Raw genomic sequence first — 72,089 nt, forward strand, 5'->3', positions numbered from 1 at the left:
AGATCATGTCACCAATATTTAATGTAGGATAAAATGTTAACCAATTTAAATGTAATCTAAAATATTATTTCAGCATGCAAATTATTTCACAGGAACCAAATCAGATAGATACTTACAGAGCACATTAAGTCCTTTAAGCTAGCAGGCATCATTTAGTACAACTACCTACACTGAAAAGTATGTCAGTAGCCTGAAATACTTTCTAATTTGCCCACTTAACTCCCTCAAGTCCCACACTAGAATTATGCTTCAAAATATATTTAAATTCCAACTATATACACACTTACAAATTTCCTTTAACATTTAATATTTTTAAAGGGGAGAGGTAGAAGAAGGGCATCTAGACATTAATGAGTAAAGTATTAAGTCTTCAAGTTAAAGGAAGTGATTACAGACCCATTGATGGGTCACACCAAACATTTTATTTATGGCTTAGCAAGGTTTATTTAACTTGTCTACTGCCTGTTACAGGAAATGGAAAGTCATATGCACATTTTACAAACTATACTAATTACTGTTGTACATCACATAAAACATCCAACACTGAAATCAAAACCAAGATCTACAATATATAGTATCATTCCCTACTATCCATTTAATACATATAAACATTTGTTTCAGAAACTAGAGTGCTTGGACTATTTCTCTAACAAAAAGATTTGCTAAAAATGTGGTTAACAAAATAATAAATTATCAGCCTTTGAAATCCAATATTGAATAAAAACTAGACTCTACCCCATTAGTTCACATCTAGATTAACCTAACAAAATGCAAAGGTATATTTTTAAAAATACTGCTTTAATGACTACTTTATCTAAAGAGTAGTCCTTGTGCGAAGATGCTAAATATGTAATCAGAGTATACTTACAAAAAAAAAAAAAAGTCCACACTTGGGAAGAGAAGAAACCATACTTAAGAGACTAGAACAAAGATATCAAAGTGCTTTGGCCAAAATTAGTATAAATAGACTTTATTGAAGTCAGTGCCTCTGTACTGAGACAGAAGATTGTGTCTACATAAGCACAAGTTGTAACATTTCACAACTTCTAAAAGGAATGTCAACAATTACAACGATCATGCATACCATGGTCGATAATCACATTTTAGAAGCATTTTCAACCATTTCTAAAGAAATGCTTATAACATTGTTATATATAGAACTACTTTCAATAAACTGCAAAACATTGATCGACTTTTCCAGTATGAGCTACAGTGTCAACACAAAAGGGAGGCATAAATGTTTAATTTATGAAATCAGAATGGAATATTTACTGTAAAGAAAAATTAAAAAGCTTTCAAATAAAGGCCATTATTGAACCAACGTGAAGAGCACAACTTGAACTTTTCAGTTCATTCATCTTTTAAAGCTGTCCTCTGAATAACTTCAGTTCTCTAAGCATTGAATTCAGTACTGTGAATATTCCTTGGATTGAAGTTTGGCAATGATGCGGTCCAACTGTCTCTTTGCTTCACACTGTGGGAAATTGCTCATGTCATAATATTGAGGGGCAATTTTCACCAACCTGTCCAGAAGGGGAAAAATTACCAAATTAACATTTAACTGAAATTTTGGAATGCTAATAGGATAGGCATTACTCATTAATAAACTAATTGGCACAGGCAAATCTACAAATCAAATCAATGTTAAAATTATAAATGCCTAACCCTTATAAACACCTCTTTTAGCAATGTAAAATTCTAGTAAGCTGTAAATTTTCTGATGTTGGATTTTCCATAAACTTAAAAATAAACTCGATAAATAAAAAAAGAAACTTCATTTACATTAATATAAGGATAGTAACATAAAGTCATTCATTTATTCACTCTAGGACACTATTTTAACCAACCTCTCCAAGGTTATGGTAACACAGGTCCTATAAAAGAAACATCTCGGTGTTCAAATGATTGGATCTTCTCATTTTCAAAGTTTTAATAACTATAAAGATAATTCCATACCCCAAAGAATACACTTGACTGAAATCTTTTAAATGTTTAGCCATACAATTTTTTCTCAACAAAGCATGTATGATAAAATGGTAATGTCCTACACAATTTAAGTGTCAAAAGTCATAAATCACTGTAGGAAAGAAGCCTCACAATATATAGCAAGTGACATCAACTAAATAAGTACTTTCAGTCTCACCATTTTCGGCTGATGTTTGCCATCGTAAACTATTGAATGAATTCTGGAAGGGGGGAAAGCCGCAAACCCTCCCACACAAAGGAGTGGTGGTGTTGGTGCTCACTTTGCTTAAAATAACACAATCGGTTCTGATTACATTTAGTAAAATCAAATATGCTAAGATATAAAGATAGACATAATTTTTATGCTTGCTTAGCTCCCAAAGCACTAACCCATAAATAATAAATAGTTGAGAGCCAATTATAATGGGACAAATAAAATATAAAGACTGACTGACTTTTGGAACCAGGGAATTGAGTTAATCACAAGAGTGACAGAATGGCTCCAAAAACACTCCTGACGCTAATAAACTGTAGCTTTTTATATCTGGTTCCAAATCCTGCCCATGCCCATACCAACAATCCTCCTGTCCACTTAGCAAAGCAGAGGTCGTAAGAGATCAACCATACTATCAGGTCAAAACATCGTTACTATACACTGAAGTATATAGGATACCAAGATGCCCTAAGAGGGAAAGGAAGAACACCTATCCCGTAACAAAGTCAGATTCTATTCTGAGCAAAATGTTAACAAAAGCTAATGAACAAAAGGTGTTGCTTACCATTCTGGCTTGATATCTGTACACGTCCGAATGTAATTCTTTGTTGTAAGAACAAACTCATTATAAAGCACCCATTCAGGCTTGTGGTCAAGAACAGTAGATGGATGTAACTGAACCACCTGGTTATCTTTCACAGTTAAGTAATGCCCTGTTCGTTCTAAATGTGCCACCTGAAACCAAACCCAGTAAATTAATACAATGCTTTTGATGTGCTAGTTACAAAACAAAAGTGGAAAGCTACCTCTCTCTATATAATTAGGAACACGCAGGCCTCACCTTTTTGCTTTTATTCCATGGCTATACTTATTTATCACTGCCTGATAAAAGCAGGGATCAGCAAAGTACTGCAAGCCAAATGCAACTCACTGCCTGTTTTCTTAAGGCTTGTCAACCAAGAATGGTTTATACATCTTTAAATGATTGGGGGAGGGGTAATCCAAAAACCAACAACAACAACAAAAATAAACAACATTTGGTACTGAGTAAAAATCATATAAAGTTTAAATTTCAGTGTCCATAAGTAACATTTTATTGGACCACAGGTGCACCCATCTGTCCATGGTTGAAGAGCAGGCACAATTGAACAGTTGATTTCAACAGGGATCCAATGGCCCACAAAGCCTGATACATATATATATATGTATATACCATCCAGTTCTTTTCCCTGCCGTAGACCATAGGAGTGGGTTATATTAGCACCAGATGGCAAATATTGATTAGAACAACAATTACTAGAAGATTAACATTTAAGATAGAAAAGTAAAGAGTAAAAAAGGAGAAGCATGCCCTGGCTGGTTTGACTCAGCGGTTCGAGTGTTGGCCCACGGACCAGAGTTGCAGGTTCAATCATAGTCAAGGGCATGTACTTCGGTTCGATTCCCGGCCCTGGTTGGGGTCATGCAGGAGACAACCAACTGATGTCTCTCTCAAATTGATGCCCTGACCCCCTCTCTTTTTCCCCTCCCTCCCACTCTATCTAAGATAAATGGAAAAAAATATCAAGTGAGGATTTAAAAAAAAAAGGAGAAGCAAAAAGTATCTCCAAGGACAAGACGTGAGATTGTGGAAAAAAGGTAGAGCTAGAGCCACCGAGGCAATGAGCGAGCTGCCAGTGAGTGGTCATGGGTCCCTACAGACAGTCCCAGCCAAGCTGCTTCTACAGCCTGAAGACAGGCTGTGTGATGGGGTGTGCCATGGGCATGGTGGCCAGGGCGCTCTTTGGCACCTTTTCCTGTGTCAGATTGAAAAGCGGGATTGGGAGCTAATGGGCGGCATTGGGAAAAACACAATGTAGAGTGGTAGCACCTTTGGCACACTCATGGTTATCAAGACAGGAATCTGATGCCAATCAGGGAAATAGTTGCCCACATTTACCCATCCCATTGGTCCCAGGCAGTATACTATAATAATAAAAAATCCTTGTAGCCAGGAAAAAAGACAAAGATGAAAAAGAGAAGATGCATGTGCATCGTGTCTATATTTCTTCTGTCTATAATCAAACATATTGATTGATGACTCTAGAATTCTAGTAACATAAAAAGTGTCTAATAAAATTAACTACTATAAAATAAAAAATGAACTCAATTTTGATCAATAAATATATAGTAAACACCTACTAAGTGCCAAGGTACTATAATGAACGCCTTTTTTTTTTTTTTAAGAGAGTGAGAGGGAGGGAGAGGCACACACATTGACTGGCTGCCTCCCACACAATCCCAACCAGGCTAGGAATCAAACTTGCAACTCAGGTACATGCCCTTGACCGAAATCAAACCCTTCAGTCTGCGGGCTGACACTCTATAAACACTGAGCCAAACCAGCCAGGGCAACCTTCTTCTAATAAATTTAAATCTTGAGCGAGAATTAAAAATCCATGATGCTTGAATATGGCTTTGTCCATCTTCTTTGAATTATTTAAAGCAAATTTAAGAACATGTAAAAAAAAGCAACTAGTGTGCACTAGCACATATTATGAATATAATTAAAGAGTCTAGAGAATTTTCATACTAAACTCTACTATTCACCTAACTCTAATAAGTACAAGACCTTAAAAAAAGATGCTGCAACAAAACATTCTTTCAGTTACTTTGATTTCAAATACAGACAATGCACCACTTTGCTTTTATTTTGACTCAGTGCGTTTAGGCCCATTCTATTTATTGAAGGCGTGTGGCCTTAATCCAGCCACATCTTGCTGAACAGGCACAGCATAAGAGAGAATGAACAAATAAGCAAGAAATAGGAGAGATAATTAAAATCAATCCCATCCCAAGCAATAAACCAATCTGTTTTCACTTATATCACCAGAAAATGAGTTTCTTAAAACATATTTTAAATTCCTTAAAATAAATGTTCATTATATGTGCCTGAGAAGTTTCACTTCAGTTTTTATACCCTCCAGTATGGCACATTTAAACTAAGGGAAACATTTTAAAATTATTTCATATTTATTACTTAGCTCCAAAAACATTTTTGGTCTTGGTAGCACCCAAAGTATCTTAGTTGTAAATACCAATGATTACCTATAGAACTGTGAATAAAATACGGCTATTTGAGTATTTGAATTTGGGGGTGATCAGTTTCTTATTACATAAAGAAGAAAGTAAAATATACTTCTGGATCTACCCAGGCAACTGCTACCTTTTAGTACTATTATAATTATGTCTCCAAAGGAAATCTAGAATCAAAAATACATTTATCAAAAGTCAAGGGCTGAAATTTATATTGAGGAAACAGCTGCTAATCCCACCTGAAAATGGCCAACATATCCATTTGGCATGAAAAACACTCCATTAATAAAAAAGTAATTCTAAAATTGATTTCTACCTAACTGAATTGGTACCTGCCACTTAGGAAATTTATTCTTCATTAGACACATAAAATGTCTTAATATATTAGTTCATTTGAGAATTTAGACATAACATTGAAGATCAATATTCACAGGCTTTCTTAAACTGACTTCTGTGTTTAAGTAGATTCAAAGTGCTATTATAGGATGCAAACAATGTTATGTAAATATTTATTTTGTATTCCAGTATTATCCACATACCTGCATAAAATAACCAGTAACCAAAGCTTTTCTTATATTAATATAATAATCTCTGCTTGTAAAGTCAGTACTTCGACGAGGCAAATTAAATCTGTCCATAATTCGAGATAGCTGCTGGCGTACATTGTCTGCTGACATCAGGGACCTGTAGTTAATGAAGTTGTCATAACACCACTGAACTGATTCATGATCTACAAAGTTGAAGAAAAGGGGGAAAAAAGAAGGGACATGAATCATCCAAACAGGTATATCATCTAATTAAAAAGGAAAGCTGTTATAAAGAATAAGCTAAATAATCCAGAAAGGGAATTTACTCAAATCATCTTTATATATCAATCACAATGTCATCAGCTTTACTAAAAACCTGTAGTGAGTCAAAATCAGAAATAAAACTAGGGTTTTAGCTGCTAGATAATAAAAGAATGATTTTGATAAACTTTTAAAAAAAAAATCCTCACCCAAGGTTATTTTTCCATTTATTTTCAGACAGAGTGGGGGTGGGGATGGGAGGAGAGAGAGAGAGAGAGAGAAACATCAATGTGAGAGAGACACATCCACTGGTTGCCTCTCGTAGGACCCTGACCAGGGCCGGGGACCAAACCATAAGTGAGGTACATGCCCTTGACAGGAATCTCTTTGGTCCACAGGTAGATGCTCTAATCCCTGAGCCAAACCAGCCAGTGCATAAACCTTTTTAAATGAATTGAGTTATTGTACCCATGAATATCCACCTGGTTGTTTCTAATTCATGGACAGAGGGGGCAGGTGAAAGAAATTTGCAAAATGTCATGTCTTTGTAATTTTCATTTTCTTTTTAAATACATTTTTATTTATTTTTAGAGAGAGAGGAAGGGAAAGGGAGAGAGAAACAATGATTGGTTATCTCTCTCCCATTTGCACCCTGAACAGGGATCAAACTCTCCCATTTGCACCCTGAACAGAGATCAAACCAGTCACCTTTCAATGTATGAGACAACGCTCAACCAGCTGAGCAAGACTGGCCAGGGTACCTTTCTCATTTCCAAAAATAGACAGCCTTAGATGATCAAATTCGATGTAAAAGTTTTAACAGTGAATTTTAAATTCCTGTGTATTTTTCTTTATGCCTGAGGTAGAGCATCCAAAACTTGTAAGTATTTAAAGTTTTATAGTTTTTAAAAATGCTCAGATTATGTTTTTGTCGGAGCGGTCTTGAGGAAGGGATGATTACTTTTTTTAAATTTATTTTTATTGCTGAGAGTATTACAGATATTTCCCATTTCCCCCCTCCACCCTGCCTTCACCTCACTATTGTCTGTGTCCCTGATTATTTTTTTTAATAATTTTAAATTTTACAATAACATTCAATACTATCTATATTAGTTTCAGGTGTTCTGTTCACCCCAGTGATTAGACATTATATACTTTACTAAGTGATCATCCTGGTAAGTCTTATACTCATCTGACACCAAACACAGTTATCAGAATACTGACTATATTCCCTATACTATACTTTACACCTCCCCATGACTATTCTCTAACCAATTTGTACTTCTTAATCCCTTCACCCTATTGTGACTCATGTACCTCTTAGTGTTGGACAAAGTTTAAAATGCAAGTGATAAAGTTTACAAGAATGTCTGGCACCTCCCCCACACATGTTTAATAAGCAAGGCTTACATTTAAACAATTCCAAGTTAATTTTACTACAGGTGTTTACTATCAAAGGAATTTCTCCGTTGATGAATCCCTGACAAGCTTCCCACTAACCTAGTGTTGTTCATCTAAGAGCTCAAACTGTAACATAATGTAAAATATATACAGTGATACCTTAAGTACCAAAGAAAATTACAAGGCAGCCCTTTGAAAAATAAACCTAAGGGAATTTATGGAGGGAGGGGGGACCTTAAAAATTCAAAGTGTGTTGATCCTTCTCCAGCTACTGTGATATACATTAACCCTGGCATACTCTTTTCTCCTTGATTTTAGAATTCTACCAATAATAAAGTTCATTTTCTTAGTAGCTTTTCAGAGGAATAACAGGTGTATTAATAAATGTTTACCTATTACAAAATGCAGCCACATTTCATAAATAGGATTGGTGGGTAGTAAAAAGGATCTTTAAATTGAAGTAGTGTGTTAAAACATCCATTAACTCATCTAGAATGAGAAAAAAAAAAGTATCCATCTAAACTTACTGACATTTAAAATAAAGCACTGAATATTTTTAGGAGTTGAAACAGAGAAAGTAAGCTTCAGGAATTTTTGCTTATGTTGATGCTCTGTAACAAGCTGAAAGGCAATGAAAATCTCGAAACTAAGACAATAAAAATGAGAACTTTTGAAAAGTGTTATTGATTGAACTGAGTATAGCTTTTCTGAGGTTCTAAAGTTTTAGAATACATAAAAGAAAAAGTAAGTTGTCAAGGTATAAAGAACTATCACATGTTATATATATCTAAACTTTTGAGAATTGGATAAATGGGAGGAATAAAATAAAAAATTATAAACATTTTATTAAAAGAATCCTAGGTATATATTTCTTACCAATACAGGAAATTACACTTAAGATCTAAAGCCAAACAATTTCAAAGTGAAATCACAAACACACAGAAATTAAGGCATTGCAGAACAACTCAAATCTAATTGTTTTTCAAGTGTTATTTAAACAAATAGTATTAAGATGAATTTTAACTTTACTATGTAATCAACCACTGTATCTAATAAAATATTCTTGACTAGTCAGATATATAGTTGTTATTTTCCAAATATACTTGTTTCAATTAATAATACAACATAGCATCATTTAGAAATAATCAGTGAAAACATCCCAAATTCAACAGATATGAAATGTCCAAATAGATCTAGAAGTTTGATATTTTACCACTAGTGAGTGGATGCTGTCATTCTAATCATGACACTTCCAATATCTGCTAGTCCTATTTAGGAGTAAGAAAAAGCTTTTGTAGATATCTAATGTTCAACAGTCTCACAGAAATCGCCCAGATATAAATACAGGAAAGAACAAGCATTATTTAGTAATGTCATTTTTAAAACTTAAGTTCCTAATTTCAAATAGTGCAATTACGTTTATATATTTAAAAATCAAGATAAAGTTCTAATATCAATCCTAAATTTCATTTTCATAAAAAAATATATCCAAAAACACTGCTGTGCTAGTTATCAAAAGCTTAAATAACAATACAATCTCTTAATTTTAAAAGAATTAAAATATCTTGTGAGAGTTAATAGGCTAAAGAAACCATCTCCTTCAGAAATCTTTATTTCCACTTAAAACGGTATCTTAACACTATCAAAGGATTTTGAGAACCATGCTGGAAGTGAATACGCTTTCCCTTTACAGCAGTCGTCACAGTTTGTGAGTAGATGATGTGTCTGATGGTCACACAGTATCAACAATTATGATATAGCTTGGCACACACAGGAAGATTTCTTAAACTGACCTATCCTATCTCGGATAGTCTTTTACAAGCCTTTCCATTATGTAGGCACACGAGAGATAAAATAAACGTTGGGAAGCAAACTATGTACTGACCTTCATCTTTTGGATTCTCATTTACCTCCCTTACCTGCCCCAAATTTGTTAGACACAGGCAGAGAAGGGTTCCACACTTCTTCTCACCTGACATCATCAATTCTATTGAACTCAGACCAGGGTTCACAGGTATAACACGGTTGTGCCGTACCTCGGCTGCTATGCTTTTAGTTCCACGTGTTGGCCCTCAAGCACTTTTTGGACCCTGAGATGAATAAAGTCACCACCACTCCTACAGAGATGTCCCAAAGTCAACAGACTCCTTTAGACGTGTAAATGCGACTTTTTTAATAGAAATGAGTTACAAATAAAACAAGAGGTGCAAAATGTGAACACCAATGTTAATAAATTTAAATTAAGAGTGACCGACAACCCCACATTTCTGGCAAAGGTGATGATGTAGGGCTGCCTTTAATCGCAAATAACCAAGAGGTAAGCCTACAGATATGTAGAAACCAAATACTTTCAGAAACTGTTGCAGTAATTTCTGTGGTTTTCCTCTTTTACGTTTTCTTCTCATTTAATTTTATAAAGGGTGCATTCCAACAATAGCATCTAGCAATAACTTTATTATTAATATGTCTCCTCAATTTCAAATAACTGAAATGCTTTTCATGTCATTAAACATTGTCTGCAACCATGATTTAAAGCTAGAGTATCATGTGGCTGTAGCATAGATCACTAAATCATATTTCTATTAGTGAGCATTTAGGTACTTTCTTTTTTACTATCATAAATAATTCTGGGATGAAAATCTTTATTCAAATCTGATCTGTGTCCACAGGATACTAAAAGACAATTTCTGGGTCAAAGGGTATGGATTTCTTAAGGTTCTTGATTAACAAAAAAATCTAGTTTTCCACAAAGACAACATTCCCACCTCTGTTGTATGCCTATTACACCAAACCCACTTGTACACATTGCTGACTTCTTTTAACCTTTGCCAATTACACAGGAAAGAAAGTAATAACTCTTAATAATAATGCATTTCTTGAAAAGTTGAACTTTGTCCCTGGGAATTTACAGACCACTTGTAGCCTGACTGAGAATAGTCATTTATATCTGTTGCCCATTTTTCTATTTTGTTAAATGTATGAAAATAAACAGAAGTATATAAAAAAACCCCTGTACATTAGAGGCAAATTTTATACAAGTATTTCATTTTTATTGCCCTGTGTTTTCCAGCTTTCTATTCATTGGTGCCCGTCCTCCCTCCAATAAAAGCAAACTTTAAAAAAAAGAGCATCAATTTCTATCTTAAATGCTAGTCAGGAGTTTTTTCCTATAAATTACCTCTGGCTTTCCAATGTAAAGTGTTCACAAATATATGACAGTGAGATGAAGAAACACATGATGCACATGACATTTGGACAGAAAGAGTGCCTTCAATCTGTTTTATACTCACTCTGTTTAAAAGCGTGGTAGACATTCAGCAGTGTCAGATGATCTCCATCTATGTGGGCAAATCTCATCTTGGCCTCATCCGCGGCTTTCTTGGCCTCCGTGGGGCGAACAAAACACTGTGGGACTAAACAAGGTTGGTATGGGCCCAACACAAACGCCCATATCGATGAGTCACGCATTCACAGATAGAGGAACAAGGCCTAGCTAGGTCAGTTCACAGAGCATAGGGCAGGGCAGGATGGCCTCCAACTGCATCTTGGACTGTACTACCTTGATTTGGTACATCAACACCTAACCACATCTGTAAGACAAGAGGGTTTCAAAGCTACAGAGTACCTGATTATTTTAACTAGATCTAAAAGTAGGCATCAAAACAGCTATTCTGAAGGCCATCAAGATACTAGAAAGCTCAACTTATTTCAAAAACCAGTGCTGATAGCTCTACCAATAACCAGAATTATGGTGTCAATAGCCTTTTAGCTAGATGTAATTTTTCAAAAGGCCATCCACTGAATCTACTGAATGGCTATGAAAGTTACGAAGCTACACTTGCCCACTGCAGGGCTAAAAACAACTTTCCAACTAGTCTACTGCCACATTTCTACTATTTAATTTTTTCCCCTAGTGCTGTCTGTGGCTATTACCAACTGGTGGGTATCACTATTAGCACCGGTGAGCAGAAGCATACGTAAACATAAAAAATATCATGGAATCTTGGGTTTTGATGATAGCAGTAGTGGTGGAAGGTTAACCGCCTCTGAATTAAGAAAATTCAAAAAGGCTGGGATATTCAGCCTAGTTTTCCAGCATTTTAATAAAAAGATCAGTAAATAAAGTCCCAAGTTAAAAAAAAAAATTGTTATTTAAATCAAAGCCTCGATACAAAAGTAAAATCCAGTATTTAAAAAGTTGACAATTAGTCTGAAACAGTCATTATTTCAAGGGTCATCAAAATATGTAACTACAGTATTTGTTTAGAGCCTCAATATTAATTCACATGAAACTTTAAGTTGTTACAAAGCGTGCACTACATTTTTTGAAATACAACTTTCCTTAATTCACTTTAGCAATTCCATAGTCATAAAAGCAGTTTGAAAATAAAAATACTTAACAGCTTGGGACTATGTCAACACATTTTTAAAGCTGTTAAAACCTTGTCAATTCAAATAAATTACCAGTTCAGATAGAAGATAATGGGAATAATCAACAATGAAATCATATACAGTATCAAATTACTCTTTCCCATACAGTTTCCCCTTTAAAAAGATGCCAAAGAAGCCAAAGAAAGACAATGACACACGATCACAGTATATTAAGTCTTGCTTAATGTAACTGAAGCAAGGTAATTCATTGAAGTACAGAAACCTCTCCTAGTTGTGAAAGTTGACATGAACTAGCTACCAGTTAGTGGGAATAAGTAGCACTCCATGACCCCTGATTTGCACTATGAACTTCAGAAACTATTTAAATGGAAAACAAACCATTCAAGCTCAGCAATCATTTTGCTCTACGATTTCTTCCTCGCCTTTCAATATCCCGCCTCCCACAAATGCCATGCTTAATAAATGCTGCACAGAAATATTCAACCCCTTAATGTGAAGATGACGACCAGTAAACCCTATGTTTTGTAGAACTATTACAAATAAGACACATAGTTGGAAGATTCCAACTGCATCACAATGACCAATTTTTTAAGGGACTAATATTCTAAACTCAAACAATGGTAACTGTATGCCTGATAAGATAACTGGAAAAAATAAAAACCGGTTAGGTAACAATAAATACACAATCTGTTAACTCTTGTCCTATGCTTTATCTAAAAACTAAATTCTTGGGATAAGCACACTGGGAGAATCTAACAACCAACATATAATACAAAAGGCAGACAACAACCTACCACCACCTCCGCAAGTGAGACTACAATTTAATTAAAATGATTCAATACACTGCCCTGCCCATCTGCTCTGAGTCTGATCAGTCATAACTCTGCAAAAAAAAACATTTTAGCTAGTTCTTAGATAAAAAAAAAAAAAAAAAAAAAATCACACCATTAAAATATACCATAGATCTAAACTAGGCCAAAATTTTTATATTTAGGTTTTTTTCAATTTATTCTTTAATTCCATAAGATTTTTAATTATTTGAGGCATTAAGTTATAATTAAAACCGATAAACCACTCTTTGACTGGAAGTCAATTCTCCCCAGTACTAAGACTAGTATTATAAAAACTTCTATGTTCAGCCAAAAGAATCAGTGTAACTTTGTATGTTAACAATGTTTCTTCTTTTTGGAAAATGTAGTTTCCAAGTTACTATCACTTGTGGATTGAGTTTTACTGCTCCTAAACAGCACTATTTATTCAGATTAATGTTCCAATTTCCAAAATTAGCAATTTTATCTCAAGTATATTTCTTTGATCAAGTGTCTGTCTTCCATCAGAAAAGAATTATCAGGTTAGATTTTTAAGCCTAAAATTATACATTACTACTTCTATTTATTTGATACTAAGCTTGAAATTTATCTTTGACTGCCACTGGAATCCTTACGTATACTAGTAGAAAAAGTTTACTTTACATGATAGTTTGGGTTTGTCTCAGGCTGACTTAATAGTGAGAAGTACTAGAACAAAGTTCTTCTTGTACTGTCAGTGTTAAAGCGCAAAACTGACGGACCTACCAAAGAACTCAGTTACAATTGTATTCAGACTTATTCTTTTCTTAATTCAATGTTTATTTGCACTGAAGAGAGCCAATGTTTTCACTATACTATGTGCACAATGACTTACTTTACTTTTCTAAATACTATGTCATTATGAAGCTATTTACAAGATATTTAGGAAAAAAGAGCTCCTTAAAACCATCTATAAAATCCACTATCATACTAAATATTAAAAAACAAAACCAAAAGTGAAGTCCACCCAAACTCTGAAGAGCTGGGTTTTTTATAGTTCCTTTCCCTCTATTACCTGACAACATAGCAGTAATAGATAGGACCTCATTAGAACAGTTGTAGTCACAACTTGCAATAACCATTTTAGCGAGCTGTGGATCTAGAGGAAACTCTGCCATCATGGATCCCAATTCAGTCAGATCTCCATCATCATTTAAAGCAGCCAGGTAATTCAAAAGTTCTAGGGCTCTCATCAGAGTTTCAGGAGCTACGGGGGAAAGGCAATCTATTAGACAAGCTGCCTTCAGATAGCAAAAGTGACAAACTAAACAGTGTTATTTTTCATTCTATAGTGGACCAAACCCAAACTATTATCAAACTCAATTAGAGATCTAGCAAACAATGAATCATATAAAATTACAAAATTTTTCCATATAATATAGTAGTTAAAATTGTCATCTTTGTAAGTAACTGTTCATCCATCAGTGTGTTCATCAAACTATTTTTCCTAAAAATTAAATTAAAAAATTTCTCACATTTTCATGCCTAGTCAATAATTTCCAGAATAATTTAGTTATTCTGAATGGGAAATCTTTGATTCATATAATTGTCACTCTTAGTTTTAATGCTAACACGCAGGACTTAATTTTGATACTTAGAAAAAGGTAAAATGTTTTTAGTATATGTACTAAATAGGACACAGAAGAAGCCAGTTTTGGTTAAAAGATTTGATAAAATATGTTGAGAATTCATACCTGGTGGATCCATAAAATCAAAATGTACCAAATCATCAATACCAAGCTTCTTCAACTGTAACACAACCGATCCTAAATTAGAACGCAAAATCTCAGGATAGGTGTTATCCTAGCAAAAAACAAAAATGTTTGTTATGTTAAAATATTCCTTAATCCTCTTGCTACAGAAAACAAAACATAATCTGTTCTCTGCCTCCTTAGCTGTTCGCTTTGGCATTACTTCCACACCACTGACTCAGATGAGAAAAATACTTGTGGAACAGTCTTGAATCACTTTCTGTGAACTAACTTCATAGGATTCTAAGGGTTACCGCTGCTGTCCACGTCAATTCCAAACTGTATCAAGAGTTGCATTCTGAGATTACACCATAATCTGATTTAGGAAAACAACTGAGTTTTTGGTGCCAGAAGGCAAGACGAAGTATATGAAGCAATTTTCTTCTGGTAACATTCAGCTTAACCTTCCAAATACATGGGAAGGATACGGTAAACTTCTTACCTGCATTTCTGTTTTATAAGCTTTCTCTGTATAAAGTCTGAAGCATTTCCCAGGTCTGGTACGTCCAGCTCGGCCAGCCCTTTGTTGGGCTGAAGCTTTACTAATAGCTGTCACCAAAAGGGACTCAACTCTGATTCGAGGATTATACACCTAGTACAATGGAAATAACAACAGAATGATTCTTTCTTCAATTAAACACAAAACTGTGATCTACCAGAAGTACCCAAAGCCCAAAGCTAATTAAAAAATACACATAGTATTGATGACTGACCACAAATCATTCTACCTGAGAAACAGAATCCCTCATACTATACCTAACTTTTTTTCAGATATTTGGATTCCATCATTCTGAAAGACTCACGCTAACATGGAAAAGCTCTCATCTAACACACAAATCACCTTTAGTCTTTCCAATTTAAAATAATCTCAGTTCTACCAGTTTTACCTTGCTTTTATATAGTGGATAGTGCTGAAGGCTTTTGCCTGAAAAGAACCTGTCAATTCCAACACCTGATGTTCAAAGTGGGCCATCAAGAAAAATATTTTAAACTTGGTCCAGAAGAAGTCAGTCAGTTATATACTTTCAGTTTAAAGGTAAAGTTTTCCATCAAAAACATGAATACTATGTACAACAAATTCTCTCAATCATACCTATAAAATGTAATCAAAGCTCTTTGAACAATAAAACATACAGTATTTATTGAGTAGTTACTTCATTTGGCAAAAATTCTTGATTTAGTACTGTTAAACTACAGGTTAACTAAATACCTTTTTTAAAATACTATGTGTGTCACATAAAGAAACTCTAATTTAGTTAATAAGTAACTGATCTGCAGAGATAATCCTATAATCTTACTACCCCCGTATTCCTTAAATAAACATACAAACCAAAAAACTCACCATTATTACAGAAACAAAGAAAATGCAACCTTAAAAAGAAATAAACCCCTTTAAAAAAAAAAAAAAAAAAACCTCCCCTAAGATTAAACATTAAACATGGGCTTAATTTGTGAGAGCCAGCTAGATAGAACACAAAGGGTTTATATCATCTAAAAATGATAACCAAAAATAATTCTAAAAAGTACATTTCAGCCAATAAATGAGTAGGCAGTAACTACTGTTAAGCTAATACTAATTGAGAAAGTATACCACTATTGTACTAAAATATGTACCTTTTGTTTTGCAAATCCAGGATCAATCACAAATACCACACCATCTATTGTCAAAGATGTCTCTGCAATGTTAGTTGACACAACTACCTGTTTAGAAATAAAAAGTAAATAAAATATATTACAAGTAAACTTCAAATGACAGTAAGATTAGCCATTAACTTTTACTAATGTCAAATTTCAGTAAATAAACTTGAAATAAGACTTGATCTTCAATGACCAATGCTATAAAAAGACTAATATTTAAGAATTCAAAATTTCATTTATGCCCCCCGCCATCATGCAACTTTCTTTTTCAACAAAAACAGAAATAAAGCATAAAAAGAAAAATATCAATAAAGCAAAATAAGCTTACTTTGCAGATAGAACACCTTGATAGAACACCCCTTGCTTAATATCCAAATCCACACATGTACATCTTTCAATATTTTCAAGCAATATTTACAAAGGAAAATTTTCTATCACCAGAATTCAACTCAACATTTTAAACAAAATGGCACATAGGGGAAAAATCTCTGATTAGAATCAAAGAACAGGCAGATCATGAGAATCAAATACAGATGTTTTGGAAAGTATACAATCTCAAGAAGGATGACATGTATTATATCACTGCCTATAAAGCAATTAAGAATCAGTTGAACTTTTTATTAAAGCATTTACATACCAATATAGCTTGCTTTATAAAATATCTTTTAGTATATTTTAGATCGGTTTTGGGAAATTGGTCAGAAACTTGAGAGTAACATGTTATGTAACTTTTCCTTTTTTAAACAATGGGAAAAATGGGATCCTCATAAATATTTTTATCCACAGCACCTGATTTTCAGGAACAGATTACCGTCACTAGATGGTAGATGCCTGTATATACAATCAGTTGACAAAGAAGATAAATCAGATACAGAGCCTGTTCTTACAGCTTTTACAGTTGGTAAAGGAAGATTAGACATGGATAGACAATTTAATGACACCAAAGACGTTCTGTGAGACTTAAAAGAGTTACTTCCACAGCTAAGACAAAGAAAGCTTACTGACAAAATGGCATTTAGAAGGAAGAACACAGGTAGTAATAGGCTCAACTTAAACAAGCACATAAGAGACAAGAATGCCCATAGCCACATAGATAAGAAACAAAGGGATTCATACTGCCAGGAAATCTCGTAGATTAATAACTTACTGGAGAATCACTAACAGAGTGTTATTTTGGAATCATTTACGTGTCTAAAACCAAAATGCTTCCTTTTTGCATTGGTCAGTCGAAACAATTGTTAATTACAATATGGATAAAAAAAACCAAAGGTGGGTCAATCTTATGAAAGCACATTTTTCAAGACACTTAATTTTTTAAAAAATTGATTTTCGCCCTGGCCAGTTTGGCTCAACAGTTAGAGCATCAGCACATAAACCAGAGTCCTGGTTCATCCCTGGCCTCAGTTGGGGTCATGCGGGAGACAACCAATCGATGTGTTTCTCTCACACTGATGTTTCTCTCTCTCTCTTCCTCCCTCCCTCCCTCCCTCCCTCCCTCCCTCCCTCTCTACTGAAGATAAATGGAAAAGTATCTTTGGGCAAAGAGTAAAAACAAAAAATTGATTTTCAAGAGAAACCTGGATCGGTTGCCTCCTGCACTAGCCCGGACCGGGAATCAAACCCACCACCTTTTGGAGCACAGGATGCTGCTCCAACCAACTGAGCCACACAGGCCAGGGCATTTAGATGACATGCATGTTTAATAACTAGAACTGAAGCAAACACAGACAACATATATAAAGTTGACAGATGAACTTGAATAATTATAACCTGAGTTTAACATTCTTCTAGAAAGTCAGTGTGTTGTAGAAGCAGCAACTATGAATTTAGGGATAGGTGGCAGAACCAGGGATCAAACCTAAGTAGTAAATAGTAGTGGGAAGGTTTTAACACCACTAGCTTCAATTCTTTTATAACTTTTGCTTATTATTCTAGCTAAAACGAGGTTCTAAAAAAATATTATATAATAAATATAGAATTATAAACTAAACAAAACCTGCTACATGCTTATGGTTAAATCACTTTTAAAAAATATATTACATGTATTTCTTCTAGAATTGAATACAGTGAGTATGATAAGAATTTTCTGTTGTGATCAACTCTTTATTTAAAAAGTTAATTTCTCTCTACAAAATAATTTTGATGCGCATGTTTTCTTTGTGTGTTTATAAAATAGTTATGAGGTGTAAACCTGTGATTCCAGATGTGTTTAAGAATCAGGAGTTAGCCCTGGCCGGTTTTGCTCAGCAGTTAGAGCATTGGCCTGCAGTCCAAAGAGACCTGGGTTCGGTTCCCGCTAGGTGCAGTTTGTCCCCGGCCCCGGTTGGTCGTGTGGGTGGCAGCCACTCAATGTGTCCCTTACATGTCGATGTTTCTCTCTCTCTGAACAAAAAAATGGAAAAATGTCCTCGGGTGAGGATTAAAAATAAAGCATCAGGAGTTAAAGTCAACTTGGTAAGTCCCATGTCACTGACAGTCTTCCTCAAAGTCAAACTCTAAAATACAAGTGTTAAAAAAGTCCTTGGAGAAAGGTGCTTTGGAGGCTGCTTTCCCCAGACTAGAAGAAAATTGGTTAAAAAGCTCTAAGGTAACAAAAAATTTCTTTGAGTAAGAAATAGCATCATACTGATTTAACAATTACTAAAGTGTTTATCACCTCAAGAAAAAGGGCAGGGTTCTGAAACAAGAGGTAGTAGTTTTGGGGACAATAAAGAGGAAAATTCATGTAATAAATTATCTTTTTCATTGAGCAATATATGCTCTGAACCACATTTATTATTAATTTGTAAACTAAAATAAGCTACAGAAAAATCAGCTATTTGTATGGACAAAATTAATGAAAACTAAGTAAAATTAAATAGCTGCTAAATTTTAATAACATCAAATCTATACTACAACAATGATAATTCTTAGTCAAAAGATACTTAGAAGTGATTTATTGATGAATAAATTTTAATGCATATACAAAAGTTACTGTAGCTTAAAGTCAAATGCTTGAATAAACATCAAGCATTATCAAAACAGGTTAAAAATACCTAACCACCAGATAAATAAATACGTATTTTGAATTATCAACCTTTCTTAATCATTAAAAACTTGAAATAGTTCACCATTAGTGCCATCATGTCAGACCTCAACATAAACTAAGTAACTATTTATTTGTAAAAGAAATGCTAGTCAAGTCCCCAGATGGCCATAGAACTTTATCTTTAATATAAGTAACATTTAAAACTTTTAATACTAAAAAGCTTTTTTGTTAGTTTTATCAGACTAAAACTCTATTTTACATAAATGAATATAATGAGGAATAACAAGATATGGCCTTACAAAGCTACTCACAAATATAAAGTGATACAGAATTACATTTGGTGAAATTTTAAAAACTGTATTAAATATCAGTTTTGTTTCAAACCTTTCAGTACTCATTATATACTACTCTATGCTAGCTATTATCCTTGTATTAGACCAAACTACATAAGCAATTCAATAACAAAAATAAATCCAACTATATTTTGTTTTACACAACTAAAAGAAGAATGTAAATCTCTAAATGTTCCTATGTAATCTTAAAATTGTGAATATCAATCAGTGACAGTTTACTCTTGAATGAACGCTCCATTCCAGTAACTGGCACAGTGATGTTTAATAAATTCATGACAGAGAATCAAGGTTGTTCTCTAGTCCTTTGTTTTATAAGGTAGACAGGATATTATCAAAGTTGGGGCATTTGTTAGAGAATAGAAAAATAGCAAAAGTTTTTCCTGTTCTGGTAACTACCCACTTTCCCTTATACTCTTCTCTCCTTCCCCGTAATTCCACCAATCCTTTCTTCTATCTGGGCCAATCAGGCCCTGGGTCTCATGGTCATGTACATGCTCATCTCGCCTGACAGTCGGTGCAGTGCTGGCTGAAAACTGGCACTCCTCCCACCTCCTTCCAGACAGCTTCCCTACGCAACAGCAAAAATATGACTTGACAAGTAATCTTCCTCTGTGAACCACTCTTCTATAAAAATTTTTAATTTTCCCTTAAACATTTCCTCCAAATAAGAATGATGTTTATCAATTGCCAAGGAAGTCCTTCCTCTCTCTGCATCATCCAGGAAGGCTATTGAGTGCTCTTCTTAACCTCTAAGATGAAGCTGACTCTTGCCAAGAGGTAACACAATTTCCCAGCAAAAGGTCTTGTAGCTTTAGCTGAATGAATGATGAAGTGACATCGTGACCCTTAGCTTTGATTCTGAACTAAAAGCCAAGGTAAACCCAAGCCTTGGGGATTCTAATGCCCACCCCCTACCCCCCCCCATAACTATATTACAACCAGCTGCTGAAGAATCTCTCTTTTCAGTGAAAAATATTCCTCAATATTCTTGGGATTTACTAGAGCACAAAAAGTAATTTTTTTTATTTCTATTTTTAAAAAGAACTAGTTCTACTTCTGTGGGTTTAAGTTGTAAATTCTACAAAATGTACTATGTACTGAACTGGCATCTAAATTAATAGAGCAAAGAAAGGCTAACATGTAAATAAAATGAGATTAAGTATAAACCCATACTTCTCAAAATGGAATAAAGAGAAGTACACAAAAAGACAAACAGTAAATCTTGCTGTATGCCAATTTTATGCAACAATAAATAAAAACACCACTGTAAAATTAAAACAAGTGCAAATATAAGAAATGCAGCTGATTTCACGAAAAAGAAATCCTCTGCATGGAGGATACATTAACTCCACTTTCCTATAGAAATGTTTAAATAGCTAGTTTACACATAAAATCAAGCTAAAAACTTCACAGGGAATTAGTAATTTTCAGTCAACAAATCAACTTGAAAACTGTATATTAAATGTGTCCCTTAAAACTTCAAGTTTCCCCCCCAAATTCAGAATGCACATAAAGTAACAAAAGAAAAATATTTCAGCATGTTCTAGAAACACTATGAAATTGGAAAGTTCAACATAATGAAGCTAGGATCAGACCATTTTTAAAGTCATTCACTACCCTTGCTGATCTATGAAAAACTCAAAAAACTGGTTTATTCTCCCTATCAATTTCTTGTTAATTCATATTACACTACGCTGGTGTTGCCAATCCATTCAGTAAATTCTTTCAAGTGAAAAGTGTTTTTGGGTCATTGAACTATATCGTTCAGTATCTTTATTAATTTGTAATTCTTCAATAATCATAGAAAATGTTAGCATAAAGATTGAAAAAATGTAGCAAACAATGCTGTGGGTCTTTTAGTCCTAAACACAGAAATAAGAAAAGCAACAGATTCCTAATTTGAAAAGTACAACATAAATGGGTAATATTTGAAGACTTCTTTCTACACATATAAACTAAAGAAACTTATAGCAGATACTATCAGAACGTAGTTTGTTCTTGATATGTTAGTAACGGTATACACCAAGCTTAATCCTTTGACAATCGTCTATCATAGAGACAAAGGTAATGATGACCACTTTAAAAAGTGAAACTTTAAAACCAGATTAAGGATCTTACTAAAATTCAAATGCAGCTATCATGTAGCTTAATCAATGGCTGGGTTTTAAAAAGTCCAATCAACTTCACCCTTCTAATAGTTTTCAACCCTTTTCAAACAACACAATCTTACCTTCAAAGAATCTATTAGAACCTCCATCTAGTAAAATATAAAATCATGGCTACACTGTTTCAAACTAGAATTCAGTTCCCTTTCCCATACCCAACAAAGCACCCAGAAACAGGGTTGGAAAACCTCACTCCCTTCCTGGGCCAGACACACATCCATACCAAAAAGATCCACGGCTCCTGCCCTCAAGAAACCCACATATTTATGCAGTGTAATTTATGCTACTGTTCAATTCACACATGTGGACATGATATCTGGTTAGACTAGACCTTCAAATGCTTAGTTTTGTTTCTTTTTGGTACGTGCCCCTAGCGGGAACCGAACCCGGGACTCTCTGGTCTACAGGCCAACGCTCCAACCGCTGAGCCAAACCAGCCAGGGCTCAAGTGCTTAGTTTTTGCCACCTGATATAATGGGGAGAAAGAAAGCACTCTGACCATATTCCTCTTTTCTTAACTCCCCCTAGCCAACCGTCCATTTGTTTTCGTTTTTTTGTTAATCCTCACCCAGGGATATTTTTTTTCCATTTATCTTCAGATAGAGTAGGAGAGAGGGAGGAAGGGAGACAGAGAGAGATCTATGTGAGAGAGACCTTGACCGGAATCGAACCCGGGCCGCAGGCCAATGCTCTAACCATTAGAGTCTAACCACTAAGCCAAACAGGCCAGGGTACCAACCTTTCATTTGTTAAAAGGGGACTTCTAGCTAGGGGGTGGAAAGCAGTATCTGCTTGTATCTCTTAAGTCAAAAGATACACAAAACTCTACCTAACTACATTTTTTCTATTTACTTTTTAACTATAGATTATTTTGTAGTGTATATACTAGTCCACAATCACCCATAACTTAGTCCTTTGTAATTCAATATAGCTTGATATCTCAAAGACATTTCTCACATACACATTAAATGTTTACAGAGAACATTTCTTTGCTACCTTTCTTCCAATTGCTCCATTCTGTTTTTTTGGAGGAGGAGGTTCAAAAATACGTTGCTGCTGCTGAGGTGGGAGTGTGGAGTACAATGGAATGATTTTAATGTCACCAACTTCAGGGCCCAAATCATCAACCTCACGTTTTATTCTCTTGCAGGCTTCATCGATTTCCTACAAAATAAAAGTTTGAGTCTGAAAACAAAACAAATACACACTGAAACATTTTAAGTATTTATCATAATCCTGGTTCTATGTGGCATATTTTAAATTTAGTAATCAAAACTAATTCAGCAAATTTCATTGGAATTTCCAAAATAATTTTTAAAACTTTGATCTCTGTAGCCAAACACATAACTACCTTATTGACATTCCACACCCCTTTTCTTAGAGTTGGATGTCCTAATTAATTCCCAACAAACTGTACTAAAATTGAATTTCTCACCTATGAATATTTAGCCACAGTCATAAGCTTTTTAATTTTCACAATCTAGAAGAAATTGATGTGCTTGATTTTTAAAGAAGCCAATTGGGCTTTAATGTCCTGTTATCACTAATGCAATTATATGGAAGATTTGTTTCACTGTTCCTAATGAGAACAAACACCTTTACAGTATCAACATATTTAAGAACTAACTAGGCTAACCCAAATATCTTCAGAGCACCTTCAAAAATTTCCCTGCCACAGAAAACTATTTCAATACACTTGCATTCAAATCCTGGTTTAAAGAGAGGATGCACAATGAATACTGAGAGTGTGAAAGACACAGAGGTAAACGGAGGCTCTAGCAGTTGGCAAGGAAACTGAAAAATCTGGAGGGAGATGTATTTTAAAATTCACTGAAGCACTGATTCAGTTAAACTCAGAAGTATGTTAAACAAATGATTTGGCAACCTGTCCAGTGAAGGACCCAATCATAAGCTAGCCTTATCAAAGTTACCTTTTATTCAAAAGAATGATTTCTTTACGAAAGAAAAAAGCTATCAGATAAACTTATTCCATATTTTATTTTTTCAAACTAGAATTTTCCTTGAAATCATTTTAAGTCACAGTGCAACTTTTTGTGTGTGTGTTACAGCATGCAAAGTTTTGGGATACTTAAAACAAAAAAGTTTTTTGGTCATCTATTTAAAACATGGTTTTCTTTAACAGGTATGGTCTTGAAAATTGTGACACAGAAAATTACTATTAAGAATTCCACATGAACAGTTCCCTTTGAGATAAAGTTTCTAAAAGAACATTATTCACTGAAAGAAAAAATACAACAAATAAAACATATTTTTGAAAAAATATTGCTTTCAAATGCTGAGTCTAGATTAGAATGCCCCCTGCTGGTATGCAAATACAAAATTAGATATCTTCCAAATCAAAAAGTTGGAATATAAATGCAAAACTAGTTTTTCTAGAATGAAAAAAAAGAAAATGGCCACCAATATTCAGAATATTCTCAATTTTACTAATTTAATCATATAGCTGGCCAGCAAATAAATGGTTAGGGTCACCAAACACCCAGATTTCATATACAGTATTACAAAGTTAAGTGCCCCAAATTGTACATTTGCAGATTCCAGAATTTTAACAAGATAATTCCAACTTTACTTGGGACTAGACTATCTAACCTGCTAAGCATAGAGAGAACTAAAATGAAATCACTACTTCATGGGATATGAAGACATCTCTAAATACCACTTATGTTTTTATATAAATAAGATTCTAAAGACCAAGTTTTAAAACTGCAGCAAAAATTTCCCCTCAAGTTTACACAACTTTCCTAACACTGTTCAGAAGACCACAACTTTCCTAACTCCTGACACTGTTCAGAAGACAACAAAACTCACTGGCATAGAGCAACCATCTGCTCAAGTCATGAGCAATACTCAGATTTCAGACAGAACTATCCGATTTGAGAAAGTCTTTCATTTCCAAAAGTATCATATATGTTAGTAAATTAATTTGGATGCCACTAATTTTTAAACTCTGAACTCATCTCATGGAAAAGACATTCTACTCAGCAAAGTTAAAGATAAAACAATATTGCTTAAAGAATGAAGAGTTTCAACATCTTCAAGTATGCACTTATGAACAATTAGTATTTCAACTGCATTTTAATCTAAGTATTGTAGCTTTCCTGAAGACTTTATAAAGTCCAGTTTTAAACATTAGTATAAAAACAAAACAATCTTTCCCATCCTCTCACCAATTAAAACTGTCCTCTCCCAAATTAAGTAAGATGACTACAGAGGCACTATTACTTAAGTAGTCAAAAATGGTAATATAATATAGTCTTAAAAATCATTTTTAAATTTCACAAGATACATATTATGTATGCTATTGAAATGTATGAATAATGAGTTCTCAGAATCTACCATTTAACTAAGAAAAATAACAAAGGGCCAAGTTCATGAGGAATAGTAATTATTTTACACATCTTTAAATCTATGCTACTATATACAATCAATGAAACAAAGTACATTAGGTTCTCTGCTCCTTTCTCCCTAAAGTTCTTCAAATTCAAGACTAGTCACCTAAAGGGTACATATAAACCTAGTTCACAATTACCATGACACTTTATTGAAAGACATATTATACTCCTCCTCTAGAACACATTTGAAACCCATGGGGTTTATTCCCTTCCCTTCCCAAGCTTTAGGAAAGTTGCCAAAATATCAATTGCACAAAATATCAACTCATACAAGTCTTTCAGGTCCTCACCATGAGGACATGAGGTATTTCTGATAGTTAATATGCTTAGTTATCTGAACATAGTAACTATTTTAAATAATAAGAAAATGTGCTATGTATTTTGGAGGAAGTGAGAAACTATAAAGACTAGACACACAAAAAACAAAATGAATACTTTAACATGGCATTACAAGATAAATATGGTTTACATGTCATCAAAAAGGCTTTTGGTAGTCTTGCTTATACAAAGTACAAAATTTCTTTCATTCAAATTTCATAAAAAGGAAGACTAGTACCAACAGAGGTTCACCTGTAAAACCGAATTTGCAACACATCTTATTTCCCAAAAGAACAAGTATGATTCATTCTTTCCTGAGAATGATTTTGAACCCCTCCAGGGAGACTTCACAATGTCTATAGACATTTTTGGTTGTGACACCAGGGGAGAGAGTATTACTGCATTTAATGCATAGAGGCCAGAGATACTCATAAACACCCTACAACAAAGAATTAATTGGCCTACAACATAAATAGTGTTGAGATTGAAATACTTTACAGAAAAGAAACTATTGCCACAATGGGGCACAAATGATAAATCAGACAAACAATACTGAAGAAATGGACAAAAAAATTTACTCAAATGTTATATACCAAGCATTCCTGTAGAAACCGAACGCAAATAAGAGTTCATATTCTAGTGGAGACAGGTGATAATATAGCAGACCTCTGAGAAAAATAGCTAGGACAATTTAGGTAATATACCACGGCCACTAAAACATTCCTCTAGAGCAGAGAACTTTAAACCTAAGGAAATATAGAAAAGGCCTGAGGAATCTGTGGATTCCTATATTTCACCCTCAAATTTCACCTGTTTCAGCACGTGCCTGTTTGTTTTAGCAAACTCTCCTCCCCTAAGCAGGCAATCCACTGGCCACACTTGAGCAAAAATGTTCTGGAGAAGGAGTCAGATCTTTCACTGTAAAGGGTCAAACTATTTTAGGCTTTGCATCCATATAGTATCCACGTTGCATCTTCTTTGACTTAATTTATAGCCTTTAAAAATGTATAAGCAAGTCTTAACTAGTGGCCATACAAAAACAAACAAAAGAAAGGGGCAGCACATGTAGCTATTTAAATTGAAAAACTAAAATTCTGTAAAATTACAATTTAGTCCCCTCCTCTCACTAGCCACATTTCAAATACTCAAAAGCCATGTTGTTGGTGGCTACCATATTGAAGAGCACAGATGAGAATATTTGCAACAATGAAAAAAGTTCTAATGAGACAGCACTGCTCACTCTTGAACCTTGCTACTTATCCCTTGAGAACTACAGCATTACTTGGAAGCTTGTTAGGAATACGGAATCTCAGGCCCCACCTGACCTTTAAATCAGAATCTGCAAGTATTCTAAGTGATCTGTGTGTACATTGGTTTGAGGCACACATTCTAGAAATTCACAACGCCTATTAGAGCAAATGACAAACTCTAAGAGATACCTTTCTTAAAAGCTTTATAAAAACCATTTTATCCAGACAGCATTTCCTGAACTCATGTAGGCACTTAAGAATTTCACAGCACACTTATAAACATCTTCTTAGAAATGAGTTTGGAAAAACCAGTTTGCTGCACCTGAGAATAAAGTATATCTTTTTTTTTTTTAATTTTTAAAAATTGATTTTTAGAGAGAGGGAGGAAAAGAGAGGGAAAGAAACATCCGTGGCCTGCCTCCTGCACATTCCCTCCCGGTGATCGAGCCTACGACCCTAGAATGTGCCCTGACCAAGAATCAAACCCATCCAAGTTTCTGTGTATGGGAGACTAACCAACCAACTGAGCCACACAAACCTGGGCTAAAATTTGTATATTAAAATGAGGCAAATTCTAAATAAGAATTTCAGTGATTCCTTCCAATCCTCAGTGAGCATGTGAAGAAGGCAAAAATATTTGCTGATGGTGGAAGGGCATCTGAGTTATCAGAGTTCACTCATAAGCTTAAATAACTATCATAACCTGATTTCACATCAGCTGTGATTCAAATTCATACCTCAGCAAAATTACAAAATTACCACACATTACTGACCACCTAAGTCCCTCCAAAATCGAGGCTAAATTGCTAAATCTTGAAATTCTAAAGTTATTTAACATTCTTAGGATAATTAACTAGAACACAAACACTAATAGTATAAAAAGCTTAAAGTGCATGGATAAAAAGGTTTATATCAGGTGATGTATAAATATAACCATGTTGAAGAAAAATTTTCAATGTTGAAATTTTGAGATTTTGAAAATGGTTAATATATGTCAAGTTCTTAACTTAAAAGCTGGTGCATATAGAAATAATACACCAAAAGCTAAATAATGAAGCAAATAATGACGATACCTCTTGACCAGTTAAGAAAAGTAGAAGATCTCCCTCCTCTTCTTCACACATGTGAATTTGGATCACCGTTCGAATTGCTGCTTCAAGGTAATCTCTCTCTGGTTCAGGAGTATAAAAGATCTCAACAGGATGTGTACGTCCAGGAATAGTTAAGAGAGGACAGTTATCAAAATAAATCTGGAATTTTCCTGCATCTAGAGTAGCACTCATAACTATAACCTGGTAAAAACAAAAACAATAAAGTATCTCAAGTTGTCTTTCAGGATTCTTAAGTGGTCTTAAAGAAAAAACAAGTAATGTTTCCTGTTCTAATACTACATCAGTTACAAAAGTCTACAAATCCTCATACCAATACATTGTGATTAAATAATGAAAAGATTGAGCTATAGTAAGTTATTTTCATTTAATAAAATTAGAAATAAACTTGACACCCAATAGACTATATATATCTTAAAAACCAGTTTATAAAATTAAATAATATGTAAAAAAGATTGATAAAAGGCATCATTAATATGTAGTATGATTACAGCTCCAATTACTAAAACAGAGCACAAAAACTTGCATATGGGGGAAAATAAAATTACCTTTAATAAGCATGACTTCTTTTATTTATTTATTTTTTGTGTGACTCCTCACCTGAAGATATTTTTCCATTGATTTTTAGATAGAGTGGAAGGGAGGGAGGGAGGGAGAGTTAAGGAGAGAGATGGGAGAAGGTGGGGGGAGGGTGGAGATTGATGTGTCTTTCACATTGATTGGTTGCCTCCCGCACCGGGCCAGGGATTGAATCTATGACCCAGGTATATGCCCTTAACCGGGAATTGAACCCTGAGACCCTGTGGTCTGCAGGCCAACACTCTAACCTCTGAGCCAAACCAGCCAGGGTGATAAACATGACTTCTTTAGACAGACTCTTCAAATACATTCTTAAAAAGCATAATTTAGGCCCTAGCCATTGTGGCTCAACAGTTATGAGCCATCAGCCCATGGACCAAAGAGCCACAGGTTCAATTCCGGCCAGGGGCACGTAGCTTGGTTGTGGTTCGTCCCTGGCCCTGGTTGGGGTCTGGCGGGAGGCAACCAATTGATGTATCTCTCTCACACTGATGTTTTCTTCTCTCTCTCTCCCTCCCTCCCTCCCTCCCTCCATCCCACTCTATCTGAAATTAAATGGAAAAATATCCTTGGGTGAGGACTGGGAGAGGTGGTAGCATAGTTTAGTTTTTATAAGAAAAACATATGCAGACATTAAAAAAAGTCAGAACATTTAGTCAGTTTTAAGACCTTACTGACACAGCAACATTGGCCAGAGTACAATTGGTATAAAAGACAGAAACAACCAACCAAAAAACAAATAAAAACAACAACAACACTAAGATAAGCAAATAAATTTCTAAGAAGTGAGTTGTTGCCCAGCCGGTGTGGCTAGTGTTGAGCGTCGACCCATTACCAAGAGGTTGCCAGTTTGATTCCCGGTCAGGGCACATGCCCAGGTTGTGGGCCCGATCCCCAGTGAGGGGCGTGCAAGAGGCACCCAGTAAATGTTCTCTCTCATTGATGTTTCCATCTCTGTCTCCCTCTCCCTTCCTCTCTAAAAATCAATAAAAGAAAAAAAAAAGTGAGTTCTTCTAGGTATAGCTATACCCACTAGCCAGCACTACGTTGAGACAAGGACAAAGATTTGAATTTTAGAGGAGACCCCTATAGTTAACAAAGGGTAGGGTGAGCAGAAAGGTAATAAAACTATCATGCTATTAGATCATTCCAAAAAACTGAGTGGGTTAGAAATGGAAAAGATTTGGCTTAAAAATATATTACTCAAAAGTAGAAGTGCAGTTAAAATCTAATATGAAGACAGAACAAAGTAGATTAGAAAGAAAAACACCAATGTAGGTACTTACTGGTTGCTTCTCTTATAGTTAATTAGTGATCAGCATATGTTTTGTTTTTTATACATACATAGGTTTTATGAATAAGTAAAGAAATTACTTCACCTTTAAATCTGATCTCTGTCTTACAACTTCCTTCAGAACACCCATGAGAATATCTGTAGCCAATGTCCTTTCATGAGCTTCATCGAGAATTATTACACCATAACGCTCCAGGAGGGGGTCATTCATAGCTTCACGAAGTAACATCCCATCAGTCATGTATCTACATTCACAAAGAACATATCGGTCAAGTTTCATTTAGGGAATTTTTAAAACTAAACTTCGTGGCATAAAATTGAAATGCAAAAACATCAGATAAGACCTTAGCTTAGAACAAATGTGTTGTTTCATAATCATTTGCAAAACTAAGCTTTCAGAAAAAAAATTTGAAGTATAAATCAAACAAGCTATATATTATCAAACCTAGTCAAGTATGACTGCAATACTGAAATGCATTGTGAAAACAAGCCTAATTAAAAAATATAATGATCAAATGGTTTTACACAAATGCCAAGGCAAAATTCGAAGTATACAACTATTCAACGAGGCAAACAAAATTAAGAAACCATTTTAAGTTAAGTTGCTTTATAATACCACATCACTAAAATGTTACTACAAGCAAAAGTGCAGTTCTTTGGAGCCTTCATAATTCTTTACTTGTGCTACAACTGGCTCCTGGATCAAAAGGAAGAGAGTACATGACCCTGCCCCACCCAATTCAATGAGATAATCATAAAGAAGCACAAAAAGGAATACATTAATGGAATGAGGAGCGTTAGTAACAAAGAAATGCCAACAAATATATATGGAAGAGAAGAGCCATAAGACACCAGCTAGATCAATGAACCCAAGAGAGGGAAACCAGGCTTAGGGATGGCTCAAGGGAAGTCAGCTAATATGAAATCCAGGCACTAGTTGAAGAATGGTTTGCAGAATGGTTGTATGGGTCAGCCATCTTCTGTCCATTCTACTCTGGCTATTACTGTCACTAATACAAAATAACTATCTTTAGTTTGGCGCCTGGACAAAACAAAGCCGGCCAGCAAATGCTGAAGTCACAGCTCATTCCCTTAAATACAAATCCAAGATTTTATTTACAGATTTAAAAGCAGTACTAAATCTGAAGTCATCATTTATGACTTCACTATTTTGGCTCTATTTTTCACAAATCAGTCTAACCTAATCTTTCACGGACCAACTTGATACTTTTAGCTTATGTTATCTGTTGGCACAATAAGTTCAGCAAATTGGCAATGTATAAGAGAAATGACTCCTCTTTATTTCAACTGAACACATTTCTGGAATAGACACAGCATTATCTGCAAGATTACTTTACATTAAGACCATGAAAGAAAAAGTGTCAATTCAACTATGACTCAATGACTTAACAATAGTGTAGCACAGTGCATGAATCAGCTACATTATAGCCTCTAGTCGCTTTGAAATGTCTTTGATCTGGTTTGAGGACACTGGTAATTTCTTCTGCTTCAGATGTTTGTTAGGCAATCTTTTTGCACATAATTTCAATAGCAAAACATAATAGGTTCATCTACTTGTGGGTAACTTCCTTAGATTAAACAAAGCTCTTGTCTGTACCATTGCATGGAAAAAAAGAATTGGTCACTCTTCCAGTAACAAATATTTGCTTAAATACTATCAAATGTATAACCTGCTGCTCGGTTTCCAAGCCCATTCATTTCAATGTGGTGTCCTAGTGCAATATTTTTCAAGGCATTTTAATTGGCAAGTTACTCAACATGTAGTTTCAAAAATGTACATTATTTAAAGTGACAATATGTACAACTAGACCAAGTTCAAGAACTCACAGGCAACCACCAAATTGCCAATAGTTTGTAAGACCCTCATAGATTGTAAAATGCATATGAACATCACATATTAAAAATGTGAGAAAGCCACAATTGATAAAGTACCAGGCTTTAACTTAAACACTTCTTAAAACTCATTTTTAAAAAGCCGCTCTCTTTACTTTGATCATTTAACCTCACATTCATCAAATTTCAGACAACCACAATACAGAGGCATTCCAAAGATGAGCTGACTCTAATGCTCATTTTTTTACATTTTTCTAAGAGAGAAAATGTTACAAATGGCAGACTATAAATATTGTAAATTACATTAATGGAATCATTTACCTTCTTTTATTAACAGCTATGCAAAAGCCCGAACCCTCTTACTTCTCTAGGTCCCAGAGACAGACTCCTGGATGTTCCTTATTATTAATTTGATCATCACCCAGATCTAATTGCATGAGATGATATAGTTGTATCCTATATCACCAGTTAATACGAGAAGACTGCCATTTGTACAATAGAGAATTAGGGGAAAAGAACATTTTTATAGTTGGAAGGTCTCTTTAAGATACAACTAAATTAATTGCTTTTACAGTGAAGAAAACGAATTATTAGCAGTTAACTTTTCCAGGGTCTCAAAACCAGTTAAATAGCTTACCAAGACTAGGTATCAGTGTACCAATTCCAACCTTGGTCCCTTACTACACTAACACTTTCTCCAAAGTCTCAGATAAATGTGTGTATATAATTGTGATTATATATCTTTGAAGTTTCAATAATGAAGTGGTAAACAAAAACTGCATAGGACAGCCAAAGTCTACATTTCACTGGGTACCCTATTGTCCAAAGTGTTTTTCTAACTGTTTTGGAACAAAGATTCTCTTAAAAAGTCATCTGCATCACCTGGGAACTGGTTAGAAATACAAACCTTGGGCCTCATCCCAGACCTACTTAATCAGAAATTTTGAGGGTGAGGCATAGCAATCTGTATTCTAACTAGCTTTCATTTGATTCTGATGGTTGCTAAAGTGTGAGAAGCATTAGTCTAATAGAGTTAAACAAGTAAAAGAGGTAGATTAAGCAAAGTAGATGCCTAAAACAGCAACAACAAAAAATCCTTGGAGTAAGTTACAGAGTTCAGATTTCTAACCACAACTGTTTAATGAATAAAAATAAAATAAACCAGAAGAAACCCAGTGTGCTGAGTAATATCAATTTAAGTATTTTTGCAATGGGCACACAAAGATGGCATAGTACAACTACAAGCCAACAGCCAACCCTGACCCCAGTCAATATCACCAACTGTGATATAAACAAAGCACTGTAAAACATTATGTGCTACATTGTTATTTGTTTATAGTTTTGAGTTCACACACACACACAATTTTTTGAAACATCTCAAGCTGCCTGGTTCCTAAAAAAATCATAAACAAAGAACCACAGAAAGGTGAAAAATGTTTTCCAAAATGAATCCCATAAAAAACTTAAAATATTATTCATAACTTTAGAAAATAGTATTGACTAATGTTCAAATTCTGAGTGATGAAAAAGCAATGTGGGGAAGCAACATCTAATAATTTAGTGCTATGTTATTTGGTGTAGGGAAGGAGAGAGCCTTCCTAAATCCTATCTTGAACCTCAACCACCCCCGCAAATGCCTGATTGATGAAAGATGTTTAAAACAAAAACAAAATACTAGAATACAGAGGTAAAAAAAATTTTTTAAATCTTCTTAGGCAGGGTATATTGAACAATCTAGTGTTAAAAAATAAGTTGTTAATTAAATACTTGTATAAAACTCAAGGTTTCTGTATGGCATTTAGAACAGAGGTGGGCAAAAGTAGATTAATAATAATGAGTAATCTCTTGTCCTTTGAGACTACATGGAGGGACCTGGAAAGTATCATCCTGAGTGAAACAAGCCAAGCAGAGAAAGACAAATTTCATATGATCTCACTGATTTCTGGAATATAATGAACATAACAGTTTGAGGACAATCCCCTAAGGAGTGGGGAGCTGAGAGAGGGATGAACAACAGAATTTATATGCATATAATAGGCATGAACAGTGGACATGGACAACAATCGGGGGAAGGGGCGGGGAGGGAAGGGGGAGGGGGGAACCACTGGGGGAAAAAAGGAGAATCATTTGTAACAAAAATTATTCAATAAAAAAAAAGAAAAAAAAAATAATAATAATAATGAGTAATACAGTAATTAATAAACAAATAATTATACAAGAATTAACTGTTTTGCGTACTTACAACTGTAAACCTATTTTTGCCCATCCCTATATTAAACACAAAGCAGAGAAATAGTAACTGGACAAAATCTGCATTTTATATCCAGAATGCTATTTTTGTTAAAAACTCCTACAAATCATTAAGAAAAAGGCCAACCAATCATAGAAAGACAGGCAAAGAATATGAACAGACAGCAAATTTCATCAAACCTATAATACCACATATTTTTTCAAATTTACCTTCTCTGTTACTGGGATGCATTTTAAACAGTACCTTACAAATGACTGTCAACCAGGCAGCAATATTTCTGGAAAGAAAGTCTCAGATTCCAAAAAGAAATACAAAGGGCTCATGAACACATGTAAAGATGCTCAATTTCATACAAAAGAAATGCAAATTAAAACCATAATGAGATTCCATTTTTCACCTACTATACTGACAGAGATAAAAGAAGTTCCACAGCATAGTGTTGGCAAGGGTAAAAAAAAACCAGCCGTCCATTTGCTCATTCCTTACTGGTCAGAGTAGATAAAATCTCTATGGAGAGCAATCTGGCAACAGTTAATAAAATTCAAACATACCCTTTGGCTCAACCAATTTCATTTGTAGGAAACTCATTTCAGTTATACACCTGTGCATGTGAGAAAAAAAAAATGTATGTACAAGGTTGTAAGAGGATACTAAGGGCAACAGCAATTTTTAATAACAAAACCTGCAAATTTGTGTGTACATCAATAGAATTAATTAAACTATGCACCCATTAAAAAGAATGAGGCAAGCCCTGGCAGGTTTTGCTCAATGGTTAGGGCGCTGGCCCAAGAACCAAAGAGTCAAAAGCAGCTACCTGAATTGCAGGTCTGATGCCCCCCACCTAAGGGCATGTGCAGGAGGCAACTAACTGATGTGTCTCACACACTGATGTTTCTCTCTCTCCCCCATCCTCCCTCCCTCCCACTCTCTCTAAAAAAGAAAAAAAAAAAAAATCAATGAAAAAATATCCCCTGACAAGGCTTTACAAAAAAATAAATAAAAAAAATGAGGCAACTTTTTTATTTACTGTTCTAGAACACCCAAAATTCAATGTAAAACCAGTAGCCATTTGTCTTTTTTTAAGATTATTGATTTTTAGAGAGAGAGGGAGACAAACATAAATGTGAGCAAAACATCAATTATTTGCCATTTTGCACATCTCCCTACGAGGAATGGACCCCTCAACGAGGGCATGTGCCCTGACCAGGAATCAAACTGACAACCTTCTGGTGCACAAAAGGAAGGACGCTCAACCAACTGAGCCACAAAGGCCACAGCAGCCGTATGTCTTGAAACAACAGCCCTGCTATAAACGCTGAAGTTAATTTGTTCTGAAAACTATAGTTATGAAGTGCTATTCCAGTACTGTTAAGATATGATCACCTTTCAAAGCATAGGTGTTATCCTGGGATAACTAAATATGCAGGTAAATCAAACCGGTTTCTAAATTATCCAAAACTTGCCTAAGCATGACTCAAAGAAATTCTTAGTAGATGCTTCAAAAAGTATCTATTATAAATCAATGGCACTGCTTAATCTGAGCAATTAGATTTACTGCTTTCCCTATTACCTAGAAAAGATTTACAAATACCTACACATAGAGATTTATATGGAACAGGAGGAATAATGATGGGAAGGAATAGCACATAACACTGACAGTGGTTAGGAAGATGTCCTTGTTGCAAGACAAGCATAGGTTCAAGTTCCTGCTTTCTTAATGGTGTCTGACCTTGAAAAGTTAAACTTCTGTAATGCTCCACTGTAAAATAAGAATATGGTGGCCAGTGTTTAAACAAAACAATGTATTAAAGCACCTACTATGCCAACCGCCTGGCACTTGGAAAGTATTCAATACAGTAGGATTCTACACAACATTTTCAACTAATGTTCACCTAACTATAAAATGAGATAACCTTACCTTCTATAAACATACTGCAATATTATAGTCAGTTTTTTGTCCCTACCTGTTGGATTAACTATATTAGCACAAAAACCAGAGTTGCACATATGTATCCAAATGTATTCTTCAGAGAAGCTTGAAAACGATGAGTCTCTCACACACATAAAAACTAGCAAATGCGTGAGGGTAACTATAAAAGAGTGAAGGGGGTCTGGAATCCCAGATTTGCCAAAAGAATTGTCTTTTTGAATTCCAGAAAAGCAACGCCTGTGTATTTTGCAAGTGTTTTAAGTTTAAACTCCACCTTAAGAACTAGACATTTTACTGAATAATGGAACACCAAACAAAGGTCCCACATTCAGGGAAATGATGTTGGTCCTAAATCAATAGATTTATAAAAAGTAAAAATACTTCAGGTTTCTATAAATTTCCTATTTACTACTGTTTTTAGTTTAACCCACTGCAATCCAGTCAAATCACGAGTGCCTGTATTAAAGAAAAGCCACCCACATTAAAATGTCTACACAAACGGGTTTGTATGTAGTAATTTCTTCAAAGTTACAATAGATTAAAGAAATAATTACCTTTATTTTCCCTACCATGTAACATATTTTTGTTTATAGCTCTTATCAGTAAAATACTTTTTGAATGACAACAGTAAGAAACAGAACAAAGCTAAAACAGCTTTCACTTATCAAGAACTATTTTAGAAGATAGACTATGTATAGCACAATGATTTTTAAAACATAGCTCTCTCTTCATTACTTAATATGGTGAGACTAAACACCCTAACCATCCTTCACAATGTCAACACAATAAAATGGTTGATTACCTAAAAAAGAAAAATTTAAACATGCTCACAGTGAATGCCACTATACTTATTCAATAACTACAGGTAAAAGTCATCAAATTACCTTCCTTCATGAAAACAATTTCTTCCAATGTTACTTTCATACACCACAGGTACAAAAAAGTTTGATCTAATCTATTATAAGTACACATGTCAACTTGAAATGAAGTTATCTAGCTATTTTTGGATTCAAAATGGCTAGCACTAAATTTCTCAATTATACAGTTCTATAAAGTTAAGACAATTTTCACAAAACTGATCCATGTGAACACAGCAGATTAAAAAAAAAAAAGCACTTTGTAGTTCAAATATTAAGGTGTCTTCAAGGACATTTTATATATAATCCCCTAACACAACCTGAGTTTAGATTACTGCATAACCTTAACATCCATGTAGTCATGCTCTGCTGAACAATGTTAACAACAGACCACACACATACAAGTGGCATGTCATATAACCTAGGTTTGTAGGCGATAAACATCTAGGTTTGTTTAAGTGCATGCTATGATGTTTGCTCAACAAAATCATCTAATGACACATTTGTTGGAATACATCCCTGTTGTTTAGTAGTGCTTAATTGTATATACATGCACAATCAAGAGAAGAATAAGCTATTTTCTTGGGTACAACAGGTTACTGAAGTGAGAATAATTACGTTCTGCCCTTAAAGATATAAAACAATTTATATGCTGTTCTTCATACTTAATATGTGATACCAAAGAACTAGCTTTAGGTAGGTTCAAATCAATTTTCAACTGTACATCACACTGCATTCCTTTTCATGATGTCATCATCTCTGAAAAGTTGGACTTTTGATAGTTGCCATGATCAAAAAGCAAGTACAGGTGACCCCTGAACGACATACGCAGTTTAGAACTTCACAAGTCCACTTATTCACAGATTTTTTTTTTCAATAAATATCTGTGCTATTTTCCATCTGAGGCTAGGTGTCCATGAATGCAGAAGACCGATAAAATACAGTGATTTGTCTTTTTATATAGGGGACTTGAACATCTGCAAATGTTGCTATATCTTTTGGGGTGGGAGGGATGGTGTTAGTTGTTGTGTTCCTAGAACCAATCCTCCGTGGATACCTAGGGACAACTGAAGTTTTTGACATGGGTGGGCATGACGAATCAGTTACCCTAACCCCTGTGTTCGTTAAGAGTCAACTGTGTAAGACAAAGATCAGTAAAGAAAATAAATAAAGGTGGCAGTGTCCAATTGACACAGACATCACATTAGTAAACAATGGTGGTTAAGAAGGAAATTAAAACATTGGGTTTTTCCTTTCAATTTATGTGTGGTTATTTGTTTCAAGGGCTATTAAGTTGTTATAAATAAGTTGTTGGGAGACTGAACTACTAAATAAATGGAATTCTGAGTTATTTCTTTAGACCTAGGGAACCACACAAAAAAAATTACTGACACTAAGCATGCTGTAAACCAAGGCAACATGGGAACTTCTACTCTATTTAAAACCTAATCTTCCTATCTGTCTCTCCATCCTTCTCAGCTCAGACAAAATACCTCCTCCAATACATGTGACACTCAAAATACCTTTTTAATTGCTTCATAGCTTACCTCACCAGCCAAGTCAAAAGAGCCAGAGACACTAGCAACAGTTCCTTTATATACGTAATGTTATTTTCATTGATAAAGGAATAAACTAAGATTTACATGAGCTTACGTTCAATTTGATATACTCCTAGCAAAACATTACACAGTATGAGGCAACATTAACCTTACTATAATCACAATAGTATTCTCTATATATAGCATGATATGATTATAATGAGAACTAGCAGATGTAGTCACAATGGTAAGGCACCAACAGTATTTTGAATAAAGTGAAATCTGCAACGTTTTAATGCATTTCTAATACAAAAAAAATGGACAAAAAGAAAAAGTATCAAACTCCATTTGCAATATGTACCTCCTCACAATTCTTAGCTACAATGCTTTTAACATCAGCAGCCAAAGCACACAGCTTTATTTCTTTAAACAAACATTCAGTATGTTTGAGTTAGAACAAGAAAATTGTTTTTTCAAAATACACTCTCCAATTTTTTACTGTTTATGAAGAAAATGCTTTACCATCCTCACAAGAGAATTTACAGAAAGCTCAGATCAATGTGTAGGTTCTGTTTTACATATTAAAGACATTGGCAATATAAACAAAGGGTCTTCTATAACTAGTACCTTGTCCGGCTTAAGTATAAGCACAGAATCAAATGTAATAATGTATGCCAACCTTTAGGAAATCAAGTTAGCTTTCTATAAATTATCCAGTAAAACTGCCTACATCTAACTTCAGTACTATACTTGAGTTAGAACAAAACCTACCATGACAGATGTTCAATAAATTCATGTTTGTATAATTAATAATCTCCAGCCCTGGTTCGTTTGGCTCAACAGTTGGAACGTCCGCCAGCGGACCAAAAAGTTCCAGGTTTGATTCCAGCCAAGGGCATGCACCTCGGTTTTGGTTCATCCCCAGCCCCGGTTGGGGTTGTGTGGGTGGCAACCAGTTGATGTGTCTCTTTCACATCAATGTTTCTCTCTCTCTCTCTCTCCCTCCCTCCCACTCTGTCTGAAGATAAATGTAAAAATATCCTCGGGTAAGGATTAAAAACTAAAATAAAATAATAATTTCCAAAGTACCAGGCTTATTTCTACATCTTACCTCCAGCCTTGAAAGAATATTTGGATTCATTCATTCATTTCACAGTGACAAGTAATGTCAAAGTTTAATTCAAGTTAAAACCCCCAGCCCGGCTGCTGTGGTTCAGTAGTTGAGTGTCAACCCATGCAGCAAGAGGTCGCCAGTTTGATTCCCAGTCACAGCACATGCCCAGGTTGTGGGCCTGATCCTCCAATGAAGGGGCATGCAGGAGGCGGCCAATCAATGTTCTCTCTCATCAATGTTTCTATCTCTCCCTCTCCCTCTCTTTTCCTCTCCCTCTAAAATCAGTAACAAAAAACAAAAACCCAAATTGTAATTCAGTTGTTGTGTAAGACGGAACTTCATCAAATTGGTTTAATAAGCCCCTTTCTAATTAACTGAGATAACTGAGTTAACTGGTAATAAGATCCAGGAAGTTCTCACACTGGAAATCTACCACCACCATCAGCAGTAGCAAGAGTAGCAATGTTGACTTAGCACTTTCTGGGTAACAGGAATTACTCTGATATATACACATATTAACATATTCAATCTCAGAACAACCCTATCAGATAGTTATTATTAGCTCCATCTTCTGAAAAAGGACTAAGCACAGGGAAGTTCATTAATGTAGCCACGATCACAGCTAATAAGTGACAGAAATGGCATGCAACCAGGCACTGTGATTCTAAAGTCTGTGTACGAGGATCTATTTCCTTTCTATTTTCTTCTCAAGTCATCTATTTTAAAATGAGACTGCTGTGTTGGAAACCATTCTGTAATCTCTATGTAGGCCTTAATGCAGTTGGTGCTTCAAACTGTTGTCTCCAGGGGCCCCAAAGAATACGCTGTGGCAATCTGCTATGGCAATACCTGGTAAATCCCTACCCCCCCACCCCCGTCAACCTTAAAGGTTCTGTACCAGCCAGCTCCTTATTGTAGCAGTGTTGTCCTGGGCTCTTACATTTGTTAAATATTTTAAAATTCTGTTCATCTTCTTGCCTAGATTGGCTTTTGGAAATTGAAAAATTCTACAAGTTTCAAGTTCATATTGTGTTGAGTAGCATTTCTTTGGTTGACTTGTTCAAAACTTCTTTCCCTTTAAGCTTTATAAGAGACTCATCACACCTTGAAACCCAAACTATTCATTTCTGTTACTTAATTATAGATTTCAGTCATGTCTTGTCTTTAACGTTTCCTGATCATCTAGAAGCTTGTCCTAAAGCTATATATAAAAACATCTATGCCCTCCAAGAGAGAGCTACAACACATTTTGCTTCATTAACATTGCCCCAGTTCGGGTCCTTAACCTTGTGACAGATTCCAAAATTGAAATGAATCTGATATCCAAAAGCAAAAAATTCACAATAAAAGGCAAATTATATACACCAAATCACCCTGTCACTATATTCTCTCCACCAAGAGAAATTTTAACAAATCAGGGAAAATGTCTTATGAAAAACCTACCCCCTTTTTATGATTATGCTAAAAATTCTCCCAGTCTATATTGTACTGGCAAATTTCAGTTATCCCTTCCAATCTCCTCGGATTTCTTAAAGGGTTCCGTGTACAAAGTACACAAACATAGACACAATCTGTTCCCAAAGAGTTTACAGTCCAATTAGGCAAGAGAGAGAAACCAAACTGTAATCACCCATACTGTCCACAAAGCAGCCTATAATATCTCAAAAGTGATCTCATGTGGAGTGCCGACCTAACAAATCAGTTGGATACTTTAAATATACAGACATTGCCGTCTCAAATAAATAGATTATTTTTCCCTGCAGAAAAAAAAAAATGCTGTTCTGTCTACCTAGAAAGCTCTGTACTCTGTAAAACAACCCCTACTACTCTAGCAAACCACTCCTTTCAATTCAGGCCTTGATTTAAATTTTCCTCTTCTCCAACCTAACTGAGTTCTCAAATCATGCTTTCATATAAACCCCACTGTTCTCTTTCAGAAGCCTGATCACAATTTGAAATTTTATACTTCCTTTTTATTTGCTTTATGGAGATTTAGTTTGGACTACTATACCCAGTACTGCCTGACATACAGGAGGAACTCAGTATTAATTGACTAAATAACTAAGCACTACTTGAGCAAATTACTGGGTTCCCTCAATATCAAAATATTGTCAGTAATTTTGCAAGTACGAGGGAAAAAAACAAAACTAAAAAGAAGCACCATCGCCTAAAATAACAGTGAAATTAATAACTTCAAATACTGTGATGTTTTCCAGAAGGTTCAAGACTATCAAATTGTTTGTTTTTTTTTATCCTCATCGGAGGACATTTTTCCATTTTTTGTTCAGGTAGAGTGGGAGGGAGAGAGAGGAACAGAGAGACAGAGAGAGAGAGAGAGAGAAACATCTATGTGAAAGGGACACATCGAGTGGTTGCCACCCACACAACCAACCAGGGCCGGGGACAAACTGCAACCGAGGTACGTGCCCTTAGCAGGAACCGAACCCGGGTCTCTCCGAACCGCAGGCCGACGCTTTAACCGCTGAGCCAAACCGGCCAGGGCTCAAACTGTTTTATTCCCTAAAGAATTATCAGCTCCTTCAAAAAAAAAAAAAAAAATGAATTTCTTAAAAACCTTTACAACTCCAACTACAAATGCTTCTTAAAATCCACTGCAGCCCAGCCGGTGTGGCTCAGTGGTTGAGGGTCGACCCATGCACCAAAAGGTCACCAGTTCGATTCCCGGTCAGGGCACATGCCCAGGTTGTAGGCCCGATCCCCAGTGGGGATATGCAGTAGGTGGCCAATCAATGTTCTCTCTCATCGATGTCTCTGTCTCTCTCTTCCTCTCCCTCTCTCTAGTATCAATAAAGAAAAACAAAAATTTTGCCCTAGCTAGTTTTGCTCAGCGGTTAGAGCGTTGGCCTGTGGTCCAGAGAGACCCGGGTTCGGTTCCCGGTAAGGTTGCAGTTTGTCCTCGGACCTGGTTGGGTTGTGTGGGTGGCAACCACTCGATGTGTCCCTTTCACGTTGATGTTTTTTTTTCTCTCTCTCTCTCCCTCCCACTCTATCTGAACAAAATATCGAAAAATGTCCTCGGGTGAGGATAAAATATAAATTTTTTTTAATCCACTGCAAAAGTATATCAACCTCTTTGTCCTTTAACATAAATACACTAAAATAAATTAAGGTATTTTTCTCTGACTAGTCACAAATTTGGCAGCTATCTTTCACTGAGAGGTCTTGCTCTTCTTTAGCTACATCATTGGTTTTGTTTTGTTTTATCCCGTAATTTCCAAGATGGCAAAGGAACAGTTCAGGAAAAAAAGAGGGGAGCAGACAGGCATATGTAAAAACCATTTAGCAGTGGTGATTTTGCAAGTTAATGTGTTTATGGGGACGGGGTAGCTATTTAAGGCTAGTCTAACAAAGTGTGCACTAATTTATCCTAGTCCCAATCCTCTGAAAATGACATGATATTAGACCTAGAACCTAAAACTCATGTATAGTGTCCCAAACACTGAAGAAATCATCTCTGGACCCTTAATCTGTATAGAGATGACTTAAACTAATTTAGCTAAAGTACTCTCAAACAAATTTATTTAAACAGTATTTGATTATCATCAACAATGAGTAAAAAAAAAAAAAAAAAAAAAAAAAAAAAAAGATAATGGTTAAATTCAGAGTCCCTCAGGCAGAAACTTCAGAAATTGGTCCTTCTCTTTACCATCCTCCCATGGTAAAAAATTAATGGCTTCTGGCTATATAACAGATACATAAACATTTAAAATCTATGTATGAAAGTATCTAATGGAGGGTATTGATAGTTGTCTGATGTATTCCCTCTTCCTACCTAATTAACTATGTAGCAGATCCTCATTTAGTTAAGGCTTTAGATGTTTTTAACATCTATGTTCTCAAGATATGAGTTGATAGATGATGATACAAAATATATCTAGGGATTCATAAAAAACTGGTTTAAAAAAATTTTTTTTCCTTTATTGATTAGAGAGAGAAAGGAGGGGAGAGAGAGAGATAGAAAATCAATGAGAGAACATCAACCGGCCGCCTCCTGCATGCCCCTCACTGGGGGACCTGGCCCACAACCTGGGCATGTGCTCTGATAGGGAACTGAACCACCGACCTCTTGGTGCATGGGTCAACACTCAACCACTGAGCCACACCGGGCCATAAAACACTGTTTTTAATGGAGCATTACCATTAGTCAAAACTATCACTAGACCCGTACTTAAAGACATTACTAGGTTAGCGTCTAGCTCTTCAAAAGATTCTAGAAGAAATCTCAATAACCTTACCCTGTCTGGAGCAAAAAAAATGAATTTAGTTATAACCCCTGGAAACCATTCCATTAAAAATAAAAAAAATCACAATGACAAAAATACTGTCATTTTGAGCTATCAAATCTATTTGTTACTCCCTAGTAACTGAACCAGAATCGTTCACAAGCATACTTCTTTTGAAAGCCTACCACTTCCTACTTATTCCCTCCCTCCCTCTCTGCCCCAATACTGCACATAACTTTCTCATCTACCATTTTCCAAATTCTGTTCTCTCTGCTCAACTGTGGCTTACCAAGAAAAGTTCAATGCATAGTGAATCAAATGTCAGAGTATTATTATTCCTCCTAAAAAATGAATAAAAGCTCTCCTTTATTATCGTCAAGTCCTTGACACTGTCACATTTTATTTACTTTTTAAATACGTTTTTACTGTTTTTTTGAGAGACAGAAACATCGATGTTAGAGAGAAACATTAATGAGCTGTCTCCAGCACACTCCCTACTGGGGGATGGAGCCTGCAACCTGGACATGTGTCCCAACAGGGAATCAAACCAGGAGCTCTCAGTCCATGCATGGGATGACCCACTGAGCCACACCGGCTGGGACACTATCGCATTTTAAAGTAAGTCAATTACACTGTAATTACAATTAATCAATAATGTAGTTATCACTAACCTAAAAGATTTATTCAATGTAGAGTAAGGTTTAAGCAAAAAACATGCCCATAAAGTCACAGACAAGCTAATTTAAACACAAATTCAAATGCTATTAAAATAATACTGAATTCATTAATCTCAAGATCTAATAAAATATAGAAAACTAAAAAATAATGACATAAAACTTGAAGAGTATTTTGATTAAGGAAAATTTTTAAATTGTGATATCAGTTACTGTACTATATTTTAAAACTTTCTCTTTGAGAGATATGCACTGAAATATTTACAGATAAAAAGAGTATGTCTAGGATTTGCTTCAAATTATATGAGACAAGAAAAGGTTGGGAAATGGATGAAACAAGACTGGCCATGGTTAAGATGAATGATAAACACACGGAAGTTCATTATACTATTCTACGTCTGCATACATTAAAAAATTTCTGTAAAATATACCCCCCCCCCATAATACTGTGGATATTTCTGCCATCAAAGACTCACATTACTGCCCATGTTAACGCCGTGTCCCAAAATTGTCTTTTAGAAACAACCTCTAAGGGAAGATTGCATGGTGACAAAAATAATTTCTAGAAAATGATTTAAATGTCAAATGTACACAGAATAAATGCAATAAAAGGAAAAGATTTTCAAAAGAATTACCATCAGACAACATATATCACTACTTATGCAAAATGCAAATATAAACAAAAAATTAAGAAAGTTGAATAAAATGTTAGAAAGCTCAATAGAGTAGTCAATAATGTGTGCCACTCAACAATAAAAAGGAATGAGGGACTTTGAGGAATCTCCAAGGGTATACTACCAAACAAGATTCCTCTTTTTGGCTGATAACATATGTGTGGTAATAGTTGTATAATTAACATTAAAAGCCCTCTCTCCTAAATAAATCATATCCCATCCACACATCATTCTTTCTAAAAGTAACTGTCCTTTACTAAGATATGTCACTTTATTCTTCTACCACATTTAAATAACATTTCACCTAAGATTCATACCAACTAATTAAAATCTGACCTTTGAACCAATGTCTACTGAACATGTACTACTACCAAGAAAGAGAATCCATAATAAAATGCTATCTAGTAAGTTTAAGGAGGTCTGCTCTGGACTAGTCTAAATTTGGATGACTTGAGACTCTACCAGCAAAGTTTCCTATCCAGTGGCAGAAAACTAAAAGATAAAGGGTCTATTTTTAAAGATAGTACTTACTTAAGAATGGTTTTTGCACTACTGCAGTCTTCAAATCGAATGGAGTAACCAACTTCCTGGCCCAACATCACATCCATTTCATCAGCAACTCTCTGAGCCACACTCATTGCAGCCACTCTCCTGGGTTGGGTACAGGCAACTCCTCTCTTGGGTCCTGGTAATGATCGCATGTACTCCACACACCACTGTGGAATCTATCAAATAATTTCACATTTAAATTAATTCTACTCTACCTGCACATCAGGTATATTTAACATAAAAGTATTTTATTGCGGTCTAATAACTGAACACAAAATTCAATTAGGCATGCCACAAATTATTATTTATGATTGAAACTTACAATAGAATGAGCACTCTAAGCCAAAGAAGGGTCATGCCTAACACTGCCACGACATACAGTAATTGTACTGAGTGGGCTAGGTCCACTGAGGCTTTGCTAAACATGCTCTAGTGTCAACAGTTCCACCATTAACTATGTTTCTATGCACAGGGAAAAAAAATCCAACTCCGGAAAAATTCTACTTTATATAAAAGGTTAGCCCCCCCCTCCAAAAATCTAATTATAACTTAAATTCCTGTACAATTTGAGTTACAAAAATGCAGATGAAAATAGAAATCATATCCACTTTTAATTATATAGCTGTTATCTTTTAATTCAATTCAAATTTGGTTTATATGCCAGAAGACTCTAGGATAGGTATGCACAATTTTAGTAACTGTCATATAGATTCAACAGGGCCCAGAGAAGCAGTAGCAGCACTTCCCTGAAGAAAGGAGGGCAGCCAAGGGGAATGGAAGAAAAAACCAGCAAGCACAACTTGGTTGACTGCTTTGATGACAGGGCACTTCCTATTTCATTATCAATAAAAGCTAATAGATCCTCTAATTTCATGGTTCTTCACTCACTATACATGGGGGGAAAAAACCATGGGAAAAATCCAAGTGCGTACTCCATTAAATGGGAATCCACTGATACAAGAAAGACATGATGGGTCTCCATCAAAGCCTCCAAAAGCCTATCAGACTCTATAGCTAAAAAACCCCACAATAAACAAAAAGCATTTGGGGGGATTTTTTTGGTATAGTAAAATGACACCTGAAGAATACTGATTACTATACTAATACTACATTTTAGTTAGGTTACTTCTGCAATTTTGGGATGTGCTGTCATTGACGAATATCTGAAAGAGAGAAGGGTGACTACACTGCTTCTCTAGGAACACAACAATGCAGATCTTTAAAGATTTTAAATGAACAAAAATACTCGACTACAAGAAAAGTAGCTCTCTGAGTTCTGTAAATCCACAGGCCAAAAAGTTTAAGTGGTTTTCCAGCAAGGCTGGCTGGCAGGCAGGCAGGTAGGCTAGCTAGCTATCTTCATTTTAGCAAGCCTCTCACAAACCAAAATGTACTTTATAAGACCAAAGATATTTTAAAAACAATTCACTGGCCAATTAAAGCTATATAAAATTAATTCAGAATTCTCAAGGCAAGATTGCTCACAGATTTTTAAATTCACTCCAGTGAAATGGATAAGCTTACTGCCACTTTAAAAACAAAACATAAACAGCTTTATAATCCTGCAATTTTCAAGTTTTTATCTCAAAAACTCTTTATACTCTTTAAATAACTTAGGATGCCAAACAATTAACAGACTTATTGTATTAGAAAATTAAAATGAAGTATTGTTAAAATATTAATTCCTAACAATAAAAACTCATCCTATGTTAGCATAAACATTTTCTATGAAAAATAACTATACCTTCCAAACCAAACAAAATTTAACAAGAATACAGTTTTACATTTTTGCTTATCTCTAATGACTGGCTTAATAAAAAAAAAAGACAGCTAGATTATTTTATCTGCTTCTATTTTGAATGTGTTGCAATCCTTTTGTTTTGTTTGTAAGTGCACGAATAAAATACCAGGACCTTTGAAAGGGTTTCAAGGACTTTCAAGGGTTCCCAGACAATATTTGGAGAACCACTTAGTCAATCCATCTATTCATATTCCTAAGAATAGCATTAAGAAAGGAAGTAGGTCCTGAAATATGCAGGCTACTGGCTATTCCTGCCAGGAATCAGATATTTTCCTACAACTCTTTCTTTCATCTCCTTCCCTTCCTCCATTCGTGGCCAACTTCCTAAAAATTGATCCTCAACACTCTAGTCTTCTTCTTCTACCTATAATACATTAAATGTCATTCTTAACTCTAGTTCTTATCCCTGATCTAATGGTCATTGTCCACTTGAAGATATTGTATTGGTATCCCAAATTCAATAAGTTCACAACCAAATCTATTTCTCACCTTCCTCCAAATATTTAATAATTCCTCCTAGGCCCCCTACTTAATAAAAGTGTACACCCTAACTCCTATCTATCCTTTATTCTCCATAAACTTTATTATGACTTCCTTCATAGTCTGTCATCAACATTCTCACCAGACATGACATTTTGTAAAAACCCTTGTCACTGCCCTCCAATTAAAAAGCTCTGATGCCTCCCCAACCTATCGCAAGATACATCAAGGCCCAACCTACTGTTCCAGTCTCACCTACCCCGCCCTCACACTTCATAAACATCCTACACCCTGTCCAGGGCATACAATGCTTTCCCTTTTGTAAGCCTGTGCCCTTGCTCACTGTCCCTTGGCTGAACCAGCTTCAGTTTCTTATATATGGATACCATATGCGCGTATCACATTGCAATGTGAAATGTCTTCACTGAGTCTCTGTCAAAAGTTAGTCATTACTTGATTCTGTTTGGAGAAATTTCATTTTTCTGATAGGCACATAAGACACACAAAAAGTGGCTGACTAGTCTTAATGGTTTTCAGTCAAAGTTTACTAAAAGTATGCCAAAAAGTATTTGGGGAAATTCACTAGTTAACTGTTCAATTTCCCCTCAAATCCCCCAAATGCCCTGCAATTCTAAGTATCCAAATATCTTAAATATCCAAGCAAGTAAAAAATTAACCCAAATAATCATAAACCTCTTGTTTTGAGTTGACTGGACCTTCCTCTCCACTAACTGCTACTAAATAAACTCATCTCTGAAATAAAGTTAACCATATAAGGCCACAGAATAATGGTATGAAATAAATACAACTTTAGCTGAGACAAAAGAAAAAAGTTAAATAAATATAGAGCCCATCTAAATCTACTACGTAACCCAAGGAAAGCCACTAAACCTCTTTAAGATTCTCATAAATCTAAGCCTCACTTTACTCATCTGTAAAATGGTGACTATCTTCTTTGCAGAAATGTTGAAAAACTTATATAATACACACCTAGTAAGTATATAGTGCCTAGCTTTACCCAATTAAATGGGTGTGGTTAATACTATGCAAATGAAATGAACTGGTTAAAATAATTACTAAAAATACTATGGTATCAGTAAGTTTTAGAGTTATAGCTTTTCATGTATTCAATTCTTTAAATTTCCATCAGGTGACAAAAATAAATCAACAGTTTCAGTTTCTAAGATCAAAACTAAGTTTTCCTTCACTTAAAAAAAATAAAATCAAACTCACTTCGGATCAGACTTTTATACAAGCTTCCTACTTTAATTGCTATTGTAGCTTTTAAAGTGACTCCATGAAATACTCAAATTGATAGATTTGTGGCATATGAAACTTATACAAACATGTATCATAGGTACATTAACACGGAAAACAAGCCAGTAGGAAACACAACATATTAATAATTTTAAGTTATCATTAAATTCATGTCAACACTTTCCTGAATTTTCCAAATTTCCCACAATGGTCAGGGACTACTACTTGTGTAATCTCCAAGAAATTTTTAACTGATGGGTCAGGCTAGAGCATATGAATATATGGTTAACCTTAGTCTTAGCAAGAAAATGTGAATTAAAATGACACTAAAATACCATTTTTCACCTATCGGTTTTGTAAAACCTCAAGTTCAGTAGTACATGCTAATGGTTTCCCACATATGCTCTCATGCATGCTCATGGTAAAGGTAACTGGTATGTTACCTATAGAAAGCTATTTGGCTGTAGCACAATTACAGTCCTCTGACCCAGCAATTTCTACATCTGGGAATTTATCTGACAGATATTGTTCATGCAAAACCACCATTAGAAGCAGCCTAGATGGCAATAACATGGACCCAGTAAGTGTTGGGTGTGTGTGTGTGTGTGTGTAGGGGGTTACCTAGATGGATGGAGGTCATGAGTGAAGAGACTTCAGCAGTACTTCCATTTTTAAAATAGATAATTTTCACATGGTTCAAAACAATTCCAAAAACAAAAAACAAATAAATCAAAACAAACAACAAAACAAGCAAGAATGACAAAACCAAAAACCATCCCAAAAATTCAGATCTCCTAACCCAAGCACCGGAAAATAAACCTTATGTAGTCATCCCTTGCCACTTTACACAACTTTCGCAGCTTCCCTCTATCGTGGTTTTTTCAAATACTATACTATACTATACTATATTTGAAAAAATCACGATAGCGTGAAGCTGCGAAAGTCAAAGTGGCGAGGGATGACTGTATATAAAAAAAGAATCCTACTTCGCAGAAATTCATTTATCCTGGTAGAATCTGGACCTGATTAACCGCGATGAGGGCCAACTGTACCCCCAATTTTGTATTACCCCAGAGTCAGAGTAGGAAGGGCAGCATCACTCTGCCATCCTTAATGTAACAAATCGGGAAAAAAACTGTATTGCTATTTTCCCCTAGAGACAGGAAAATAGGTACTCCCTACTGGATTCCCACTCTAAAAGGCACTTAAAAAAGTATGAAACAGGACAGTAGCTATTCTTCAAGATGTCCTACAGACCACAGACAATGAGAATGACCACAAGGAACAAATAAACAACATTCAATAAACTTAAACATTAATAAAATATGTAGCACGGTATACAATAACTCACCTGTGTTGTTTTACCAGACCCAGTCTCACCAACCAGTACAAAGGACTGATGTCTAACCAGAATATCTGTAAACCTATCCTTGTATTCCCAAACAGGGAGCTGAAGCCGTTTCTTTAGAATATCATAGTATCGAGGAGTATGGGGTAAGTTGGTAAACGGATTAATGCATTGTGGAAGTGATGTGTGTCCTGCATGTCCGGTATGTGTTGAATGAGCAGAATGTGTTGAATGGGTTGAATGTGCTGAGTGGGTTGAGTGAGCTGAATGGGAAGCTTTTAAAGGTGGTAATCCAGCACTGATAAGCATAGCATTAGTGGAAGCTCGCAATTCCTTCTCCTTTTCTTTCTCCCTCTCCCGCTCTCTATCTCCTCTATCACGTTCTCGATCTCGATCTTTAGACCGATCTTCACGATCCCGGTCACGATCTCGATCCTTCCTATAAAAAGAAAAAGTAGAATTCAGATTCCGAATTTTATGCAAAATGTTCACAGCAGCATTATAGTCACAAAGAAAGTACGTGTCCAACAACCAAGTGAATAAACTAAAATAAAACTCAATGAATTATATAAGTACCAGAAATAATAAAAGAGAACTTATAATCAAAAATTTTCCATGCCTCACCCATAAACATCCTTTCCTTTCTTGATGATGCCTCAAATTCTGTTAAGGGACAGTCTCTTTCCACAACCTTTAGCCATCAGATTACACAAGAACTCAGCCTTCTGCAAGTAAAATCCCTTCCTACTTAGAAGTTAAAAATTGAAGGCAGCATAGGGAAAAAAGTAGAACCAAATCAAGCAGAGAAGAAAGGAAGGGGAAAGGGAAGGAGAAGGGAAAGGAAAGGAAAAAGGATGGCATGACAAACTCTCCCTGAGTCTCCTTTAAGTTATACAAAAAAGTATTTTTTGCACTGAACATTATGTTCAAAATTTAACAAGAACACCATCTCTGGACACAAAGACAATTCCACCTCACATGATAATAATATAAATAATGGTTAAAGGATTGTAAGTAAATTTTCTTATGTTACACCTTCCAGTACTTTCCCAATTTTGTTCAATAAGCATACACTGCTATATTAAGAAAAACTAAAATTAAAACATTTGTATTCTTTTGTTTCATTTACTCTCGCATGATTATCTTATTAGCAACAGTGAAGCATTGGAAGCACTTTGTGAACCTATGTACACTTTGGTCATTTATAAAACTGAAACAGAACCCATTAAAAACAAGCTTCACTGAACACCACTATGTTTAAAATTATGCAGATGTGCACTATATTAAACTTAGGCCACTTTTAAGTAGTCAATTCTAGCATCTACTTTCAGTTAGTGCACATGATCCCAAACACAATAATTTAAAAATAATCTACTAATTCTACTAATCCAGTTTACTTTAGACCAAGTCCAAGACAAACTTGCCACAAGGTATTTGGACCTAGACTTGAAATAGTTAGACAACATGAAGCTATGACACAAGCCACTAGACATGTCACTGCTCCTTATTCACAACACACAAGACATACAAATTTCCCACACCCTGATTGTTAGAAGCAGAATGGAAAAGACCATTCATTCTCTGTAACAGCACATCAGCTAGGCAACAGCAACTCCCCTTGGTAGAATATACCTAAAATGCTAAACCCAACAGGAGAAAGGATGGTTCCCCAATTACAGAAACAGACTAGCCAATTACATTTGATCTTGTGCTTATTAAAATACATAGTTGTATCCCACAGAAATGTATTTTAAAATAAGAGAGAAAAGCCATATACACACAAACACACTTTCCCCATGTATAATCACTATTACATTTATGCCAATGCTCATCTTCTACAGAGCCACAGGACATACAAGCTAGGATGAAAGTTTCTCATCCCACTGAGCATAAAGAGAAAGGAAATAAAAGGGAAAAAGAAGACAAAGGACAACCTAATAAACATACAAAATGAAGTCTCACAATTTGAAACTTGAGGTTCCTAGCCTAACTCTAAAACATGCCGTCATTCCTTCTTTGCTTCTCTCATTCTCCCTCTAGTCTAAGGTACTAATTAAATAAGTATTTATATTTCCCCGCAAATATGAATGAGGAACATTTTATAATAATAGGGTAGACAGAAATGTGCCCAACAAAGTGAGAAGTACTATAGCCACGAATGGTTCACAAGCTGGACATCTTTAAGATCGCAGAACATACAATTCATATTTCTAGCACTCCACCAGCAGTGGGGACACAACATACAACAAGTTTAATGAAATACTCCCCTGTTTCTAGCACAGCAGCAGGCACTTAACATATGGGCCTAACCTTTCACGGTTATAAAATGTGAGGGAAAGTGATGGACAAAGTAAATCATATTACCACCTTGCTTTGTTACAGTAATACCTATTCTAACCAGGATGCTCTTCCAGGGCCTATGAAGCATAAAATGCATTCTGAAGACACAAAGATTAACTGCTGACCATGAAATGGGGGTAATTTTTATATAAAAGTAAAAGAAGCACCGAGCTGCATAATCATTGGCAAGGTATAATAAGCCTCAATTTACTAATCTTCAAAGTAAAATTAGTTGAATTGAAATAAGAAAGCAACAGGAAGGATGCAAAAGGCAAATTTAATCACCTCAAAATGTTACTTATGATTCAAACTGTCTACCATCAATGGAGAAGGGAAAAAACTAAAGGTCAGTTAAGGAGAGTTCAAAGCCTCAGCTTCATAAGTATGTGTATACCTGCTCATATGCAAGTTTTCTTTTTTAAATAGGCACTTTTGTTATAAAGTTTTGTTGTTATGAATGCATAATATCTGAGGTACAATGCTTACAAACTCTCAATGCAGAGCTTTATAATCACTGAGCCACAATACTGGCAGGAAGAGAAAATCTGACAGTTGTTGAACAGGTGGTTCGGTACTCTCTCAGCTCAAACCTAGCTCAGTCAGCACTTAAAGCTAACTAGAGGCCAGTTATTTTTCTCCTCATCTATAAAATGTAGCTATTCATATACCCTGTGGGGTATTTCAAGAATTAAATGAAATACTGCTTATCATTCAAGGTATTTTTTAAAATGTACAATAGCATGTTAAAATTCCACAAGGAATAACAGGAGCTAAAGCATCGCTAATGGAGATGTAAACTGACCATCAAAATCAGAATATTTTACATAAGCATTGTTTTTTATCTGGCAATCTCCCTTCCAGGAACTTCTCGTAAGGATATAAGTGTACAAATATGTACACATAGGATGTTCACCATACTTTTCACTTACAAAATAAAAGACTGGGAAACTACCAAAGCATCACTGAACAGGAAACTGGTGAAATAAACTATGACATCCTTCACAAGTGGAATATTATGAAAAGGATAATATAGACCTATTATATAGTTTAACATATTTTTTAGTAAATAAAAATCAAAGAAAACATATACTGAAACACCCCACTGATGTTAAATATTATAGTTCATACTTGTGAATAAATATTCAGAGATCAAAAAAAGTTAAAGGATTAACGACAGGGATAAAAATTTCACAGAATTTTTTGCCTTTTGGTTTATATCCTCATATATGGACATTTCTGTGTTCTTTGGAGCAAGCTACTTAACTTCACCTAGGATTGTAGTGAAAATGTGCTTATACATATGAAACATTTAGAATAGTTCTGAGAGCATAGTATGTACTCTATAGATGTTATATTAGCATATTTGTTTCACATTTTGGCAATAGAAAAGCTCTTATCTGGAAGTAATATCGAAAAAAGCATCCAAGTGAAAAATGTTCCTATTTTCAAAAAGTTTTTCCCATACTTCAACCGTAGGTTGTTTTTTAAGCAATAATAATATATATAAAAATGTGTGGGATGATGGGGAAAGAAATGAGGTCAGTTTGTAACAGAAACTTTTAACTTCTCCAAATGACCCCCAAATTAAAATATACTAGGAGTAAATAAATCTATACAGGGCGAAGAAAAAGTAGGTTTTCAGTTGTTCATATGGAAAATAATACCATAATTACTATATAATACAAGAATAAACTGTTTCATGTACTTACAGCTCTAAACCTACTTTTGCCCCCACCCTGTATATAGTTTGAGAGCTTGAACAAGAGTGAAATCTCCCACTGAATCAATCACCTTCCCTTCTCATTACTGGGGAAAGAATACAGCCATGTTTGGCAGTGAAGTTCACAAAACTGACAAGCCTACTCTCTCAGATAAAACCACCCACTAACTACTAAGGCTTAAAAAACTAATCTGCGCAACTGCATCAGTCAACAAAAGTGACTTTTAAGTTATAAAATATGCAGGGGGGAAAATCCCAAGCACTAATAAATGTGGTAAGCTCACTGCTAAAAAAAAATTTAGTTTAATGAGAAACGACAGGTGACCCAGAAATGACTACAAATGACCCTCCAAAATTATCTCAGAACTTGGGCTCTCTTACAGGTATATGTCACATAAAAACCAAGACCTAGAAAATCCACATTTTTACTAAGGATACCTGTTTTGCAAGAGAAAAGGAGCAATCCATGTACATATAATAGGAATATGAATCCCAAGAAAAGCATTTAAATGGTGCACATACACACAAATATAAGTAAATTCATTCCCTCTCAGAGTATTTTGTTCCAATTTGAACCCTTGTGGGAGACATGAATTGCATCTAAACCAGATGACAAATTATTCTGCTTCACAAGAACCAAGAACCAAGTCCCCACCTTACTGATCCATCATAAAAGTCACTAAAATAGGCTTTAATGACTCTTAACTAGTCATAGTATGCGTGCTGTAATATAAGAAGAAAGAGGCTAAGAGTGAAAATAAAAAGATCAAGGCTCTAAATCCAGCTGTGAACTGTGTAAATTGGCACAAGCCACCTTAACAACTCCGGGTCTCCCTTTCTCATCCCACAAGTGGAGTTGACTGCACTCTCTTTTAAAGTCACTTCCAGCTCTAAACAGTCTGTATGTAACAAGTACCTCTAATACTCTAAAGCTGGTTTTTTTTTTTGAAGGGGGGGGAGAGAGGAACTATAGCCGAAAGAAAGAAAAGCAGCCCTGGCCGGTTTGGCTCAGCGGTTAGAGTGTCGGCCTGCGGTCCTGAGAGACCCGGGTTCGGTTCCCGCTAAGAGCGCGTACCTCGGTTGCAGTTTGTCCCCGGCCCTGGTCGGTTGTGCGGGTGGCAGCCACTAGATGTTCCTTTCACGTCGATTTTTCTCTCTCTCTCTGTTCCTCTCTCCCCCTCCCACTCTACCTGAACAAAAAATGGAAAAATGTCCTCGAGTGAGGATAAAAAAAAAAAAAAGAAAAGAAAGAAAAGCAAAGTCTAACATTGTGAACTAAAAAATTTAGAAGATTAAAATGTTACATACTTCTGCTTCCCATATTAAGTACTTGGGAAGGTATAAAAAAGTACATCCTAACTTAGAAATCAATGCAAATGAAGGGTTTTGGGCGAGCAAAAATTCATAAGTTATATAGATGACCTGATACAGTGATTCTGAAACACACACACAATTAAATGATAAAATGATGTAAAGCATTTGGATATTCAGACTTATGTGTTTTTGCCTGAATTATCCAAATAAGTATCTTCACTTCAGGAATGAAAACTCACACTGCACAAGAAACGATTTTGATGTAATTGTTAAATTCATCGGTACCTTTAAAGAAACACCAAGGGAAAGGAATCTGAAACGCCAAGAGTCATGTATTTCGACTCTCAACCTCCCCAAGGGCGGTATTTTGTCATAAATACTAAAGACATTTTTTGAAAAGGGTCTTCTGGCTTAAAAAGCCATTTATCTACCAAGGCAGGAGGGGTAGAAATCAAGAACAGTTTACTGGTGGTGGTTGGGGGAGACTTCTAAGACCCATCCCTGGACTGCCCAATAACCACTGTTTTAGCCGAAGCAGGAAATAAAGGAGATGGCGGGAGCGTAGGCAGAGAGCGGAAGTTTGCCTAGTATCTACTTTGTAGTGTTTGAATGGACGGAGGCACGCGCTCTCCCGCCAAACTATAAACCTTCCTGCCCATCAGGTATACTCCACGCTCTCCTTTTTCTAGGCAGGCCCTCTCCTCTCCCTTCCCCCCGAGAACTCGTCTGCATGCCTCACTCAACTCCTGCCACCCCCACACCAGCCAACAAGAACAATCCACGCGCTTCTCACTTTCCACCCTCCTCCTTTTGCCTGGCGGGGCACCCGCCCGCCCCCCAGGCTCCCTCCCCGGCCCCTCTGCCGGGGAAGTACCTGCTGCCCTTGGAAGCCAATACCCCCGCCGCACCCTCCCCCATCCCGGCCCCTGGCTCCAGGCCTCACCCGGGAACCCAGGCCACGAGGTCTGCGGTTTCCGCCCGCCCGCTCCCCTCGAAGTGACTCCTGCTTGGCTCAGCCCGGGGAAAGGCGCCCTCGTGGCCATGACAGGCCTCTCCACCCTCCCGACTGGGCCGGGCGGCGGCCGCGCACCACATCTCCCCGCGCCCTTGCCCGGCCGACCGCCGGGAGTGGCGCCGCTCTCCCCGACCCGCCGCTAATATACCGAGCCCAAGGGAAACAAAGGGTACGACTCCGGGCCCCGCTCCGCCAGGCTTGCCACGGCCCGCTCCCCGCCGGGACTCCAACAAAGCCCGAGCCGCTGCCTCGCGCCCCCGGCCTGGCTTACCCATCGGTCCCCGCACGCTTCTTGCCGGAGGGGTAATCCTCCCCCAGGTCCAACCGGTGCCGTTTGGACATCTTCGAGCGGGCGATTATAAAAGAGGAAAAAAATAGAAGCTGGCGGCCTTATCGGCGCAGTCGACGACAGCTACTTAACTCTGGAGGACCCCCACCCCTCCCGCTACAACAGCCTACACCGTGCGGCCGGAACCAGGAGCTAAAATGGCGGCGGCGACGAGGGCTGGGCCTGCGTACGCGCTTCCGCAGCGTGCTGTGCGTGCGTGCGTGCGTGGTGAGCGCGCACGCAGCGGAGGCGGGAATTCCAGGCCCGCCCTGCTTCCTTCCCGCTGGCCTCTTTCTTGGCCGGGAGCTTTATGGCTCCAGAGAGGCGGCTAGGCTGGGTGATCCCCTATGGCCCTCGCGTCCCTCTGATTTAGGGAACTGAGAGAGGAGACTGATCGATCCTAGTTAGGAAATCCTATACATCTGTATTGCCCTGGCATCAGGAGAGTCTGAGACAGAGAGTTTGAGAAACCAATCAAGATCACACAGCTGGTAAGGGGCAGAGCCAGGACTGGAACCCAACTTTTTTTTTTTTTTCTTTATTGATTTTAGAAAGAGAGAGAGAAACACTGATGAGAGAGAACATCGGTTGGCCGCCTCCTGCATGCCCCCACTGGGGATCGGGCCCACGACCTGGGCATGTGCCCTGGCCAGAATCCAACGGGCAGCCCTTGGTGCCTGGGTGGACGCTCAGCCACTGCGCCGCACCAGGCAGAGACCCAACTATTTGATAACTCCAGCTCTGGAACTTGAAGCCCGCTAGCTAGATACTCTCCATCGAAGTGAGCAAAATGAGGTGAGAAAAATGTCAAAACTTGCTATAATCCATTTTTCCCTTTTATTTACCCAATCCAGACAACATGCACTCAATCTATTGATTTTTTTAAAATTAATATGGAATAGAGAAAATTGGCAGTAAGGACATGACTAGCTCCCCCTTCCCACCGTGTGCTCTTTTATACACTTTCACAGTGTTAACCCTGCCTCTATCCTCATTCTTACAGTAACTCTACAAGATAGGTATTATTTTATAGATGTGGACTCTAAGGCAGAGGGAGGTTCAGAAGTCACACAGCCATTAGGGCTGTCCCTAAGGCCATAGCAAATTTTGGGGATAAGATGACTCCGATGACTTTTGTGGATCTCTCCCCCAGAACCTATCTGCTTGCCCAATTGCATTTATCCCCAGAAAAAAATACACAAGAAAAAGATCTGTGCACTAACCCAGCTAGGTGATCTACGTCATATGGGAAATGGATGTTTGCATTCAAGGGAAGAACATAGTTAGGTTCTTATCCGATCCTCAGAACTGCAATTGCTAAGTTTAATTAAACCCTAATACTGCAACTGATAAAGAGAGTTTTGTTTTTTTATCTTTGTACCAAATCCACATTCCAAAGTCAGCACAAAGAAAAGTGAATATCTTCACTTATAAAATATACAGTACAACTTTCTACTTTAAATGTACATTTACAGTATATTGACTTTTATCAGAGGTCATGATACATAATCATTGAATTGTAAACCTAGAAAAAAGTTTCCAGCTCATTTTCTCTTTTTATATCATTTTAAAATGAGTAAACCTGAGCCCCAGGTCATGGCCAAGTTCATACAGCCAGCTAGTGCCAAAGTCAATTAAAATCCAGATTTCATTCTAACTCTTCCAGGTTCCCAGTTTGAGGGCAACTATAAAGCACTCTAAACTTTTGTAGAAATAATTAAGGAAGGGGTTAGAATTCTACCTGTTGAAGTTCTCCACCCTTGGAGGCATCAGCCTGTCATAAGTGGCTAAGAGACTTGATAAAGGAGGAACTGAAATCAAGGTGATGAGTCTTTCTCCTTGGGCCCAGTGCATATCCACAGAAAACTGTAATAGTGGCCTTTCTGGAATCTAGAAGGGGAACACAGGGCCAGTTTTCCAGGATGTTCACACTTCCTGTGAAGAGGAGCAGAGTTCTGGGTCTAAGTGATCCACCCTAGACTTTCAGGTAGAATGGTCCCTGGAATAGAGAAGAGCCTTCCACCAGCCCCTCTACAGCATCACAGCCCAGTTTTCCCTCTATCTGATCCTACTTTCATGTCTTCCTTTCCATTTGTGTTGATCCTAAGTACTCCTTAATGAACTTCCTATACATTAATCTTTGCTTCAGATTCTACTTTTCATGGAACCTAACCTAACAGATATAGTGACAGGAATGGTCCAAAAAAGCAGATACTATGATTGGATTCTGGAGTTAGCCACCCACTACTGGCTGACAATGACTCACTGGTGGCAGGTAGAACATAGTTGCCACAAGAAAGCAGAGTAATTGTTAAAACTTTCACTGGTGGGAAAGAGCATGCACTGTTGTCAAATATAGAAGAAACAATAACTATGAGAATATTGGAATTTGATTGAGTATTGCTAAATGGACTTGATACTTTGGAGATAGATAATGAGAAAATCTGAGAGTGATTAATCTGCAATTCAAAATTAAGTGTGAAAGCCAGAAGACCTTCTGGGAGCATTATAAACAGGTTCTCATCTACAGTGGGAAGACAGAAAACTGATGGCCATTCCCAGGATTTAAATATAACAGTAGTAGAAGGCCAAAGGAAAACTTCCAAAAAAGATTAAATTCTCCACATAGGCAGGCATAACATGTCAAGGTTAGGGCCCTGGTTGGGAAAGAGTTGGCCTCTGATACCTGGGGTGGAAATATTTAGGTCGATAGATCGGAAATATCTTAAATCCCTAAATTCCTTTCCACCTGGTAAGCCGGCCAAAATGCCCCACTTCTCCAAATGAAAAGCTAGTTCTCCTTCCTTGTGAGATACTCAGAGGACTCCTCTCTGTGGGATAAAATTCACCTTTCTCAGGATAAGCCCCCACTTCCCCTGCTGGCCACTAGGCAATAATTAAGTTTAAGTCACAACATAGGTTATTCCAGGGACGTCCTGGGCTGATAATATCAGAAAATGACCATAAAGACGCTGTAGAACCTAGCCAAGAGTAACAGCAGGAGCCATGAAAGTATGCATGGGACTGAATTCTGAAGGTTCTGGATAAAGAAGGGAGGGGGGAGGTGGAGCATAAAGTTTAATAAGGGAGAATTTATCAATATGGGAGTACTGTCACAGGATACAGGATTTAACATATACAAGATTTAACCCAGGCAATGGTGTGAACACATTTAGGATGTCATCTAGAAGCCTGGCAAAAGCAATGGCCCATAGTACACCAAGTTAGGAAGAAATGCCAGAACTGCTGTGGTTGACAATGTAAGGGGATTAAATACCTCAAAAAAGTGAACATGCTAGAGTGAAAAATACTCTTTTTTTTCATCCTCACCCGAGGACATTTTTCCACTTTTTTTGTTCAGGTAAAGTGGGAGGAAGAGAGAGAGAGAGAGAAACATTGACGTGAAGGTAACACATCGAGTGGCTGCCACCCGCACAACCAACCAGGGCCGGGGACAAATTGCAACCGAGGTACTGTACGTGCCCTTAGCGGGAACCGAATCCGGGTCTCTCTGGACCGCAGGCCAAAGCTCTAACCGCTGAGCCAAACCGGCCAGGGCTAGAGTGAAAATACTTATATAAAGGTGGAGAACCCAGCAGATGAATATATTCCACAGGAAAGTTCAGAGGATATACCACTCACCAAATCAATAAGGAATTTTCTGGTGACAGAGTATCAACATCACTCAGAAATTCACTGGTGACTCTCTCTGTAGTCCAGGGCTGAAGATAGAAGATGACAGTGAGAACTGGGTTCCTTGAGGCTGTAGAGATGATAGGGGCCTGTAACATAGAGGTCACATGGTAGCATTTAAACATCAGAAGCCAAGTGGATGCTACAAGGTAGGAGCGTAGTCGAGGGGCCCTGTCCCACAGAGATAATAGAGATGATAACTAGAACATTTCCTCTAGGGCAAAATGTATGCTCAACCATCAAAGCAAGTTCTCAGTCTGAACAACCAAAATAAGTTAAGAATGGACGATCAAAAAGTTGAGAGCAGTGCACTGGCCGGTTTTCTCAGTGGTTAGAGTGTTGGCCCACGGACCAATGACCCACTGGTTTGATTCCAGTCAAGGGCATGTACCTTGGTTGCGGTTCATCCCTGGCCCTGGTTGGGTTGTGAGGGAGGCAACCAGTCCATATGTCCCTTTCATGTCGATGGTTCTCTCCTTCTCTCCCACCCTCCCACTCTATCTGAAGATAAATAGAAAAATACCCTTGGGTGAGGATTAAAAAAGAAAAGGTTGAGAGCAGTTTCCCCAATGAAAACTTGCCCAGTTTCTGCACTTGAGCCATAACAAAAAATAAATTCTGCAGACTGACCAAAACAAAGCAGAAAGATGTGTCCATTGACCAGCAAGCTGGGAAACTCAAGGCTACTGGAGCAATGAGTTCTGAGTTGCTCAAAAACTATTAAAGGGTTTTTATGGGACAAATGCAGAAGTTACTTGGCTTTTTAGTTGATTGGTTGCCTAGAGGTCTCCTTTTTTATTTGGATTAGGATAGCTGAGTCAGAGGAACAAGAAAGTCTAGAGATGGCATGAACAGACTTGACATTTGGAAATTGGCTGGAGTCCTCTGCTGATTTCTGAGGAGAGCTGTACTTCCTGCAACATATGTTAGGTAAGATTGAGTTTTGTTTTTATTTAATATACCTGCACGGGCCAACTCCATTTTGTCCCCAACATAAGTGACTCTCTTTTAGTTGTGTTCCTACAACCAGTTTTTGGACCTGGAATACACTGATTAAAGGAGAAGTCATGTTCTTAGGAGCAAGGAGTCTACAACACCGTAGCAATTTCCCTCCCCACTCCTCACCACCACACCAACAAGGGTCCAGTATAATAAGAGTGGATTCCAGCTGAAAGAGCTGTAAGATGCAGATTCTGAGGAAGAATTCCTAGGGAAACCCAGCATCAAAGGGAGACTAAACAAGGACACGAGGAATTTAAAAACTCTAGCACCGACAGTTACAGCAAATATTAAACACAGCCCAACTGCTAGCCAGATTAACATAAAACCTCATTAACATAAAGCCTACTGTTGACTTCAGTTTCTATTACCTAATACATCCATCCTGCAGGCTTTCAACAAAAAAATTACAAGGCAGTCTAAAAGACAAGAGAAAACGTAGTCTGAAGGACAAAGCAAGTAATAGAACCAGACTCAGAAATGACACAGATTTTGGAATTAGAGTCAGATTTCTAATTCCAATCAATTTTGGAATTGGAATCAAACAGATAATTTAAAATAACTATGATTAGCCCTGCCCAGTTTGGGCTCAGCGGTTAGAGCGTTCGTTCACCCATGGACCAGAGAGTCCCAGGTTCGGTTCCCGCTAAGGGCATGTGCCTCTGTTGCAGTTTGTCCCTGGCCCCGGTTGGGGTTGTGTGGGTGGTGACCACTCAATGTGTCTCTCTCACATCCATGTTTCTCTCTCTCTGTTCCTCCCTGTCTCCCTCCCGCTCTATCTGAAGATAAATGCAAAAAGTGTCCGTGGGTGAGGATAAAAAAAATAATAATAATAAAATAACTATGATTAATATGCTAAGGAATAGAAAAAGTAGATAAGGTACAAGAGAAAATGGGTAATATAAGTACAGAGATAGGAATTTTAAAAAGAGTCAAAAACAAATATTAGAATTTTAAAACACTGCTACAGAAATAAAGAATGCCTTGCAAAAAATATTAAAAGAACTTCTGTAGGAAAAAGGAAATTACATGAGTCAAAAACTCAGATCTAGTAGAAAGGAAGAGCACTGGAAAAGGAATAAATGAAGGTAAAATAAACTCTTTTATTTTTCTTATTCTTTTTTTATTTTTTATCCTCACCCGAGAACATCTTTTTTCGATATTTTGTTCGGATAGAGTGAGAGAAACATCAATGTGAAAGGGACACATCGAGTGGTCGCCACCCACACGACCCAGTCAGGGCCAGGGACGAACTGCAACCGAGGTACGTGCCTCTAGTGGGAACTAAACCCGGGTCTTTCCAGACCACAGGCCGACGCTCTAACCACTGAGCCAAACTGGCCAGGGCTATTTTTCTTATTCTTAATTGATCTAACAGATAACAGTTTATTGCTAAAGTAATAATAGAGCAATGTATTAGGTGGTTTTATCAAATGGATAAGGAAAATAAATGACAGCAAAGTCTGAAGGAATAAATGAGAGAGAGGAATTGGGATATTCTTAGTTACCTGTACAATGCATGAAGCTATATAGGGTTATTTAAGATGAGTTTAGATAAATTAAAATGTAAGGAAACTGGTAACTTTTTAAAGTATGATTGATATGCTGAGAGATAGGATGGAATAATATAAAATGTTCAACTAAAACCAAGAAAGGAGGAAAAAAAAGTGAAAAAAGAAATAAAAAACAAATACAATGAATAGAAAACAGTTATAAAATCAACCTAGGGAAATGAACCAACAAATAACTCACTTACAAAATTGGTAAAGGATTTAAATAGATATTTCTTCAAAGAAGATATACAGATGGCCAATAGGCACATGAAAAGATAGTCAATATCACAAATCATTAGGGAAATACAAATAAAAACCACAGTGAGAAACCACTTTTACACCCATTAAGATGACTATTATAAAAAAACAAAAAGCCTACAAGCGATGGCGAGGATGTGGAGAAATTGGAACCTAAGCGCATTGCTGTTGGGAATATAAAATGGTTTAGCCACAGTGAAAAGCAGTATGATGAATCCTCAAAAAATTAAATGTAGAATTACTATGTGATTCAGCAATTCCATTTTTGAGTATACACTCAAAAGAATTGAAATGGGGATTGAACAGACATTTTTATGCCCGTATTCATAACAACATTATTCACAATAGACAAAAGGTAGAAACAACCTAAATGCCCCCTGACAGATGAATAAAAAAAATGTGATATATACATATAATGGAATATTATTTAACTGTGATAAGGAATGAGAATCTGACACATACAACACCGATGAACCTTGGAGACATTCTGCTGAGTGAAATGAGATGCTGAGAGTTCTAGAAATGAACGGTGGCGGTGCTTACACAATACGCACGTACTTAATGCCACTGAACTGGGCACTTAAAATAGCTAAAATGGTATATTTTATGTTGTATATATTTACCACATTAAAAGGAAGAGAGAAAAATGGTAAAAATGCTTGCCTTCCTTAAAACCTCAAAGATGGATGGTGGTAGTCCCCATCATACCTTCATTTATTTGGCCAGTCTGGCCTCTACAAATTCCTGGCAGATTCTGGAGAATGGCCACAGACTACCATAAACCTAACCAAATAGTGTCCCCAATTGCAGTTGATATGCCAAGTATGTTCTCTTGGTTAGAGCAGATTAGCATGGACTCACATACATAAATGTGGCCAATAATTTGGCAAATTGACTCTTTTTTTTATCCCTGTCAAAAACAGAATTTGAAACAATTCACATTCCTTTGCATTATGTAACAACATCCATTTATATCCTTGCCTCAGAGTTATGTTAACTCTGGTGTCCTCTGTTACAACATAGTCTGAAGAGCCATGGACCAGCTGGACATCACAAAGAATATCAACTGGTCCAGTAAAATGATGACATCATGCTAGATAGACCAAATGAACAAGAAGTCACTAGGAGGTTGGAGTCCAGTGATCCTGGATATGCCAGAGCAGCACCACCTCCCCCCAAGAAAAGTAAAGGAGAAATTACCGCATCTTGTGGCTTCCATCAGGAGCAAGACAGCACAATGCCCATCACATAGGCCTCATCAGTTTCTGGAAACAACGTATTTCCAGAAGTACTGCTCCAGCTCACATATCAGGTGACACAGAAGGATGCCACTTTTCAATGGGGTCCATAGCAGGAAAGGACTCAGCAACAAGTCCAGGATGCCATGCAAGCAGCTGGCCTCTTGCACACAGCACCACAGACCCTATAGTATTAGAGGTATCAGCGGTAGAAAAAGATGACATGAGGATTTTAAGCAAGCCCCAATAAAAGAATCACAGTGTAGAGCCATAGGATTCAAAGCCATACCAACTGCAACAGAGAATTAGCCATCTTTCAAAAAAGAGCTCTTGGTGTACTACCAGGCTCTGGTAAAGACAAATGCTTCACCATGGAACATCAAGTGACCATGACACCAGAACTATCACACTCTCCAAGCCATAATGTGAGGGTAGGCTCAGATGGAAGAGGTGCACCTAGCATTGAACATCAATACGACAGAGGCACAAGCAAGCTGCAAGTGCACTGTTACACAGCTCCTCTCCCTCAGCTACAGTGGCATGCTTGAGCCAGTCTGTACCACCAGCTCATGAGAACTCATTGCTAAATCTTCAAGATGTTGACATCACAATGGTAGTTTGAAATTGACCATAGTGGAAGTATATACACCGTGAAAATTCACTAATGCTACAAATTTGATATTTTTCTCTTTTTCAGAAAACTGGTTGTTAAATATTTACCAGTACATCAGTGCTCAGCTCACATCTCTTACTGCATAGGGATGTCCTTGATCATCAGTTGATGTAAGAGGAAAGAGCCTGAGCTTGATTCACTAATGGCTCAACATGGTTTGTTGGTATAAACTAGAAATGGATGACAGCTGCACTGCTGTAACACAAAGCATGGTCTTGAAAGATAGGAGTAAGGTGAACTCCTCCCACCTGGTCAGCCACTTGGTGTAGAAAGCAAATTGGTCTGAAATTAGAATACCCAGGGACTCATGGGCAGTGCTAAATAGCTTGGCCATCTGGTCAGGGGTCTAGAAGCAGAAAGCTTAGAAGATTGGGGGACAGTAAAGACTAGGGTAAAACCATGTGGATGAACATATGGAAGTTGGCAGAGAGTGTGAAGGTCTTTATTTCACATATTAATGACTATCGGAGAGCATCCATCATAGAAGAAGCATTAAAAAAAACACATATTGCCCTGGCCGGTTTGGCTCAGCAGTTAGAGTGTTGGCCTGCGGTTTAGAGAGACCCAGGTTCAGTTCTTGCTAAGGGCACGTACTTCGATTGCAGTTTGTCCCTGGCCCCTGGTTGGGTCATGTGGGAGGCAGCCACTCAATGTGTCCCTTTCACATCAGTGTTTCTCTGTCTCTCTTCCTCTCTTTCCCTCCCACTCTATCTGAACAAAAAATGGAGGAATGTCCTAGGGTAAGGATAAAAAAACAACACAAAAAACAAACGCCACATATTGTTCAGTTAAAACAAGCCAGCCCCTGTCATCAGCCACTCCTGTGCTGGCATGACAGTCACATGAATGGTTAGTTCCTTTGGTAGCTGGGATGGTGGTTATATTTTGATGCAAAAACATGGGTCCCATTTAACAAGGCTGATCTAGCTACTGCCATCGCTGAATGTCCAACCTGCTAGCAACAGAAATGAATACCAAGTGTTCGACATGACACAATCACTTGGAGACACCAAGCAACCACTGGTGACAAGTTAAGTACATTGGATACCATCTAGCCTGGAAGGGGTAGCCATTCATTATAACAAAAATGGACACATGTTCTATGGATTTGCCTTTTCTGCCTGCAGGGCCTCAGCCAGTACCATTATCCAAGAGTATACAGAATGTTTAACCTTCCAGTGTGAAGTTCCACATATGATTGTGTCAGACAAAGGGATTTAACATTAAAGGAAGTGCCGTAACAGGGACAGGACCATGAGATCCACTGTTCATATTACATACTGCAGAAGAACTAGCCTGACAGAAGAACCAGCCCAGACACAATACCTTATGAAGATGACATGCCATCCTCCATAATACAGTGCACATTCTAAGTAAATGACCTTTATATGGTGCTGTTTTCCCAGTAGGGAGAATACCATATGTCTGGGGATCAAGATGTGGAAGTTGGAATACTTTCACTTTCTTCACTTCTAATGATCTATTTTGGGAATTTGTACTTCCCATTCCAGAAACTCTGGGTTCTCAATAGTTAAGAGTTGTCCTGCTTCCTAAAAAAGAATACTTCCACCATGGCTGTCAATTGGGCTCCTTAAGCTTCTCATGCCAAGTGACAAGGAATCATTATCCTGATAGAAGTAATAGGCCATGGTCAAAAGGAGGAGGTAAGGCTGTGGTTATACAATGGGGGCAATGTCAGCTATAGCCGAAGAACAACATAGTGACCAGGGACTCAGACCCTTAAAAGTTGAGGGTTTCGGTCATCCTATAAGGTAAGTGACCAGGAGTATCACAGGTGCTTGCTGAGCATGAGAGTAAAATAGAGGAGGGAGATGATGAGTTTTAAGTGAAGTGCTAAGACCTACTGCAATGGTAGTATCTGTGGATGATCCCAATGACACACCTCCTCCCCAGGGTAGCCTGTGTCTGATGACTGATCATCATGGGAGTATAAATTCTGGTCCTACCCTTCACAATCTGAGACACATTGAAAGGGCTATCCTAGTTTTAGAGTTCCAAATGGAATTGACTTAGGTCTTCTAGGGGACTATCACAGGCAGCCTTTTTTCTCTGCCCAATTCTACTTTCTTCCCTTCCTTTCCATTGGCATTGATCCCTGGAACACTCCCTCATAAACTTCCTGTATGTTAATCTCAGAGCCAGAGTCTGCTTCCCAGGAAACCCAATTTAAAATACTAAGGTTGGTCTCTTTATGTTCAACACAAAGAACCTCCAAACAAATTCTTGATGAATTGTCAGAAAGTTTGAACATTTAATATAGACATGAATGCGTATTCAACAAATATGTATTTAGCACCAGCAATATATCAAGAACTATTTTAGATGCTAGGGCTACAGTGGTGAGCAAAATAGAAAAGGTTCCTGACCCTGTGGCACTTATATTCTAGTGGAGGGAAACAAATAATAATATGAAACAAATAAGATAGTTTCAGATATTGGTGAGTGCCATTAAGAAAATAATACAGTATAGTATAGTAGAGAGTGACCTGGGCTGCTGAAGGTGTGAGGTGCTAACTGATGAGCTGGTTAGGAAAGGCTTCTCTTAGAAGATGACATTTGAGCCAAGATAAGAGGAACTCAGCCTTTTAAGAACTGAAGGAGACTATTTTAGGCAGAGAAAAGGCATATGTGAGGAAGGAAATGAGTATGAGTGTGAAGAAAAAAATAAGAGAAAGACCAGAGTGGATGAAGATAGTGAACAACAGGGAGCAGGCTAAGTCAAGGTCATTGAGGTAGACAGGGGCCAGATTGTGTAGGGCCCATGGGACATTCTAAGTAGTTTGGATTTATATTAATCTTAGTGAAAATCCATTGGAAGATTTTAAACAAGGGAACAATATTATGTGTTTTACTTTTAATAAATCACTTCAGTTGGTATTGGAGACTCAACTATGGGGGAAAGGCATAAGTGGGAGTAGGGAGACTGGTATGGAAGCTGTTGACATAGCCCAGGTGAGATGATGGTGACTAAACCTAGCATGGTGTCAATAATGCAGATAAGATGTAGTTGGCTTTGGGATATATTTTAGAGGCAGAGCCAATAGGACCTGCTAATGGATTGTCCAGCAGAAGGTCAGGATAGCAGAGAGAAAAGAGAAGAATATAGGATGTCTGATGAACTTGGTGGATGTTTATTAAGACGGGAGGACTGTGATGGGTGGTTTGGAGGGAATGAATCAAGAGTTCTGTTTTGGTCATGCTTAGTTTGAGATGCTTATCAGACATCCAAATGGAGATATCAAGTAGGCAGCTGAACAAGTGTCTAGAGCAGCAGTTCTCAACCTGTGGGCCACGACGCCTTTGGGGGTCAAAGACATAAGGGGTCGCCTAAGACAACATTAGCAAAATTACAGTTATGAAGTAGCAACGAAAATAATTGTATGGTTGGGGGTCACCACAACATGAGGAACTGTATTAAAGGGTTGCAGCATTAGAAAGGTTGAGAACCACTGGTAGAGCTTAGTGTTGGGGTGTAAATTGGGGATGTAAATTCTGCCTTTCTCATTCATTTTGAGAAAGAGAGTGAGACCAGGCTCTGTTGTCCTCCTGGTGTCTTTCCATTTGCCAGTAATAGCAACTAAGAAGAATCAACTACCAAAACCAGCAGGTGACAGAAAAACCAACCGTCAAAACCATTTCTCTTAGGCCCAGAATAATTAGCATATCTAGACAGAAATGTTAAATGTTTCTAAGAAGCCCAGTGTAGTAGGCAGGATTTTGGCTCCATGATCTTTGTCCCTTAATGTTTCACCTGTGTAAATTACATTATGTGGCAAAGGGTACTTTGCCAATGGAATGAGTTTACAGACTTTAAAATAGAGCAATTACCCTGGATTATGCTGACAGGCCCAATGTAATCACACGAGCCTTTAAAAATGGATGAGGAAGGCAGAACGGTCAGTCAGATTGATGCAATGGGAGAATCAAAGCATGAAAGGGATTCGACTCATTACTGCTGGCTTTGAAGGTGGAGGAAGGGGGCCATAAGCGAAGGAACAAGCGTGCCCTCTAGAAGTTGAGAACAACCCTTGGCTGATAACCAGCAGAAGAAACAGTTCTGCCACCACAAGCATCTGAATCCCACAAATAACATAAATGAACAAGGGAACAAGTTCTTCCCTACAGCCCCAGAAAGAAATTCTGCTCATACTTTATTTTAGCCTGATGAGTCCCCCGTCAAACTTCTGTCATGTAGAACTATAAGATAATAAATTCCTTTGGCTTTAATTTGCTAAGTATGTAGTGATTTGTTCCAAGTAGCAACAGAAAACTACATAGAGGTAAGATGGGATGGACATCTGACTGCTGAATTGGGAATGATGGAGGCCATTGGTGACCTTTATATGAGTGGTTTCAGAAGAGTGGTGGGAATGAAAACCCAACTGAAGTGGGGTGAGTGAATAGGAGATAAAAAAAAAAAAACATATAGACTGTTCTCTCAATGGGAGCAGACACATGACAGAGTGATAGGTAAAGCCATGAGTTCTGATATACTGTCCAGGCCCCAGAGAAAGGGTTCAAGTTAGTGGAAAATAATATTGAGTTCCCCAGCAAGAAGAGAGGTGTATTAAAAAGAAACACCGTCAGGCTACTCTGGATGGCCATGCAGGTCCACTGCAACGTTTTGAGGGATCTGGGGCAAGGATACAACTGAATGCTCCTGGCTTGTGCATACACACCTTCTCTCCTCTCCCTGTGTGCACATCCAGTCTGAAAACTGTTTTCTATATTTCGTCTAGCAGTTTAGTTGTATAGGGAGAGTGCTACATCTAGACCCTGTTGCTTAATCATGGCCAGGAGCAGAAGTCTTACAATATGTTAGTAAAGTAAGGTTATACTGCAGATTCTTGGTATACTCCAATAGGTGGTAGGGAAAGTTTTCACTCATTTTTCTTTTTATTTCAAAAATTTCTTGGTTCTTTGAGACCTTTTCTTTTTTATATGAATTGTGTAACCAACTAACTAAATTCCCTTAAAAAGTTCTATTAGGATTTGGATTGAAATGGAATGAAATGTACATAGTAATATGAGATATAACTGGTATCCTTGCATAGGCATACACCTTGCCCTTGGATGGGAAAAGTTAATATTATAAAATAGCACTTATCAGCTGCTAGATGCTGCTGATGGCTTGGAAGGGAGGACATATGATATGATTGGAATATGCATTTGAAGACGCAGTGGGGGAACAGGCTGGCTGAGTCAAGGCTGATAAGCTGGCAGGGGGTGGACCCCACTGGATGAAAACACTAAAATGGTAACTATTAAGGAGGTAGAGTGATCTCTGAGATAGTCTGTTATCCGAGAAAACACGATGGAGAGAAGTATGTGTGGTTTTCTACCACAACCAAGAGGAGATACACATGTACATATACACATATGTGAATGTATGTACATGTGCATAACTCTGTAACTACTTAAATTAAAACATGCCAAGTTAATTAAATATAAAAGCAGTTTTAAATGACTATCTGTGTGGGAAGTAGGGAACAAGTTGAGACAGAAGCTGGACTTTTCTGAATATACACCTTACTTTTAGGTTTGACTTTAAAACTATATATATTTTACACAATTATACAGCAAACTTAAAAATTTAAAGAGCACTCTCTAAACACTAAAGGTAAAAGAAAACAAATGAACTGAACCCAGCTGGAATCAGGTTGGGGGCATAGCCACTCAGAGAGAATCAGTTTAAAGTGACTTTTAAAGCACAGTAATTTGATAGCCCGTCCCTAGTGGGATATACCCTAAGGGCATAGAAAGAATTGCAAAAAATATCTTAAGTTGCTCTCAGAAATCTTGTGTGGTCAAGACAGCTTGGAGACCGTTTTTCTGAGACTGAGCTAGACGAGAGTGGCCTAAAGTAAACAGTAGTTTTGTTGGGATTGTCAACAACCAACATTTTTCAGTGTGGCAGAAAGCAGATCAGTGGGTTAACTGAAAATGTTCTAGTTTTTCATTTGAATTGCAATTATTAGCATAAATTCATGAATATGTAATCTTATCAACAAACTCCATTTTGCATTTTGTCTGCTAAAAAAGTCCAGAAACAGTGGCTAAACCAGTAACATCAAGTAACATCAAGTGCCCAGATGGTTGTCCATTTCCCATGGAAGGCAGCAGGCCCCAGGGATTCCAGCCGCAGGGCGAAGGGCAGGAAACACACAGCCTGCGCGAGCATCTGAGCTTCCTGTTCTCTCGTGTGACCTCAAAGATCCCCAGGGCTATGTCCACAGGCCTCACAAGCCAACCTGAAGAGGCCACCGAGACATACAAATAATTACTATAATAGATTGAAACACATCCAATCTGTTTATGCCTACTAGTTCTTAACAGAACAAAACTTAGTGGGCACCTTGAGGGGATTCAAGAAAAGCATCTGAAATAGACATTTAATTATATCAAGAAACTGTTAATTTTTAAGATGTGTTTATGGTATTTCTTTTCTAAAGAAATAAATACTGAAATTTGTACAGATTAAAAAAACACACAATTTTCCCTAAATAAATACAACACAAGTCCATTTATTATTCCAACAGTATTCTTTTTGAGGAGTGGAAGGCATTGGATAAAATTATTTTAAAATATATATGGAAATATAAATGCCTAAATAGCAAAGAAAACTATGAAGAAGATAAATAATGAGAGTCTTGCCTTCAACTGAAAGCCACTGTAATAAAAATCACTGTAATACAACCGACATAGTATTGGCATGAGAGTAGACAAATCAGTGGAACAGAAGAGCGGATCCAAAAATAGATCTCAGTATACATCATAATTTAATA

At 36.9% G+C, this 72,089-nt stretch overlaps 1 protein-coding gene across 2 annotated transcripts; it reads right to left on the reverse strand.

Moving 5' to 3' along the window:
* Positions 1 to 951: 951 nt before the first annotated feature.
* DHX15 (DEAH-box helicase 15) lies at positions 952 to 57,044 on the reverse strand. 2 transcript variants are annotated; one of them, XM_036255540.1, is made up of 14 exons: positions 56,813 to 57,044; positions 50,156 to 50,591; positions 45,249 to 45,442; positions 29,667 to 29,826; positions 27,673 to 27,891; positions 22,615 to 22,782; positions 16,049 to 16,135; positions 14,877 to 15,026; positions 14,378 to 14,486; positions 13,699 to 13,890; positions 10,734 to 10,856; positions 5,794 to 5,984; positions 2,745 to 2,914; positions 958 to 1,523 (listed from the first exon to the last, which is right to left on the reverse strand). In XM_036255540.1, exons 1-14 carry the CDS (start codon positions 56,881 to 56,883, stop codon positions 1,406 to 1,408), a joined length of 2,388 nt encoding a protein of 795 aa, XP_036111433.1. In that variant the 5' UTR covers positions 56,884 to 57,044; the 3' UTR covers positions 958 to 1,405. The 2 variants fall into 2 exon arrangements, with proteins under 2 accessions (XP_036111442.1, XP_036111433.1); XM_036255549.1 differs by lacking the exon at positions 13,699 to 13,890 and having other exon boundaries at positions 952 to 1,523; positions 56,813 to 57,020.
* Positions 57,045 to 72,089: the final 15,045 nt, after the last annotated feature.

The sequence above is a fragment of the Molossus molossus genome, unplaced genomic scaffold, assembly GCF_014108415.1.
Source record: "Molossus molossus isolate mMolMol1 unplaced genomic scaffold, mMolMol1.p scaffold_m16_p_1, whole genome shotgun sequence".
NCBI lineage: Eukaryota > Metazoa > Chordata > Mammalia > Chiroptera > Molossidae > Molossus > Molossus molossus.

Coding starts and splice junctions, on each gene's coding strand:
- DHX15 (XM_036255540.1), bottom strand. CDS start 56,883: ATGTCCAAACGGCACCGGTTGGACCTGGGGGAGGATTACCCCTCCGGC. Junction 27,892..29,666: donor GACAGAGATCAGATTTAAAG/GTGAAGTAATTT, acceptor TGTTTTTACCAG/GTTATAGTTATGAGTGCTAC. Junction 14,487..14,876: donor CTTATAAAACAGAAATGCAG/GTAAGAAGTTTA, acceptor GTTTTTTGCTAG/GATAACACCTATCCTGAGAT.